The 66,047-nt window shown below is 37.4% G+C and overlaps 2 protein-coding genes across 3 annotated transcripts; both read left to right on the top strand.

Moving 5' to 3' along the window:
- Positions 1-2,466: 2,466 nt before the first annotated feature.
- On the top strand, positions 2,467-7,366 carry LOC128871006 (pyridoxine/pyridoxamine 5'-phosphate oxidase). 2 transcript variants are annotated; one of them, XM_054113296.1, is made up of 5 exons: positions 2,467-2,585; positions 2,687-2,743; positions 2,802-2,958; positions 3,019-3,475; positions 6,995-7,366. In XM_054113296.1, coding segments are annotated over exons 1-5 (738 nt in total). In that variant the 5' UTR covers positions 2,467-2,584; the 3' UTR covers positions 7,061-7,366. The 2 variants fall into 2 exon arrangements, with proteins under 2 accessions (XP_053969271.1, XP_053969272.1); XM_054113297.1 differs by having other exon boundaries at positions 2,467-2,743.
- A 23,919-nt stretch (positions 7,367-31,285) lies between these two features.
- On the top strand, positions 31,286-65,833 carry LOC128870989 (diacylglycerol kinase eta-like). Its single transcript, XM_054113295.1, has 2 exons — positions 31,286-34,165; positions 65,518-65,833. Exons 1-2 carry the CDS (start codon positions 33,890-33,892, stop codon positions 65,749-65,751), a joined length of 510 nt encoding a protein of 169 aa, XP_053969270.1. The 5' UTR covers positions 31,286-33,889; the 3' UTR covers positions 65,752-65,833.
- The last annotated feature ends 214 nt before the right edge of the window (positions 65,834-66,047 follow it).

Raw genomic sequence — 66,047 nt, 5'->3', positions numbered from 1 at the left:
AATTTGTGTGACATATGTGGAGAAATTTTATTCATAACAGGTACAAAAATTTATATAGCAGCATGACTCTCTTACGACTCTCAATGTATGTAGGAACATAACTGAGAGATCTAAAGCTATCAGCTATCTATATTTTCTAAGTAAGTTGAGTTTTGGCTAACAAGAAATACGTGACAGTGGTATAGTAGGTTGGATTAAATTATGCCATACTACAAGGTGGCGCAAAAGTAACCTTGCGAAGTTTTTTGGCTGTAATTAAAAAAAAATGAAAAACTTGTATTCTTTTTGTGGATTATTTTTATTTGGTCTTTTAATTTTTTTTACATCAAGTCGAGAATATGATGTCATGTAAATGGCCGCCGCCACAGTTGATTGCCATTTGAGCCATTTGAGGCATTTTCCATCACTTGGCCAAAACTTTCCGCGATAGGTCCTCACATTCTTGACGGATATTGTCTTTAAGAGCTGCAAGGGTCTGAGGCTTGTTGACATAAACCCGCGACTTCAAAAAGCCCCACAAAAAGAAGTCTGGAGCGGTCAAATCAGGCGATCTTGCTGGCCAGTGCAAATCGCCAAAACGGGAGATTAGGCGCTCGGGAAATGCCTCCTTCAGCATATCGGTTGTGGCACGTGCAGTGTGTGCCGTTGCACCGACCTGTTGGAACCACATGTTTTTCAATCCCAATTCATCAAGTTGCGGCAAAAAGAACTCGTTGATCATTGCTCTGTAGCGCTCACCATTCACAGTAACCGTTTGGCCCGCGACGTCCTCGAAGAAAAAAGGTCCGATGACTCCTCCAGCGAAAACAGCACACCATACAGTGAGTTTGAGCGGGTGTAATGGCCCTTCGTGGGTTACACGCGGATTTTCAGTGCCCCAGAAGCGTAAATTTTGCTTATTTACGTAAACGCTAAGATGGAAATGGGTATCTTCACTCATGATTATTTTTGATGAAAAATCATCTTCCTCTTGGTGGTGATTAAGGATGGCTTGAGCGTATGTTAGGCGCGATTGGCGGTCAGCAGCTAACACCTGAACATCTTCAAATCTTGTACCAAAATTCGCTGTAAAGACCGTCGACTGATAACCATTTTCGTGGCACGTCGTCTGGTTAATGTCGACGGCGCTTCCATGACATCCTCGGCTACAGCAGCAATATTCTCTGCAGAACGGCTACTCCAGGGTCTGCCACGCCTGGCAGCATTTCGTGTTGTGCCAGTCTCTTCGAGGCGAGCGGCTAAACGTCGCAGTGTTTCACCAGTAGGCGTTGGACGGCGAAGAAATCTGCACCGAAATTCAAGTTGTGCCGAAGGCACCGACCGATTATTGGTCAAATAAATAGTCAGCAATATTCCGCGTTCTGGAGCAGTGTAGCGTAACATTGTTTACTCGTATTAACGTGTATTTCGCATATGTTTACTACACAAATGTCAAAACAGAACTGACATTAGGGGCCAATCGCAAAATTTATAGCATTTTCTGATAGGGGGAATACTTTAGCGCCACCTGTTACATATAACATCTATTAGCTTATAATGCGTTCATATATAAGTAGATGATCTACAATTTCGTGCTTAACTCCCAATCCTAGATAATAGCGATACTTTTCGACATACAACCCTGTGTTTTCTGTGTTATCGATAATTATTATTACGAATGTAAAGGGAAACATCAAAATAAAAACTAAATGAAATGCACGCCGGCAAAGAAAACAGGTCTGTAAACATAATTCTAATAAAATTGCTGTTAAATATTATTAATTATGAATTCATTTTACAGAAAAAAGGGTGTGTCTATAAATGCCCTTTTATTACTTATTATAAAATGTGATTTTCTCCAAACTGTTTATTATTAGCAGCCGATTGCGCAATTAAATTAGCTATTGCTTACCTTGTTTTTTCTTCACAACGTTAAAAATAATTAATCAAATCAAAAACACCACAAAAATAATTTCTATGAAGAAAAACCTTTCAAAACAGTATTGACAGCTGATTGTCAATTTTGCAGGTAGTCTGTCACAGGTGAACGGGTAGATTAATTTTGCGGATTTATTGGTAATTAATGCATATGTAAACGTACATTTACACAGTTCTTAGATTCCTAAGATAGAAATTAGAGATGATCATTTTTCACCTATTTTGTATAATATTCCTCCAAATGTACCACACAAAATAGATTTTACGTAGAAATGCAAAAGATATGGTAAGGCGTCAAAGCGAACCGTCGCATTTAAAGAAAAGCAAAAGCAAAGAAAATAAAACATTGTAAACAGGTACGATGAAAAGTCAATATGACTGAGTAACAAATATCTAAGTTTCTACGAAAACTATGTTAGGTTTAAGTCTTGGCTAATGCAGCTCTTAGTGTAACAGAGCTCTTTGAGCTGCTCTGGCAGCACGATTCAATTATTAATAATGCAGCTCTGGCAGCAGCGCAAGCGAAAAGGTAGCACAAAAGAGAACTCCCAAGTCAGCTGATGAGGTAAACAACTGCACATCCAATGAGTGCCAACTTGAGTGCAGCTCAAAAAATCAGTGACTGTCTAATAATTAAGAAAGAAAAAAGTAGAAACGATTAATTAAAAGTAAGTGTTATCAGTTAAACTGAAGTAAGCTGTATAGCCGCTGCAAGTCATTGTTACACTTAGCCTCACTATCACCTTTCTCTGCTCTTTCAACTGATTAGTGCAATTAAGGCAGTTGCTAGCGGTGCGAAAAATGTCTTCAACAGTAAACTTATCGGGTAATTATTAAGATTTTCACAAATTCCAGCTAATTTTCATGAATTTACAATGACACAGCACTACGCGAAAAATATCGTGAAAAGAAAGAGGTTTTCCTCGAAGAAAATATTAAAGTGAAGGAGCCTATCAAATTATTTCGGGAATGGTTGGAAGAAGCGCTGCATACAGAGGAACTCTTGGAACCTAATGCCGCCTGTCTGGCCACAGTGAATAAGTATTTAACTTCAAAATAAATAGTGAATATTATGTTAGAAAATAACCACACCACTCTCAGAGATGGAAAACCCTCAAATCGATTTGTGTTGCTCAAAGAGGTTACCGACGACGGGTTTCGCTTCTTCACTAACTACGGCAGCCACAAAGCGCAAGACATTGTCTGCAATCCAAATGTAGCTATGACTATTTATTGGCTACCTCTTCGTCGCCAAATACGCATCGAGGGTGTAGCAGAGAAAATATCTAAAGAAGAGTCGCTGGCGTATTTTCATCAACGTCCGCGTGCCTCACAAATCGGTGCTTTGGCGAGCGAGCAGAGTGCACGTATACCGTCACGTCAGCATTTAGATGAAATTGAACGGGAAATTAAAGCAAAACTGGGCCCAGATGGTGAGGTGCCATTACCCAATTGGGGTGGATATCTCATACGACCGGAAGCAATTGAATTTTGGCAGGGCCAAACCGATCGGCTGCATGATCGCATACAATTTCGACGAGGCCCAGAAGTGGAAAAGGTAGGCATTTACGGCTTAACTTAATTGATTACTGAACTAGCAAACGATTTTCGGGAAATTTATTGCTAAAGTCGTGCAGTATCACTTCTATATCCGTCCGTAGTTTGTTCGAAAAAACTGCGCTTATCTTCAAAAGTATTTGGCTAGGCGAATCTATAGAAGTTGGAGCACAACAAAATTTACATGTATTACAGTTTGGTATTTTCAATGCCAAAATTTCAATGGGAATGCAAACAAACAAACAAGGCAATAATAAAGAAACAGGTTACTTTGATATTCTAAATACCAAACTGCACGAAAAAACAAATAGGCTGCTCTAGTAATGACACTTTATATGCATTCACATACACCTTTTATTAGATGTTCGAATGACATTTATCGGGAGACACTTACCACCTTCTTAAGCTCCCGACCCCCGAACGCTGCTATTGGAGTCCAACCACCACCCATTGCAGACGAAGAGCTTTAATTTCTCCGCGGAACTTTGGCACACTTACGTTCTGTATACTGTAGCAGGTTAAACTCCTACCTATCCAGAATTGACCCCGACATACTAAACATATGTCCAGCATGTGAAGGCACCCCGATCGACAATAACCACCTTTTCACATGCTCCATCAAACCCAGTCATCTAAAACCCCTCCCCTTCTGGACCCAAACTGTCGAGACTGCAAGTTTCCTGGGCCTACCGTTAGATGAGTTAGACGAAGACGACCGGTGATTTAAACTACACAGACAGAGCAAAGTATACTGCTACAACAACAACATTAGATGTTTGGCAGAGCTTCTCCTCCAATTTGTGGTGTGCGTCTTGATGCTGACCTGTAAATGAAGGGACCTACAGTTTTTTGACGCCAGATAGTTTTTTATAAGAAGTTTTTTCGTAACAGAAATACATTAGGAGGTTTGCCAATACCTGGTGAGTGGCGACGTCTACTAGAAAAACTTTTTCATCATTTGATATGTCGCACTCAAACCAGTTCCGACTAGGAGAGGAAAACACTATTAAGCTAAAACTTTTAACTAAAATCTGAATTTAGACACTTTGAGATGGTAGCTTCGCTAGAGCAGCCAACTGTGTTCCTGTGTGGTTGCGTGTTGCTATGGGACGCCATGCAGCCTAATGTGAAAAAGCTTAAAATGATCCGAGTTATAGTTTGTAATAAGTTTACTCTTATAAAATAATTAAAAATAATAAGGTTGAGATTCTTTTAATAAATTTTTCATTTGGGCAATAACTTTTAATTGTCTGAATAAACAGTTTTTAAGTGCTACAAACAATTCGGAGGTTGTACAACCTTTAGAGTATTATAAAACTTAAGCACATTTGAACTCATCGTTTCCACAACTCATGAATCAGAGCAAATTTGTCTAACCGTCATCGCTCACTGTGACTATATGTAGACTATATTGGCAAATTTGCTTACTCAAAAGCTTTCAGATTTTTTTTTTTGTAATTATTTTATTGTTCCAAATATGGACTTGTTTTATTCAAAATCCCAATTTTGAAGTATTTACTCGAAGTTAACAAAAGTAGCTCATAAAATGTGAATATTTTGGTATCTTTATTTATCCTTCCTTTTCCGATAAAAATATTAATTTGGCTCAACTTTTGAACTTAAACGCTTCTTATTCGTTCTGTCTTTAATGAATTACATTGGAAATGTTTCAATAAATACAAATAAATTATTTTAATAGTTTTTCGGCATAACAAAGCGAAGCGGATTCTTCAAGCAGGCTATTGTACTGAGATCAGAGACAAATGAGGGGTTAGTAGGTATGATAAGATTACTAATCGTATATACAATACACTTTTCTTTTCACTGTAATACAGTCAGAGTTAGTGCAAATCATGCTATGCTTAGATGCTACTGCAAGAATTAACTCAGTAGACACGTACACAAAACACGTACAGACGTAGTAGAGTTTTTTGAGAGCATTTTTCAGCCAAAATTTTATCTCAGTACTTTGCCAAATAAGTGCCACTAGTGACATTCAGTATGAATTTGAAATAAAATAAATAAATATATAAATAATTAGAACTTATATTCTTTTTAAGTGTCTGGCCGAGCTCCTCCTCCTATTCGTGGTGTGCGTCTTAATGTTGTTCCACAAAAAGAGGGATCTTCTGTTTAAGCCGAATCCGAACAGCAAATTTTTATTACAAACTTTTTCATGGCAGAAATATCCTCGGAGGTTTGCCATAGCCTGCCGTGGAGAATAAACACTTTTTCTATCATTTAGTGTTTCATGAACGGAGATTCGAACCTACGCACTTCCGAATGGTAGTCACGCATCAACCCAACATGCCGCTACGGCGCTCGCTAAAATAAAACGAATCATAAATATTATACTTCTTCAGTCAAAATACACCTATCTCGAGTCAACCACAACCTCATTTTTGTAAAAGTATTTTCTTTCCCATAAGATGTACTAGGTTGTTCAATAAGTTTTGCTGTTTTATGGTTTCACTCTATTATTCAGTATAGTCGAGATTCCAATTTATGACTTCCATCCCTGAAGAGGTTAGGGGTAGTCAGAAGCCCGAAAAAATTATGATTTTCAATAAATTTTTTTGCTAGTCAATTGCTTTATTTTACAAAAACAAAAACATTCCATAAATACATCACGTTTCGACTTGACTTTATCAAAATTTCTAAAACAAAAATTAATAATTGTAAAAGTTATCGCTGTCTGTGTGGTGCCCGTTTCTCCAGAAGGCCCTTGCTGTGATCATCACAAGTCTTTGGAGATTCATCTAAAAGCCATCGGACAAGAGAAATTAGTTTTATTATGAGATCATTTTGTGCCTGATCGAAACTTTTTTTTTCAAAATTAACAATATGGCGGCCTCAGGAAATATTTTTCAGATTTTCGAGAAAAAAACCGTTAAGTGTTAAAAAAATCGAAATAAAAAAAAAATATCCTTCGATTATGCACGAGTTTTTTATGCTTTCAAAAGCGGTATACATTTTATTGAAATCTACCAAGCGGTTTTTAAGTTACAGTGATCACCAGTTCAAAAAACATAATTTTGAGAAAAACGCATTTAGAGTTTTGCGAACGCTCCGGAGCGCCCCAATTTTTTTTAAGTTCTGACTACCCCTAACCCATGAACTGAGAACCTTGAATCGCTGCAAAATACGCTTCCATAACTGTTATGAGGTCCATCATTTGTTAAATAACGTTTTCCACGCACAAATTTTTGTAGGCCTGGAAACAGATGGAAGTCGCTAGGGGCCAAATCTGGTAAATACGGTGGATGCTTCAACAATTTCAATTTTAAATTATAAATAAATAAAAATATTTTTTTTCTTTTGAAAACTGAATATTCTTCACGAACTTTTTTCTTCAGCTGGTCTAAAAGGTTACAATAACGTTCAGAATCTACTGTTTTACCAGTTTGCACGTAATCCACAAATACAATTCCTATTTCATCCCAAAGAACTTATGCTTACACCTTCTTAGCCGATTTATGCACAGTAACAAATTTTTAAATTACTGATTATCTCGTTTCAGGAAGTCGACGAGAAGCTGGTTCATAAAGGTGAAAATGGTTGGGTCTATGAGCGATTGGCGCCATAAATCTGCTTAGCAAAAGCCCAACCGCATGCTCGGAAAGTTTACCAAAGGCAACGCAGAAAGTTTTATTTTTATTTTTTTATTTCAACTAATTTCGGGTAATATAATAATATAAATTTTGGTTTCATTGGTTTTTTTTAATAAATCTATGTATATCTTGTATTTAGTAAAAAATATGTGTAGTTAAATATTTCTTGGATTATATATATACTTACATATACAATAATATATATGCATCAATTGTTAATTAGTAAATTGTGAATTGTTTTTTATTCAGAAATTTAAGAATAAATAAGAAAAGTTCTTTTATCTATTTCTGTTTGTGGAATGGAAGGAGGTATGCATTTCCGCTATCAAGTATTTTTTTCCTTTTGATAGTACCGCGTCAATAGCAGAATATCACGTTCTATGAGGATCGTTTGAAAAGTCCGTGCAAAGTCAAAGAAACGACACTACTGGCGCATATATCGAGGATATGTTTACTTAGTAGCATCTTCTGAAAGAACACACACCAACTTTCAAGCAGGTCGGTCTATAGCTTTGTGTTTGACATTCGTTTGAATCGAGGAAATCGTGTGACAATGCACCTGCTCACGTCCCAAATATTCAAAAAACGCTGGAAATGCAACTAGGCTTAGTGGTTCGAAAATTTGTTCAACAGAATGCAAAAGTGTTTTAATCATTATGGAGAACATTTTTAAAAAACAATACAAATTTTTTCAACAACCAATGTTAGTTTTTCCATTGTTAGGTAACCCTTGTATATGCACTTGTGCGCACGTAATTAAGCTGATTTATATTTGTAAAATATTCACAATATTTTTTATGCTGAATTTATTTCGTTAATTTTTGTAAGAATGTTGATCATTTTCTTTTTTTTTCTATATACAAGATTTCCGTAAATGTGCCAGGGCGCATTCATTAAAGGTGGTGGCACTAGACTAACAACAATGTCTTGTACGTTTGATTGAAATGAAATTCTGGCCTGACAGCCACATGGACACGGCGAAAGAAAAAAAAAAAGAAATCAGCTGATTTACCGATTTAATAGATTCGTCTTGACATGTGCCTTATATGGAAGAAAATTATCAACATCGCAAGAATGAAATCACAAAAAATCGAAGTAATTTTCAATCGGCTTCAACATACACTTATAATAAAATTGAGTGGGCTACAAACCTGCATAACCAGAAGTTTTTTACAGATTCTGAATAAAAAGTTGCAAATTTTGATGATCTTAAGATGTTTTACAAAGAGCTAGCTTTTCCCAAAGAGTTACAACAAGAAGAATAGTTGGATAGTCCCGACCTGATCGATAACATTTTAGGCTTCATTGTAATAAAGTTTGGATTGACAGAACTTGTTTTCAATAAACCTACCTTCACATGGGTGGATAAAGTATCCAAAGGAGGCTTAATAAAGCACATTACCAGCTGAGTGTTACTAAACAATTGGAGCTAGTATTTAAAAGTTTTAACGGTGTAACTCTTCAGCATGCGGCAGCTACCGGAAAAAGTTTATTGAATGTCCAGAGCACGTGAATGACAGCGCCGATGACAGTAAGCTAAAAGTGAACCCCAAAACAGTCTATAAGTGAGGCGGAAGCACTGCCATATGACTCGATGTAGGGGATACTTGTGAAAGCCCCAAAAAAGGGACTTCAATCGCGCTGTTCTGTGTAGCCCTTAAAGTCCTATGCAAAGTAATTTAAAATCGTATAGCCGATAAGATGGACCGCACACTTCGTAAGCAACAGGCTAGTTTTAGACCAGGGAAATCATCTATGGACCAAATAGATGTGTTGCAGAGCAAGTAAATGAATTGTAGAAGCCCCTTCTCGTGGTCTTCGTGGACTTGGAGAAGGCTTTCGATAGTCCCAGTTAAAATCTCTAGTATTATTCAATCCCAATACATGAAATTCAAATGCCGAGTGCTACACGACGGTGCCCTCCCCAAGACTGTTCAATAGCTGGTGTCAAACCAGGGTACATACTATCACCTTTTTTATTTTTAATAGTCATTGGTGACGATCTAAACAGCGCTCTCGGTGCGAGCTCAGGTAGGGGAATTCTCTGAAATCCTATGAGTATGGAACAATTAGGCGTCCTTGACTACGCCAATGATATCGCACTCTTGCCACGGAATGGCGGCAAACTTAATGACCTAAGCTCTGAAACCAAAAACGTTGGACTACGAATTAAAGTCGGGTAAACTTTTTTTTTTGGTACCTTGTTCACTCCTCTCGGTAGCATAGGGCCTCGAAAAGACTCAGTCTTGCGTTGGTTTCGTTAATCTGTTTTGATTTCTGACAGGGTAGGAGATTAGTCTGTCTCTACCAGTCCTAAATAGTGGGAATGCCTACCTGTCGTTGCTAGGGGTAACGCCTTCTTACTGTTTGGAGCGCCTTCTGTGTTGCACATTTTTCTGCTTGAAGGATCGCACAGGTGGTTGAGAACTTCGCTAAACTTGGTGTGTTTGCGCTATTATCGCGATTTCCGCTTCCTCTTGCTGGCGCCACTGATGCAATGCGTAATTGTGTGTTTTTCTTTGTTTTTGCTTGTTTTAGCAGCCACAAAGCAAATAATGCGCTGACTATTGTGCTGGAGTAAGGATGGAAAGGATACGCTTTTGGGTTAGAGGAATGAGATTTTTTTTATTTGTAGAAACAGGGAAAGTAAGTAAATTTGGAAAAGTGCGAGGACCATGCTTTACGTGGGATTCGAACCCACAACATCGGGGATGGCAGGCTAGTGCACTTACGCTAGACTACCGAGGCCGTCGGGTAAAGTAAATCCATGGAAATCAACACCATCCTACAAAACAGGTTCACAATTTATGGGAAGCCCATTGATAATGTAAACAGGTTTACCTATTTAGGAAGCCAAATTACCCTGGACGGTAAAGCAAAAGACGATATCGATGCGAGAATCAAATAAGCCAAAGCAGCTTTTGCAAGCCTCGTTTTCCAAACAGTTGGCAACGCGTACTAAACTACGAATTTTTAATTCGAATGTTAAATCCATCGCTATATGGCTGTGGAACGTGGTTGGTGTCTGTATCTGCAACGCGAAAGCTGCAGACATTTGGAAACCGTATCTAAGAACAATTCTCCGTATCTGGTGGTCCGACAATTGGATTTCAAATGAACAACTCCTCAACCGAAGCTCCTCAACCAATTGAAATTGAAATACGTGAGCGCAAATGGATTTGGAGTGGTCATATGTTGCGCAAGCCGGCGACCGACATAAGTAAAATGGAACGCGGCGCAAACGACGCCCTAAAGGATCTGGGCGACGTAGCTTTAACGAAGATTTTTCAGAAATTGAGAAATCTCTCTCATGGTCCCAAATTAAGACGAAAGCGAGAAGTAGACAACATTGGAAAGCATTTGTTTCGGTACTATGCGCCCAAAGGCGGCGCGAAAGCAACTAAGAATAATAATAGTTTCTTCACCTTTTGCAAGGGGTTGTCACTGTAATTTAAAAACCGCTTGGTAGATTTCAATAAAATTTATACTGGTTTTGAAAAACATAAAAAACTCGTACCTGATCGAAGGATTTTTTTTTTTAAATTTGGATTTTTTTTTGAACAACAATTGTCGTTTTTTTTTTTCGAAAATCTCAAAAACATTTTCTGAAGTCGCCATATTGTTAATTTTGAAAAAAAAACAAAAAAAAAGCTTCGACCAGGCTCAAGATTATCTATTAATAAAACTAATTTTTCTTGTCCGATTGATTTTAGATGAATCTCCAAGGACTTGTGATGATCACCGCAAGGGCACAGAGCCAAAATCACCTAATAAAATAGAACGAAAATGATATGCTATCTCTATGGATTTTCTTCAAGAAGAAGCTCTTTATATATTTGTAGAGAAAAACTTCTTAAATTCTTGAAAAATATATGTATCTTCGAGGTATCATATATTACCGATAAGATGTTCTTATTAATACGAGTATATCCAAAGAGATATCACAAGTTATTGAGAAGATAATCTTATTGATATTTTCGAAGAGATATCTTTCAAATTTTAAATGGAGTACCTTTTATTTATTTAACCCTATAGATAACTAAACAAAAAATAAAATTTTAGTTTATTTATAAAATAATATGGTTTATTTATTCTTATGCAAACATTATTATTACGTCTAATATTATTATAAATACAAAAATATTATTTGTTTTGAATACATTTAGTGCTAATATTTTACAACCTTAATACTTTAAGTCCATTATTTAGGTCATAAAAATGTGTAGGTGGCCCATCTAGTTCTTTGAAGTTTATTATTTTATATACATTGCTGGAATTGCCTATTAAATACGATAAATATTTTTGTGAAAAATTTATATTTTCCCATTTTTTTACGCAAAGCGTGACATTATTATTTTTTATTTAATTTTATTTAATTACTTCATAAATATTTATATTATCGCTCTGAGAGACTGTTACTGTATGACCAATGTGAAATGCAATGCCTTGAAAAATAAGTACATTTGTTGTTTTATAAAAATTTAAATCAGACACTAATGAAGATAAGTGTGTACTATTTCCTTGTTAAATATTCTTAATACTTCTAAATACATATTCTTCTTAAAAAAAATCGTTCTTCAATAAATAATTTGCGAAGTTCAGCGAAGATATAATAGCCAGAGTTAGTGAAATGTTTGTTCTAAAGGAAATGTTTCTGGCATATTCTTTACGCAGTTGGTGTGCAGCCTCGAATCTAAATGGCCATAAGTATTTTCATTTTATGCCATCGCAACAAATATAAAATTCGAAAACACACGTAATATCAGTTCCAACTGCAATGATTCTTGGTTGACATTTCTCTTTTCTTTCAGCAAATTGATTAATAATTAATTGCAATTGAATTAACTTAATGTTGAATATCATTCGCTGCTGCTACGAGAGTGACAAAATCATTTAAAGCATCGGCTATAGTAGGTTTTTCGGTTTTATTAAGGCGCTGAAGAGGCAGTAATGCATGCAGAAGAATTGTGGTAATGCAATATTTAGTATCTATACAAATAATATTGTAATTAAAATAAATTGCAGCAATTAAGATGAAACCAAACACTAATAATTTGAAATATCCTTGTTGTATAGGTGTTTTAAATATAGCTCTCTGAAACGGCGGTCCTTTATTTCTTTTTCAAAAATGTCAAATATGAAAAAGATTCCAATTTTAGAAACAATAAGTTTCCCTTGCCTTGGTAAAAGCTTTCAGAGTCTATTTCGATCTAGTAAAGAAATGAATAAAATTTTATAAATATAAAAAAAAATACTTAGCAGCAGATACTTACGAGATCATAACCATTGTAGTCATTATACCGTGGCCAACCCTTAAAGATGGCATCTAAGGAAACGCTTTTTCTCATTTCTGCAACTCTAGTCTTCCATGTGATTTTCCAGTACGTGATCACCTATTCCCATAGACTGCAGTAGTGATGTAGCCAACACATTCGTTCTACAGTTTCCGAATTACACTGAAAAATTAGCACTTTGGTCCACACTCTGTGCTTGTTAAACTGAAACTGAAAATATAATAAGCATTTTCTACTTTCATAGAAATAAAAAAGGAACGCAAGGAACCGTTATGTTGGGCTGCATAAGTAAGCATTTCACTGACATGAATATATCGCACCCTAAATACAAAAGGGTCACAACTCAAAATGTACTTCTGCTCAAATATGAACGAGACGTTATCAATAAAACGGTCCGTGGATGACATATGGCAAAAATAAATTTTTTGTTTTTTGGTAGGACTGTTATAAGCTTACATGGCAAATTTCAGCGTGATATGTCACATAGTTTGTTTTCTGTGCTACTGTAAACAAGTCAAGCTCGAGTGTGGAAAATTTTTAGTTGTGCCCCTTTTGTATTTAGGGTGCGATATATACATTGATTTATGTATACCAATTACTAGAAAATACGTAACAAAACATGTTGAGTTTTGCAAACCGTCAGTTAAGTTTTAAAAATGTAGTTAATAATGTTTCTTTATAAAAATATTCATAAAGATACCTTCAAAAAATAAGAAGTTTTCTCTCTTTTCATTTTTCCCCATTTTTTCTCAGAAATTTTGAAAGGAAATGAGAAGATTTTCGTTTAAATAACACGTTCAAAAAGAATTGCTACAAAATTAAGAAGAAATTGCACTTAATAATATCAATAAGAATTTCTTAATCAAACCAAAGAGAATTTCACATGATATTTTTTTCGTTTCACACGTTTTGACTACCCCTGAGTCCAAAAACTGCTCATGAAGACAATCTTATTAATTTTATTAGGTACTTTTTGCTCTGTGGGACGTCTGGAGAAATGGGATTCCCACAAACAGCGATAACTTTTACAATTATTAATTTTTTTTTTGAAATTTTACTCAAGTCAAAGCAAAAAAAGATTATTGAAAATCATAATTTTTTCGAGCCTCTGACTGCCCCTAACCCCTTAATAATTGAATCATGTCCTTCATCTCCTTGTGTTTCCGACTGAATTTTTAAGTTATTAAATTAAACTGCTTTTTTAATTTTTGAATTCACATTTTTTTTCTAGCTTTTTGTGCAATTATGTAAATTGAATTAAAATATTTTTTCTGTATTTATCATAGCGCAAAGCTTGTCATATCACTGTCACAGCTTTTAAAATGTGAATCTTCGTTTTACAAAGTTTTTTGTCATACAATAGTTATAGTTTGAAAAAAAAAATTTTCCATGAAAAATACTGCGAATATTGGAAAAAGTTTAATGCCTGGCTAGAGCAAACAATTTTAAAATTTATCAGCCTATTTTAATACGAAACTTTGCTATTTTAAACTTTAAAGGCTGATAAAAATAAAATTGGCTGCTGAAACCGAGGCAAAGTGACTTAATTACATATAGGTATGAGTCATGCAAGCACCAAATTCCCTGGAAAAAAAATGTTCGCAAAATTAAATTATTTTTCACATCCCTACACTATGTATAAGTACAATGTACCATGAAAATGTAGAAAAGTTTTCATTTACCACATCATTGGCGCACAATGCGAACAACTCGGTCACCGATGTTGCAAGTGAACAACAAAGACTTTAATGCGATTTCATTGGCGCTGGTCCGACAAACATAGTTTTGCACTTAACTTGGCTGCTGTAATGCATTAAAATGCAAATGATGTTATTACTAGCGACAACAACAACCTGATGAGAGCCCTCATAAATGATTGGCAACAAAGGTTTAGGTGAAGAATGTGAAGGATGTGCGTGAGTGTTGCAAGGATAATACGTGCATGATGCAATTTGTTTAGTAACAACAAAGCTGCAGGCAAACAATGTACTCCGTATGTGGGAGATGTAACGGAATATTACCTCAAGTATCATAAATTACACGAGCCATAAACACATATCAACTATCAGCTATCTGCATATGTGTGTGTAAGTGTGTGTATGTGTGCCAATTTCGCATTTAAACACATTCTTGTTTTTGTTATTTTAAGACCATTTTTCCTACAATGTACACAATATTTACGAGCGTGTATAGCAGATACCTACATGCACACGTATGCGACAAACGTGTGTACAGCGCTTAACAATATACTATGCCTTGCCAATAAAGGGTAATGTCCTCAGCAGCGTGTGATTGTGTTAGTTTGCGCAATGAAAATGGGAGCGTAAGCAATTTAAAATGAGTAGGAGGTATGTGATAAAATTACTTTGGTAAACAAAATAGCACCAAATAACACAAAATAGCACAAAATATATGCATATCAAACTAGCGAACCGCTAAAAGGCAAACGAGTGAATTGCCATTGCCGGGAGGATATGTAAATCCAGCGCATCCCCTAAAATTTAGTACCCATTTATACATATAAATTAAATGCGAAAAATTGAGGACAGTCAACGCCGCAGCGGAAATAGCAAAGTACAAAAGTAAACAAAGAGAAATGAGAGACATTTGCAAAAAAACAAAATGCATTTCCTTTACCGCAAAGGGTAAACAACGCAAGACGCTAAAATGTCTACATTCGAAGTAACGGAGCTGCCAAAAAAATATGCCCACTCACGTTTCCACTTACAAGCGAATATACCCTGCAAGAATAGATACAGTCTTTTGAGCCATCATATTAGGTTGGGGAATATGTTCGTAGCGTTTTACCGAAGACTTTTATTTAAACAAAAATCAATAAGTATATAAAAAAGTTAATGTATTATATATTCGCCGTTGCTGTTTACAACCTCTTCCTACCTCTCCACCAAATTATTAGTTTATGCCGTCCCGCCAAAAATCGCCTGGTCTGTTGTCAAAGATAGTGTTGAGCCAGTTTATAAGGACCTCTTTGTTATCGAAGGTAACGACCTTCATTTGGTTTCACAGGGAGCAGAAAAGATGGTAATTGGTCGGTGCAGGTTACGGAGAATACGTCGGATGCTGAAAGACCTCCGCTTTGAGCTCTTGAAGTGCGACTTTGATGTCTTGTGTAACATGGGGCCTAGCGTTGTCATGAAGGAGTATGGTTTGACCGTGTCGATTAGGTCTTTTCAGTCGAACAGCCTCATTCAGCCGATGTAGGTGGGCAATAAGGACCTCTCTGTTATCGAAGGTAACGCCCTTCATATAGTTTCACAGGGAGCGGAAAAGATGGTAATTGGTCGGTGCAGGTTACGGAGAATACGTCGGATGCTGAAAGACCTCCGCTTTGAGCTCTTGAAGTGCGACTTTGATGTCTTGTGTAACATGAGGCCTGGCGTTGTCATGAAGGAGTATGGTTTGACCTAATCGATACGAGGTCTTTTCAGTTGAACAGCATCATTCACGCGGTGTAGTTGTTCAACGTAGAGCTCCCTATTGATCGTGGCATTATTTTCGAGCATTTTTCAGTGCACCATCACTCCCAGTCCCACCAAACACATATTGTGATCTTCTTTGGATGCATATCCAACTTGACTTTCGGCTTTGGCGTATCTCTTGGAGCCACCCACTCATTTCTTCGCTTCACATTGATGCATAGGCACCATTTTCCATCTCCCGTGACGATTCGGCCCAAATAGTGCTGTTTATGACCGCGTGTTGCTCGATGGCGAGTGAGATGATGAGAAGTAATTTCAAGGCAACATTATTAATTTTTTCTTTGAGCTCGTGAGGCACCCAGGCTCTCAATTTTTTGGTAAGTCCCATTGAATGAAGGAGACTGAGAATCTGTTTATGATCGCAGTTAATTTCTTCCGGTAATTCACGACTGGTTTGGCGACCGTTCTCCTGCAAAAGTGATTGACACGTTCTTCATCGATTTCAGAAGGCCTTCCGCTGTGAGACGTATCCTCGACGTCAAATTCGCCATTTTTGAACCATTTCCGTGCTGTAGACTTGCCTATGACACATTCTCCATACACGCCGCAAAAGTCACGGTCTGCTTCCGCAGCTTTTTGACCTCGATGAAAACCACAGAAGAACAGGTGTGGAAAATGTTGATTTTTGCCTCCTAAGTATTCCATTTCTAAGCCTCGAAACTAATAAAAAATTCAATAACTCAAAAATATTGTACAATTAGAGTAGTTTTGTAGAGCAGAAAGAGTTCTATCGAGTGAATACTTATCCTTTCCAAAACAGCAAAGAAATCGTTGTAAAATAAAAGAAAATATAAAAGCTCTATGAACCTATTCCCCAACCCAATATAATGGTCAAAGGGAAACCAATGTCTCAGATGGGAACAACTGAGATCGGTTCTATTAACCCCTTCTTGACAAGTTCATCTCCAATTTCGATTCCCTATTCCCTAAAACTCTGATAAGAGAAATGTTTCCTGCATGTGCGATGCGTTTGATCACCTTTTTACAGAACTTGACCAGAAGAGAGCTGCAATATGGTGACGACAGGGCCTCGATCGCAGCTTGACTATTGGAAAAGATATTTATGTCTCCCATCCAACAGCGATCACTAAGCATTTTAAATGCCTGCGGGATAGCGAAGACCTCTGGGTGAAAAACTCCATTAGTTTTCGGCAGTTTAAGGATACTGAAATATTGGTTAATTTAGAGAAAACTCCCGCTCCAACTGCAAATCCCATCTTGGCTCCTTCGGTGAAATCAGAGGTACCGATATATGTGCAAGCTCTTCCATTTATGATGGTTACTGTTGATGAAAGTATTCGACAATGATCCGAGCAAAGTTTCTATCGTATCCTTAATGCCAATGTGAAAAAAATTGCTGGAGACGATTGTGATCAATTTAGAGATTTCGGATTTTAAATTGAAATAATACAACGAAAATTCAAATGGGGTAATCTTTATTGCTTCCGTGTAGAACTATTCATGACATTTATTTTTGAAAGATACTCATTTTTAAATGCTGGCCGCAACTTCGTCGTAATTCAGGCTTCTGTAAACACCTGCTTATCACTTTGAAATCTCTATAAACAATCTCTCTTATTTTGCATTTATCTTTCGTGTTTGATATTATTCAAGGTATTGCGGATTGTCTCTCCCTTCTAGGCCGAATCTGTCTTAATATCCCATCTAAAGAATGGCAGTGAAAAATATTCGTCGGGCGAAATTCATTATAACACACAATTTTTACCAGCTATTAAATAAATTTTGATTTTATTTTCTTCTTTATTAAGCGTGCTATGTTAAACAAAAAACTCGAATGAATTATCTTTGTTAAAAACCAAATGGTGCAATTTAGATTTGCCGTCTCTCATTAGGTGATGGACATTAGTTTTTGTTACGGTATTTGCCGCTCTCTGCCAATTCATTTTAAATTGCTGCTAATTTTTGGTTTTTTTTGTCGTTTTTAGAAATTTTCTTTTAACAATTGCCCAATATGTATCAATGACTCTCCATTGTGGATAGTTTGGTGTGTTGTGGTCCTTTTGAGCAATATTTACGGCGTGATTTTCATACCAGTTCGTGGCAAGACGGCTATAATGACATGATGCTAAATGGGGTCAGAACACAACTGAGCCTTTATATTGTTTTGTGAATAGTAGCAAACGTTTTTGCAAAGAGTCCTTGAAATAAATTTCTGGCTTTTTAGTGTCCGTGGTAATGAACGTTTTGCTTTTCATACCACACTGGCAGATGGCTTGCCAAACCAAATATTTTTTAGGGAAATTGGGAAAAATTTCTAGCTTGAAGGCACCTGTGGCTTCTCCTCTCTTTGTTACAGTACAAAACTCAGCGCTCTGAATTTGTTGAAATTCGGATTCGATGAATGTTTCATCGTCCATAACCCCACCGCCATATTTATTGATGTCTTGTCTGTATCATTTTGACGCACGTACTTTAGCACTATTATTTGGTTCATCATTTATTGGGTGCACCCATCTATAATATTTTTTTGAAATCGAAAGCCTTCAATTTTGCGCACTTTAGGAACGCAAACCTTTCGACATATGGACTTATTTTGCAGCATCTCGAAGTGAAAAGCAAGGGTTTTTTTTCGAAATACTAGCACCACTTCTTTGACTTTTGATTGCAACAGAAATCCTTTTATTTTTCCACTTTCAGGCCCTCGTTCAACCGGCAATTTTACGGATTAAGATTATTATTAAACATATCAATCGATGGATGGGATATTTTGTTAAAATCACCTATTTTAGTCTGTAAGACATCACGTTTTAGTTGACTAATTTTTACTTCAATAAATAAATAAATGTAGTTTTATACGAGTTTATTCAAATAATTTAGATGAAATTAGGACAGGTTCATAAATAAAAATATATATTGGGTATGGGAATAAGTTTCCGCCCTCGTAAATGAGGTGCAGCTGCTGATACTATTTTTGTGTTCGCTCTAGTAATACCCTGGTGATTTGAAGGTGTATATGCGAGGCCTCGATCGCAGGTGTTAACATTCGTTTGATGCGTAAATATCCTTTTTTATCTGACCTCAAAAATGTCTACGTTCGTCCCGTGGCAAACATTTGAGGGAAGTCGTTCTTCATTATTACCTTTTAAAGAAAAGTGCAGCTGAAACGTGTCGTATATTGATCAATATTTACTGTAATCACGCTCCATCAAATACAACTTGTAAATAGTGGTTTCGACGCTTTCAAAGGGGCGATTTCGATGCGATTGATACAGATCGCGAAGGGGCACCGAAAAAATTCGAAGATACTCTACTACAATAATTATAGGGTGAAGACGCATGTCGAATCCTTGCTGATATGTCTAAAGAACTGGATGTTGACAGATCAACCGTCGGTAAACGTTTGCACGCGATGGAAATGGTCCAGAAAGCAGATAACTGGGTGCCACATCGATTGAAGGAGAGGGATATCGAGAGACGTTTAGTGACGTGTGATGAGATGCTTCTTGAACTGCAGAAAAGAAAAGGTTTTCTGCATCGCATCGTCACTGGCGATGAAAAATGAATCTATTATATTAACCCTTAGCGTCGAAAATGTTGCAGCCTGCCAAATGAACCAGGTCCATCGACAGCGAAAAACAAAATTCATGCTTTACAGGTTATGTTGTGCATCTGGTGGGATCAGAAGGGTGTCATCCATTATGAACAACCATCATTTGCGATCGTAACCGACTACCGACTGCAGCTAATGCGTTTGAATCGAGATCTCAAAGAAAAGCATCCAGAATGGGATGGTAGACATGACAAACTGATTCTGCTGCATAACAACACCAAGGCACACGTTGCTAAATTTATCCAGAAATATTTAAAGGGACTGAATTGGAAAATCTTGCCGCACCCGCTGTATTCCCCTGACATTGCACCTTCGAATTTCTATCTGTTCCGATGAATGCAGTCAGCCCTTATCGGAGAGCGGTTCTCTTCTTCCCATACCCAATAAAAAATAAAAAATTGTGACATTGGGGAATATTGTGGAAAATTCTTACATTTTATAGCTCTTCCTTTTTATAACTGCTTTATCGACGTCTCGTTTTTTTTTTGTCTTGACTGGCATCGTGTAATTATGTGAGGGATATAACAAAGCCTTTTCAAGTACTTGAGGGTAAGTAGTTCCTTTCACCTCTGATATCCATAAATAATAAAATTAATGTTTGTGTAGTAGAGAAATATTTTACGATAACAATAACAAAAGGAAAAAGCAAGCAGCAGCTAAAAAGATTTTTAAAGGTGTGCTACTAGGTTGTTCAATAAGTTTTGCAGTTCGATAAGAGAGGGCATTGCTACTAGCAACATTTTTTTTGTCACGTTGGTATACTCTTCATAAGAATGTATTGAAGTTTCATGTCAATCTGTCAAATCATTCTGTTTGTTAACAAGCCATTTAGTATCGACGTGTCACAGTATTTTCTACAATGGAAAAATCAAGTATAGTGCAGTGAATTTAATTAAGAAATTCAAAGGAAATTTATGAACGAATGTTAAAAGTGTATAAGAACTTTTCACCATCAACTATGTATAAATACAAGGTGGTGCGAAATTAATCACCCTATTTTATGTTTTAATACTTTTTTATTAAATACATAAAAAAAAATCTTCTTCCTCTTAATTGATGCGATAACCGCTTACGCAATTTTGGCGAATTTAACAAAACGCGCCAATCGTTTCTTTCTCGTGCTAACCGGCGCCAATTGGGCACACCAAGCGAAGCCAAGTCCTTCTCCACCTGATCTTTCCAACGCAGAGGAGGCCTTCCTCTTCTTCTGCTACCACCAGCTGGTATCGCATCGAATACCTTCAGAGCCAGAGCGTTTGTATTCATTCGGACGACATGACCAAGCCAACGTAGCCACTGGATCTTTATTCGCTGCGCTATGTCTATGACGTCGTAAGGCTCATACAGCTCTTCGTTCTATCGTCTGCGATATTCGCCCTCACCAGCATGCAAAACTCCAAAAATCTTCCGCGGAATCTTTCTCTCAAAAAAATATTTAAGTGATGGAAATATTTATTTGGAGCTTTACGCAATCCATTGCTTGCCTGTTTGTATACTGCAGCTCTCAAAAATTATAAATTTTTCGATAGAGTGACTACTTTTGCGCCTGCTTGTGGATATAATGAAAAAATAATAAAAATAATACTATCTACTTTGTCAAATAGTAATAAAATAAAAAATATGACTATATTTTTTTGTGGAAAAACAAAATTTTAGAGTGCCGCATTTTTGATTATCTGGCAGTCAGGAACTGTATAGGCTGATTGAGTTTAAAAACCCCAAATACCTTTACGAGAAGTTAAGATTGATGAGATTTGTTAGGCATCACGGACTGTTTGCCCCAAATATTTCTACTTGTCTTCATCAAGGCTGTTATGTTTTTATACATGAATCTCTAAAATAGAATTTTTGAATCTGTCAAGGCTATGATCGCTAGGAGTAACAATGATACTTTTATTCTATTTAATGAATTGGGTTGTGATTAAACTCTCACCATTTCTCCGTCTCTTTATTCATCAGAGCAATTACAGCTTGGGGTGAGCCAGTGATTCCTTTACTATCGCGTTCCATACGACTCGCTTCATTGCGTTGCTTCTCCCAGTATTAATAAGGCATAAATCTGCATCAACATCATCTGCCCACGCTTTTTACTGTCCATAATAAGAGAGTTGAAGGTCCTTTTCGTAATTCTGCAGTCGTCCATCCTGAGTAGGTGTCCAAACGATTTCAGCAGCTGAGCTTTACCGAAACGCACAATGGTTTGACCTGCTATGATCTGTTCGATCTCATCATTGTATCTGATTCTGTAAAATTCATCAGCTTCTCTTTTTGGTCCAAATATCCTATGTTAGATGTCCGTAACCATGCTTCGCAGCCATATGTTGCTACTGGTCTTATTAGCGTCTTGTGGATTTGCAGCTTAGACGACCTCGATAGCAATTTATTTTCGAGAAGTCTCAGGTGAGCAAAATAACTTTTTCTCTATTATTCACGCCGATTAGGGTATCTTCAAGTTTATACCCAGGCATTTAAAACTCTCCACTTTGTGAAACATATATGGGCTGACCTCCAAGTTGCCATAGCCTTCGGCGCTTAAAGACCTAGCGAGACCCTTGACATTAACTTCAAGGCTGACTAGCTTTGCTTGGGTATCAGCTCTACTCGTACAGTCAGGAAGTACGCGCTAGTTTCTTGCAACAATAGCAAGATCGATTCCCAAAATTTAAAACTAGGTTAAATATGACGGTAGAGTGCGTTTAACCCAATCCAATTTACAGTTAATTTTAGATTTTCATAATAAAATATATGAATCGCGGCGGTTAAATTTCATGCCATATACCAGCCAGCTCAACTACAAGCGTCGACTAGTATTTTTATAAGTTCAAACCAAGCTAGTGGTGAAATTGGCACTTTATATTTATTTTAAAACATTCCTCAAGCAAAACAGTTTTCAAAGAAAAGCAGACGTAAATTAAAAAAAAAAATTATCGGCACTTCATTATTTGGCAAGTTCTATGTGGGCCCTTTTTATTTTTTTTTTGTCGGGACAACTAGCAAGTACAGCACTCAGACACAATTAAGTCGGTTATACTGTTCTCGGAATGCCTTTTGATTTTCTTTAAATCCACCCGATCTCCGAAGAAATCTGAGTAGGTCTTGAGGTGCCAAGGAGCCAAAGAGGTCGCTTCTTAACACATCGGTGCCAAAGACCTCAAATCTGATTCGACCGAAGGCGGGCAGACGCTCAGAAAGTGGTCCGCCATCTCATCCTCCTCTTCACAAGCTGGCCAGAGTACACTGTCTGAGATGCCTACATTTTCCATGTGCCTCACCCACAGCCTCCTACAGTCCCCTCTGCTTAATGACAGGAGGATTTACGACAGTCGGTCGGACATGGCAGGTAACATCAGCTTAGTTTATTAGCAGCTTCTCTCAGCCTGTCAAGCTTGCTTGTGGGTTGTAGTAACCCATTTGCTAACCGTGGCTACTTTGATGGCTGCAGAAGGGAGTGGCAGATCGGGTTCTGAGGCCAACTTTTTTGGCATCTTAGCTAAGAGTCAGAGGTCTCGTTACCCACGTGTCCCGGTACCCATGTTCGCATCAGGCTGTTATGTCTACCGACATAGTTCAGCCTAAATTTACAGCACTCGTCTACCCCTGATGTGGTTGGGAGGCTGTCTAAGGCCATGATCGCAACTTGGCTGTCGCTGCAGACACATCCAGATGTACCTCTTCATCTGTATTCCACAACAAAGTTCATCGCTTCGTGCTTTTCAAGTACGACTCTTGATGGCATGGCTTCAAGAGGCATGGAGAGCATCATTTCATTTACTTTCGCTGCTTTTTCAAAAATATTATATAAACAATCCTTTCCCATTTCGGGTTATTCAATACAGTATTTCTCATATAAAAGCAATTATCTTTAGCCATCACATGTACAGCATCGAATTACCATCAGCTTTCAGTTCGCTTTGTTGTCAACTCTGCAGCCAAACTGTCGCCTTAACAGTTACTAGCCATATTTATGATACCTACATTATACTCCACAATACATATCCATCAGCCATCTGCTTCCAACTGACACATGCCAACTCACACAATGCCCTTTAGGGGCAGTCACGTTTCTTCCGGTATTCACAGCCATCCCACCGAAACTCTCCACTCTTCTTATGCAGCCTTTCGTTTTGCAAGAATTTTCCAATTTCTTTGTTTTGCTCAACATATTTCGGAAATTACAACGCACAATTGTATTGGTGACGCCACGAAGAGTATTCTGTCAATTCTGCCTTTACTACGCTAAATTCTATAGTGTAGTATATGTATGTGAGGGTTTGGGTGTATGTGTGCGAGATTTACATGAAATGGGAGTGGCAGTAGCAAAACAACAATGCAACGCAGAAAACATTTTTAGTTGACAGTCATCGGCACTTGTAGCTGGCAATGGCTGAAGTAAAGAAAACAGAAATGAACAACTTTTGGAAAAAGCAGCGAAGTAAAACGAACGAAGAAAGTGATGGACAAAGAGCAGCAATAATAAATGAGTACATGCGCACATTCGTGACTGACTTCCCTTTTTCTTGCTACTTTTAGGTGCATGAACTTTTGAGAGTTGTCAAAATGTTACGGTACTCTCCATATCCAATGCGTACTCGTACATATTTATGCAGTTACGAGCTACCTAAACTTTGAAAGTAAAAGAGTAATACTAAGAATACAAAGCGGTCGTTAGAGGCAAAAATGAGGTTATACTCGTGGAAAACAAAAGGCTGACGATTTAGCGAACAAAGGCAAGAAATTTTTGTACTTCCGTATATGTGTATGTGTGTAGTGATTTTCAGGATTGCCTCCTTGATAATTTTAAAAATTTGCTTAGATATCTAAATACTTAGATTTAATTATAATACAGGCACCGCCGTACCCGAATGAGTTGGTGCGTGACTACCACTCGGAAGACGTAGGTTCAAAGTTCCATGAAACACCAAGAAGAAAAAGTTTTTTTTTTTTCTAATAGCGGGCGCCCCTCGGCAGGCAATGGCAAACCTCCGAGTGTATTTCTGCCATGAAAAAGCTCCTTATAAAAAAAATCTGCTTTTCGGAGTTGGCTTCAAACTGTTTGTCGAACAACATCAAGTCGCACACCACAAATAGGAGGAGGAGCTCGGCCAAACACCTAACAGAAGTGTACGTGCCAATTATTTATTTGTAATACCTATAAAGGTCTAATAATAACGAGTATATACTGACGACTACTTGTTGATCCTAAGTGCGCCCAAACAAGTTGTGAAATTGGCATCTGTTGGTCACTAAACCTTTTTAGAGGCTGCTTAAGTTTGAACGGAGAGATAATGGGAAGGATTGAAGCAGATAATAATAGTAATACTACATCCTTACAAATTTGTATTTATTTTTATTGAGTACGGGCAGCCACTATCCAAATCCCTTACCGAATCGCTCGCTAATTCCGAAAATTGAGTGAATTTTTTTATGAACAAGTTTGCGAGATTACAATTTACCTCTATTCAGCTAAAAAAAGTAGTTTCACTTAATCAAGCATATTTATTACCAGCACTGAATTAGTCCTCCTCGCCAACAAGTTTTTCTAAAATAAAAATAAAATCCCTGTAGCTGGATGAAATTCCAAATCGTGTTCTTAAACTCGCTATATAGAGTACCCAAAGAAGAATTGAGGCAACCTATAGAGAAAGGCGAAAGGGAGGATCAAAAGAATACTACTTGTTAAAAGAACGTTCAACCTACAAGCTGAATACATAAATAAACATAAAAACATACGCCAGACTCATTATTACGTATGGTGTGGAGACGCGAGCAGATATTCTTAAAACACAACACAAATGCAGGCTTTATGATGTATAGCGAGCTACTCCACACCTAACCACAAGAGGAACGACGATATAAGATGCATATGTAAAATTTAGAATGCAATCAAATGGAGTAGAAAATGCCGGAAATAATGGAACAAACACGTTAAAAGAATGTCCATAGAACGTTTGCGTGAAATTAGCGATGTCCAACTACACCGCCAGGAAGGCCTGGTAGAAGATGGTGTGAATGTGGGGTATCAGGCACAAAATCCTAATAATATTAACAATGAACAATACTATTGACATTTTGTATAGTACATTTTATTTTTTGAAAGATTTATTTATATTAAACAGGTCATATTCCTAAATAAAAGATTGAAAAGTGGTATATTCAGACAGTCATTGATGGAACGAATGAAAATCGTGTAATTTGCTGACGATATAATACTAGTGGTGGTAGCAAAATCGAATGCATGAAATAAAGCAGGCAGCAACTATTCGAATCCACGCATGGCTGAAGGAATAGAACTTGAACCAGCACCTTAAAGAATTGAGCAGCAGAAAGGCTAGAGAAGTAACAATGACAAGCGTGGGTTAGTAGGGAATCACCTCAAAGTCGGTCATAAAATATCTAAGAATTATGTTTAATACTAGGCGCATTTTAAAACGCATTGATTATGTAATTGCGAAAGCCGAAAAAGTGGATGCGGCTCTAAAAGAAGGAATACTAAACATAGGGAACCCGAATCAGACTACAAATATACGAAATCTCGTGCGTAATATTCGAATTATTCAATTCAAAACCACGTCCTCTTCTTCTTCTTAATTGGCGCTATAACCGCTTACGCGATTTTGGCCGAGTTTAACAAAGCGCGCCAGTCGTTTCTTTCTCGTGCTAACCGGCGCCAGTTGGACACACCAAGTGAAGCCAAGTCCTTCTCCACCTGATCTTTCCAACGCAGAGGAGGCCGCCCTCTTCCTCTGCTACCACCAGCTGGTACCGCATCGAATACTTTCAAAGCCGGAGCGTTTGTATCCATTCGGACGACATGACCCAGCCAACGTAGCCGCCGGATCTTATTTATTTATTTAAATCACGTCCAATGAAGCAAAAGTAGTGCTTATAAGCTAATATGCTGAGAAGAGTTACAAGTTCCAGATAAGAAATCAGGCAAAATCCGATGAAGAGATCCAAAGCTGCTAACAGTAATGACAAGTGAGACGTCATCACGTAGCAGTCGTTGGATGTGCCGTCTAATACCGTCGATCCCAAGATGGGTAAGCAGACGACATGTGGAATGGAGTCCACCTCACCCTTGACAGATTTAAGCATGAGGACAGATGCTTATTCATCTATTAAATATACAAAGAAGTTAATAGAGGATACTGCTGCATACTGCTTTTTCGTCTGACTACACTTTGTAAATGAAAACCTAATGGGTGCTATGCTCGACACAGTAGAAAGTTCACCCGTTGATGTAATAAGGCAAGCATTGCCTTAACTAAGCTGTCACACGCGAACAACAACTCCTAAGAATTGATTAGAAATTAATTAGGCTGTTTCTCCTCCGCGAAGTAATACCTCACGTTAGTTCCTTGGAGCGAGCAAAATGTAACCCTGTTGAGCGCTTCGTGCGGTGAGTTGAAATGCGAGTCCCACTTTTTTTTGGCTTTGAAGGCTTGGTGCTATCTCTGTACAAAATAAAAAAAGAAAATGAAAAAAGACTGTTATAATGATAACTGTCCAGGTTCAGTGAAATTAGTATGATTTTCAGGGGTGTTGATGTATTGAGTGAGTCTGTGTGCGCAAGACTATAGATTTTCAGGCGCAAATGATCGCACATTTAGTTGAAGAAGTACATACCCAGCTAGTATAGCATAAATTTAGCGAAGAATGAACAATTGGCGTACAATAATAATTACCACTTAGGCAAAGAATCATGATTTTGGGCTGATTTGCAACACGCTGTGGCAGAAAAGTGCGTTCAAGATCAATGAAATTCTATCTGCCCACAATGAAGAAGGTCTCATTTTGAAGGAGAAATTACAAACATGCATTTAAGACAGTTCAAAAAAACAAGAAAAAAGGTAAAAGTAATAATTAAAAAGTAAAATAGTAATAATCAGAAACAAAAAAAAAATTTAAAAGCAGCTCTTGAAAATAAAAATAATCAAAAAATATTGTTTTATTAATTTGTTTATAAAAAACAGTGTAATTATTTTCTTTTTCACTTGAAATTTTAATTTTTTTGTTTTTCGTAAAAAAAGGTAAGTGCAAACCGGAATAACTGATTTTAATGAAAAATGTTTGTCTGGTTAATTTCGGTTGATTAAAAGAGGCTGTACATTCCACGGCGCAAATTATGAAAGCCACTTTTGAGCAGCTGTAGTGCCGCCGTTTTGTTTTTTTTTTATAAAAAAAAAATTTTGGATATTTATTTAAGGATTTCATATAAATATTCTATGTAATTTATTTTAAGATAATAACTACTCACAGTTATTCGCAAAAAATGATGGAAAAACTCGATATCTGGAGAAGCTGGTCCCTTTAATTTTCAGCTAAAAAATTAAAACAATTTTCTTTTTAATTAGAAGCAAATTTGATTTTTTTTAATACTTTATCGAAAAGTATGGAAAAAACACTAAAGGAATCATTTATTTTATATTCTCTTAGACTGAAAGTTATTTTACTTATGATTACAAAAAATAATAATAATAATTGCGAAAAAATATACACCTGAACTTCGACAATTTTATTCCTTTAGACCGAAAATTATTTTTCCTATAATTTTAAATTAACCCAATCGTTTTTAATATTAAAAAAATAATAATAAAAATAAAAACACAAATTTATGTGTTGAAAAAACTAGTGGAGAATTTTCGAAATGTGTTTGGCTTTAATTTTTTGACAAATTTGCGTTTGAAAATTTTGAAGTTTTCGGTGAGGTTATTTTTCAGAGAGCATTTATAAATAATTAAAAAATTGTTCTCACGCAAAAAATCTATATTCAAACCACTTATCTCGGCAACCACTTGAGGGGACAGATAACTGTAAAATTTCGAAAAAAAAATTTTTTTCTTTATCATAAAATGTTAATATGTAGAATAAGAATATGTCAAAAAAATTTTAGAACGTAAATTAAAGTATTTCTTATAAAGGGTGGTTACATTTTAAGGGCCGACGTCAACGTCAAGTTTTTTTCTGCATTTCATTTGACATTTTTCAATTTCAGACTAATTTAATTTGAACCATAGAAAAATACACAATCGAGCATCGGGTTAAAGTTATTCAGTCTTATTATGAAAACGGGCAACAGTGAATGCCCAATTTTCGAAGGAAATTATCTTCAGTGATGAATCACATTTTTACCTCAATGAATTTGCCAATAAGCAGAATTGCCGCATTCGGGCGAACGATAATTCAAGAGTGATTGCCGAAAAGCCAATGCAGCCACAAAGAGTGACTGTTTGGTGCGGCATCATTGGGCCGTATTTTTTCCAAAATGAGGCCGGTCAGGCAGTTACTGTGAATAGTGTTCGCTATCCTCAGATGATAACGAACTTTTTATGACCCGAATTGGAAGATATGGATGTGGACGATATGTAGTTTCAACAGGACGGTACCACTTGTCACACAGCTAACGAAACAATGGCTCTTTTGCGCGAAAAATTTGATGACCGAATAATCTGACGTTGCGGCGATGTCAATTGGCCGCCAAGATCATGTGATTGGACACCGTTGGACTTCTTTCTTTGGGGTTATTTGAAAGAAAAGGTGCACGTCGATAAGCCAGCAACAATTTAAGAACTAAAGGATGAGATAATTCGGCACATTAACGGCATAGAACCTCAATTATGCCTCAGCGTCATCGAAAATTTGGACCATCGGATGGAGGTGTGGCCATTTGGCCAATATTTTATTCCATACGTAATTGAGCCATACCAATATTATCATAATGAAGAGAAATGACAATAAGTTTCGAAAAAAATATGGAATTTAATTCAAAATCAAAATCGGCCCTTGAAACTTAAGCACCCTTTATTATAGATCGTCAACCGTGACGACTCTATTCTTCGCGTTCGGCCGCCGTAGCCGAATGGGTTGGTGCGTGATTACCATTCGAAATTCACAGAGAGGTCGTTGGTTCGAATCGCGGTGAAAGCAAAATTAATAAAAACATTTTTCTAATAGCGGTTGCCCCTCGGCAGGCAATGGCAAACCTCCGAGTGTATTTCTGCCATGAAAAAGCTCCTCATAAAAATATCTGCCGTTCCGAGTCGACTGTAGGTCCATCCATTTGTGGAACAACATCAAGACGCACACCACAAATAGGAGGAGGTGCTCGGCCAAACACCTAGCAGAAGTGTATGGGCCAATTATTTTTTTTTTTTTATATTTTTCGAATTGGCGTACACGATAAATCGAACACATCTTTTTTATAATATTACTTTCTATGTGACTTTACAACTTTTCGAAATTTTTTCGAAAAAATAATTTTTTCAATGCAAAAATAGTAGGAAAATTCGCCCCGAAATTCATTTTTTTAAAGCATTTTATTCCGCTAATTTTTTTTCCATTTATTGTTAATTCATATTGAAATTATGACATTAATAAACAAAAAAATTTTGGGTTTTTTGTATTCAGCTGCTTTTTCATGACGGAAATGCTCGAAGAGATTTGCTATTACCTGCCTGGTTATTAGTAAAAATATTATCTATTTATTATTTTATTTTATTGACCAAAGTGTTTTAATTAAAATATAAGGTAGTTAAGAGCTTTGACTGCTATCTTCTTGTCTATTATTTAATATTTCATGACAAGATGTTTAGCGGTATGGAAACGTGTGAATTCAACAGCGGTTTCTCAGATAAAAAAGCGTAACCTGGACGCAGGCATATAGGCATAGACCTTTGTAATGAAGGAGATGAAATGTCACTCTGAAGTAATGCGAAAGCGGCTCCAGGGTGGGCGACGGTTACAAACGAGTTTTTTACTCTCCAGACGTGCCATTGCTGCGACGGCAGTTTTGATAATGCATTAGGCATTTTAAACACACTCATCCACAAAACAAAATATTTCATGGCCACCCCGACCGCGCGGCAATCACTCGCAAAGCCATAAGATTAAGATTACTATCATGGATATGGCAAAGGAGAAGCGTTTTGTAAATTTTTAATATAAAATTATATCCTAACTGGTATCTATGACCGGCTGAATATTTGGCAACTCTAATTTTTTGCATGAACAAAACCAGACTTTCGTCCAGGGTGCGTGTATGTGTTTGCAGACTTATGCATGTAAATGCAACAGCCCGGCACAGCAACAGTCGGCAAACGCAGCTAGCGACCCAACAATTGTCTGTTTATCATATGCCGCTAAAGTCCTGCGGGCTGCAAGACACATTTTTCGATTCCGTTTTATGCTTCAATTTCACGACTTTTCATACTATCATATACCGAGGCATAAGCATGCAAGGCACAGCAAGTCGTCCGGCTATTAGTTAGTGAGTCGGGTTACGAGCGTGGGTTGCGTATTGATGATGGTGTTGGTGTGGTATGAGTATTGAGCTGCAGAAAAGAGAAGTTGAGCACACAATCGCACCAATACATGCACATATATAGCCATGTGTATAAGCAGCACAGAAGGAAAGCAAAGCAGTAGCAGCCGAGTCATAAAACTAGACAGTTGCCCAGTGGTTGCAAAGCAAAATTGACTGCGATTTTTACGCTGCTGGAAAATCTAGGATTTTAAAAATTTTTTATATGGAAAAGAAATCTATGTTATAAGCTGAAAATTTTCTAAATTAGCAGTAAGAGATTGTGTAAGCTTAATAAAAATTAAATTAAAAATTTAGTTGGTTAATAATTTTCAACGTTTATGTATATGTATGTGTAATACTTGTGCACCAGTGAGACCAGAGTGGAACAGTGTGTATTTTTTGTACGTGTTTACTGAAAATTTGTGTATTGACTTAAATGGAGATTTGCAAAAATTAAATGTTAAATGTGATTTAATGTTAAGAATAAATGTTTAATAAAATACCTAATACATAGATATATGGTTTTTGCAATACAAATTAAACGTAAATGTTAGTGTGAACATTTTCATTGCCAAATAGTTACTCCACATTTAATGATAAACTTGGTTAATTGCTACAAAATTGTTACTGAAATATTTCATACAAATTAGTGTTAAAACTTTTCTTCCGAAAACTGTCAAAAGCAGGCAAAATTGGCACACTAGAGCCGTATAACGCGCGCACGCCCTTAAATAGACCACAAATTTCTACTTCACCCCGTTAAGTGTGTGAGCGCATATCAGCTGCTGGCGACTAATATGCAGTAATTTGTATTTATAATTTTGTATGATAATGAACGGCTAACAAGTTTTGCTGCATTTTAAGTTATGTGCCATAGAATTGAATGCTAGAAAGGAGCTTGATGTGCTGCGTGTCTACAAAACGACAAAGAATTTGAAATAAAAAATAAGAAAAAACAAAACTAACCAAAAATCGACAAGGAGCTGCCAACTATGATTAATCACTGCGTGTTTTTTTACTACAACTATTTAATAAGCCAAGTCCAAGTCGTAGAAATTTAATAGGCCTAATGCAGATGAGCCTGAGGACACTAACAAAGTGGCACAACGCTCGCTGGCTGGATGAGATGAAGGTGAAGTGAAGTGAAGTTTGGTGAAGGAGTGAATGTAAATAAAATTTTACGTAAGTTTGATGAGATAAAGTCCCACACCCACAAGCACACACACGCACACACAAAGGGAAAAGAAAAGCGAAATATATAATTTGCTATACTTATAAGCAAAGAAAAAATATACATATTTGTAAAAATGTGTGTGTGTGGAAAGGAAACGTACAAGCGGCAATAAAACAAAGTGAAAGAACTAGCAAAGAAATGAACGATAACAAAAGTAGCGGCGGCTCAAGCAAAAAATAAAGGGGAGGTATACCTTAGCACAGCTGAGCACCGGGCATGGACACCTGCGGCTGCTTGTTACGCCTGTAAATATGTATCCATAGCATGGTGCAATGAGCAAATTGATGGAAAGCGCACATGCTTACGCACGCACACATTCACACACATGTACGTACACTCATGCATAATTCAAGTTGGGCTTGCCGTGAGTGCTGCATAAATTCAGGCGCCTTTTCACAGCAAACAATGGAGTCGAATGGTTTACTAAAGAACTGCTGACATTTTCTATACAAATTAGATAAAAATGAAAGAAGGTTTAAAAATATATTAAAAATTATTTTTTGTATCTTATAGATAGCGAAATAGCTAATAAGAAATTGCTAAAGTGTTTTACAAAAAAACGAAAAAAAACATAAAACGAGAAAAAATGCTGGTTTTTGAAAATCGAATAATGCAAACTAAATATTAATATTTTTATAAAAAAAATTAAGCAGAAAGAGTGTATACTATTATATTAATAAGCTATACAAAAATAGGTGCATAAGTGAAAGTGCGCGAACTACACAAAAAAAAAGCAACAATAAAAAAATACAAAAAAAATTACAAAAAAAAAAAACTAAATTTACAATTTAGTTGTAATATAGAATTGTGTCTAATTGTGTTCTTTATAAAAAAAATGGTGATCATAATATTATCATAAAATTTTTTTCTCAAAAACAAAAAAAGAAATAAAAATAAATAATTGAAAAAAAAAACAAATGATAATAATAATGACAAAAATAATAATAAAAATAATGCTTACAATAATTTGTCTGAGCCACTAATGTACACACGCTCGTGTATAACCATTTTTTTAACTGAAACTCCAAATTAAAAAATTGAAAATTAACAAAACTAACGAAATTTTAAATCATAACTAATAATTTTTTTCCGTTTTCTGCAAAAACTATGCATTAAAATCAATTCAAAGTAAAAATCGGACTAACCTTCAATGAGGCCTGAGTTCATCAGACATTAAAAAAGCAAATAAAAAAATTTAGTGTGCAATTAACGCTCAAATGTTATTCTCCATGCAAATGAGCTAACCAAAACCCGTTTGAGTGTTTCCAAAAAAAAAAAAAATAATAATAATAATGAAATAACCCTATTAAATTGTACGCAGAAATTTAAGTGGAGCAAAAATCATCACAAATAACTCATTTACCAAAGAAGCACAAAACCAAAACATAATAATAAAAGAAACTAAAAATTGCAAACATAATTTTAAAACAATTTACAGCACGCCTCAAGATATGCTGCATAGTTGCCGCAATCTCATTCAATCCCACCAACAACTCTATCAACATTGCGCAGCCCCTCAACGCATCGCCTCAGGGCAGCAGCAAGCAGTTGAAGAGCGAAAATTGCTAAGGAGAATACTCGCGACACATGTGCAAGCAAAAGTAAACAAAGAATTGTAGTAAAAAACACGCATAGAAGGCAGATAAAACAACAATAACAGAAATAAAGAAACGCACGCGCCACAGCAGCCACACGCATAAAAAGGTAAAAAAAACAGTCGCCAGCATAAAAGCAAAGGCAATGCGCACAAAAGACGTAGGACAACAAAATTAAAGGGAACAAAAAACAAAGCTAAACAACAAAGTTGCTAAAAATTAAGCAGCAGCAGCATTATTGCACTATTTACGCCTTTCTTCTCTCTAAAAAAAATTAAATAAAAGAAGCCCAAAAAACCCGAACAAAAATGTCCAACTTTAAAGATACTCTCCACGTTGGCCCATACTATCGCTCCGTTGCACCCAGCGGTAGTCGCGGTCTCGCCGCGGCAGCTGCAGCTGCTTTTGGGCGTGGCAGCACTACCAGTAGTGGTCGCAATAGCGCCTGCAGTTCGGGCAGCGTCTCACCCATACCGATTATAGCGATTAGCACCGGCGATGAGTCGTCCGAATCGGAGATTGAAGCAGAGCCTGTGCGTATATTTCATAGACGTCTTTCGACGAAGCGGAATATTACCACGACGGTAAGTTCTTGTCAAATTGGTTGTGCTTCACTGGATCATGTTTTGTTGTATATGTGTGCGTGCGTGCTACTAATTTGGGGCAGGAAAAGTTTTCTTTATTCTGGAGGTTATTTGTGGGAACAATGTGTTTTAATTAAATACTTTGACTTATACCTTAAACATTTTCAACAAAAACTATAATTTTTTTCAAAAACATTTAAAAAAAAAAATATTATAAAAATGTTAAAAGGCACCGAAGATGTTTAACTTTAAAAAATTCTATCCGAAAATTTAAAACAGATGTAAAATTAAATTTAAAATTTTACAAATTTTTTTGAATAGCTTATTTTTGGGGAACAGTGAAAAATATGCTTTCGAAAATTTAAACGATCCTCCGCACAGTTCCTTCGTAGGGAGAAAACAACGAAGGCGTTATTTCGAAATTATATTTACGTAAATGCAGGTAAGTTTCGGGTGCTTTTTGACGTGATAACGTCTTATAATTCGATGTAGCCGGCTGCACGCACCAAAAAATGCGTCGTTATCTTGCTCATTGGTCGTTACCTTGCTTGAACTGCAAGCGGAGCGCGGAACGAACGATAAAGAGCACAATCAGCCCCCCCATTCGAAATTTCGAAGGCGACCTGCAGAAATTACTGTTCAAATATGAGAAGGTGGCCTCATCCTTAAGCATGCAGATATCGGCGGAACAAGTCATGAAGTTCACATACTTGGGTCCCCAAATTACTCACAATATTGATCTAAAGAAAGAAATGAAGACCGCGGCAAACACATAAGCAACAAACACAACAGCATTTGGCTGTCTAAGATCGGCGATATGGAAGAACAAATACATGAGCATTGAAAGCAATATGAGAATATATAAAGTATGCATTCGACATGAAGCGGAGATAGAGCACACACTTCCATAACCCAGCAATACCATGTTTTTTTTTTTGTTTTTTTATCCGAAGGGGGAATCTTACATAGATACCGTCATAGATACAGACGGCATGCACGATTCATACTGATCACTAAGGGTGCACCTCATTCGGGACCACGCACAGTCAGTATTACTACTTAAACTGGACTTGCGAAACAGTACACCTACGTACTAAACACTAACTCCGACCTCTGTAGCTTTAGTTTGCCCTGCGGTACCGCCGTTTAAGCATTGCATCGCAGGGCCAAGCTAGCCATTATGGCTCTTCATTTATATTTCTCTCTCCGTCTACCCTTCATTAATTCTTTGTCTTCTTTCCTTACTGCGTTCCCATTCCTTTTTCCGCAGTTCCTGTAACGCATTTGCGGAACATTCTTTCACCTTGGCCCACACCAACTTCGACTGCAACATGTGATCTACAGTGTTGCCCGGGGTTATTTTTTCTTTTATGATTTCTTCAATGCACCTTCTTTCAGATGCGTATCTCGGGCAGGAGAAGAAGACATGTTCCACCGTCTCACTACCGTTGCCGCAGAACGAGCAGTCAGCTGCGTCCTCGTGGCCGAGTCTTTGGAGATACTCTCTATAGCATCCATGCCCCGTCAGGAACTGTGTGAGGTAGTAATCTGTGTCACCATGCCCTCTCTCAACCCAAGCCTGTACGCTTCTGATAAGTTTATGCGTCCATCTCCCTTTTGTCGCTAGGTCCCAGCGATTTTGCCACGCAATTATGCTCCCCCGTCTTTCTTCTTTACGCTCTTCCGCCGTTAATCGCCTGTTTAGGATTTTGGCTTTGTCGTACACTCTACCCAGTTCAGAGGCCATTATATCTGGTGGCATGATACCCGATATGACACATACTGCTTCAAACGACACTGTCCTGAAAGCACAGGTAACTCTAAGGGAAATAAGTCTAAAAACTATTTCCGCCTTCTTCGCGTATGTTTTCTGTATCAGGGCTTTACCCCATATGGGTGCTGCATACATGAGTGTAGACTGGGTAACTTTAGCCAGGAGCGCTCTTCTACTCTGAGTAGGACCACCGATGTTGGCCATAATTCTTGACAGTGCCGCCGTCACCATGGCTGCCTTTCCGCATGCTTTTTTAATGTGTTTCCTGTAGCTTAGTCGAGCATCGATTATTACACCCAAATATCGTAGTGCCGCCTGTGTTGTGACGTTGAACCCATCAATGTTTACTGTGGTCGTTTCTAACTTTTTTCTACTCGTAATGAGAACTGCTTCTGTTTTATGCCCGGCTAGCTGGAGTTTAACCGCCGTTAACCATTGTTTGACCTTTGTTGTTGCCTCGCTGCAGATACTCTGAATCTGAGGGATTGTTTTGGCGACTATGGTCAACGCAATGTCGTCTGCGTATCCTATTATTTGCACTTTCCTCGGCATTGGGATTTGCACTACCCCATCATATAATACATTCCATAGCATCGGGCCCAGTACAGAACCCTGCGGTACTCCGCCCGTCACTGCATATCTCTTTGGACCTTCATCTGTATTGTACAGAAGTACTCTTTCTGACAGATAACTGTTTACAACCCGTACTAAGTATGCTGGCGTTTTTTTCTCTTCAAGAGCCTTTATAACCCAGCAATACCATAGCACTGTCGAAATGCAAATACTACGGACAATAAAAGGATGCACATTGCGTGACAGAATACCAAATTACGAATTTTGAGAGATTTGTGATGTAACAGACATAAGAAGGTGGACAAGAGGAAGGAGAAAAATGTGAAGAGATACTGCTTGCAGAATGTCGAACGAATGCATAGCAAGTATGGCGATAAATGGCGGAATAGGCCACCCGGGCGGTTAACGAAGAGGTGACATGAATGCTGGACATTGTAATTCACTGAACTACATACAGTAAGAGTTATCCTAAAGTTATCCTACAGTAAAGTAATTGTTGTGAACATGAATTTTCCTAGATAAACGAAGAAGAAAAAGTTGTTGGGAAATAAGTAGGCGTTACCCCGTCAGCCTTACGACAGGATAGTGTAAGGTATGCAGCTTCATTTCTATTGTCAATTGAAGTAAGAAACTTATGGAAAAAGTGAGTTTCACTAAGATTTAAATGGCTTAGCATCAGAAGAGATTAAATTTAAGTTGAATAAAGTTCATTCGACATTCGCGCCTACATTTGTAATTTTTTACAATTGGATAAAGGATTTTAATGGGGCCGTACCTCCTTCAATAATGAGCATTTTTCTGGATGGATAAGAAAGGATTAACAAAATCAACTACGTGGTTTTAAGTAATCAAGAGCACGAAATAATTAGTTGAATAGATATATCGTAAGATGTAGTGTTTTCCATTTCCAGTCAATTAAATTCAAGATGAGTACCGCATTTGTTCTCTGTCACGCAGATATATAGTGTGCAGTTTTAATGTCAAAATCATATAAGCTCAAAATATTAGTTGTTATTATGACGTTTTCACTAGATGTGGCTACTAGTGCCCTTTTTTATTTTCATAAGAAGTGGCTCCACTTCCGCTTTTAATGGAAGTTCGAAATATGGATTGTTATCTTAACAAAGTATATTAACTAAACTCTAGTGCACTAGTTGCATCTGTAACGAAAAGAATATGCACATTTTACATCAGTGAGATCTATCATTAAATTTGAGCTGATATTCTGCCTTCTTAGGAAACTAGGTCATGCCTGCCATAAACTCAAGCAATTAAAAGCTATTGTCATATGGCATTTATGTTAATAAAATATTAATTATATTAAGTAAATAACATGACTTGAAATTGCACCACACATGTTTGTATATATGTAAGTATAATTATGCATCTTATTACGTTTCAAAGCATTTAATGTTGCTCATACGCAATGTGGTACAGCTGCCTTTGACTTAAGCAATAATATAGTTGTACATAAACCACTAGCGGACACAAGAGAAAGGACGACAAATGAGTACAGAAGAAAAATTGGATGCTTTAAGAAGTTGCTACGAGGGAGGCCCGATATGTTCCTAAATCCAACATTTATCAGGAAACATTTCTTAAAAGGCAGTGTGTTTCGGAAAAACACACCCTAATTTGATGGAAAATTTGTCACATTTTTTAGTTATAACAACCAATTGAGACTGATGCCCTCGAACATACTGTTTTGGACCAAAAATATCTTCGCACAAACTTTACTTATAAAACAAATAATATAATATGTGGACTCTTTACTTTGTATTGGAATCAGCCACTTCTGATCACTCAATTTTGGTCCGGTCATACTAAATATTATAGTATGGATCACCCCATTAATAGATCACCCCCTTAAATAGGATCACCCCATAAGAAATCCTCCATAAATCCACGATATGGTAATGGATCGGCGAGTGAAGTTGCGAGATCTATGAAGAGCCTCTCTATGAAGTCTTATCAAATGTTTATATCGAAGAACTCAACTCCGTATAACTGTAAGATATAAGAAGGCTATCAATAAAATAGGTGCCATCATTTCTCTGAATAAATAACTCACCCATTCGTTTAAAGAAGAGTTTATTAGCGATCTTTGATTGTAATCCTTAAATCTGGATGGAAACAGTAATCAGCGGTCAGTGCCTATATGGCAGACATCTCGTAGGCAATCGATGTCGACGGAGGCCTGGGTGGATTTCTTGTGCTATAAGTTCAATGTGAAGGTGCGATATTCATCGATTTCCTCTAAGAGGTAAAAAGTATCACCGGTGCATATTATGCAAAGCCAATGATTCGACAAGATGACGATTTGAAGCAAAATTAAGACATTTGGCAAGGAAAAAAGTCATTTATTATTAGATTGATACGCCTCACTTATTCAACATATTTTGCAGCTTTAGCCTCTGAAACTAGATAGTTGTGTTCTTAAATGTGAAGACATTATTGTAGGAGATTCAGATCAAATGAAAAGCAGGTAAAATTGATGAAGCAAATATCCTTATTTTCATCGGAAATTGTATTATTTCGATGAAATCCAAAAACACGAAAACCATTGGAAAAAGCGAAGGGCACTAATGGAAGGCAATGCTGGAAAATAAAAAAAAATTCTATCGAATAAAAGGTATCACAAACTTGTTTACCATCTTCTGCACCTTTTTTAAATTTCTGCAAATGCTAGTCAGGTTAGCATGTGGACACTTAATTTTAAGTTTAGTTGTTTTCGTTTGGCTAACTATTTTTCGTCAAAAAATGAATACTAACCGCACTGCTCTAATACCAAAAGTGAAAAAAACAGCAATACCGTAAAAATCACGATAATGCGGGCAATAAATCAAAGTAAACCAAAGCAAGGAATAAAAGAAAGCAGCTCAGTAAAAGGCAGTAGTTGTTAGTGTGCAATTGTTGTGTTTGTTCAGTTATCATTTCTGCCAAATAAGCTGAAGACTCACGAAACAAAATACAAAGAAAACAAAAAGGCTATTAGTTGAGCCAATTTTTTGTCAACCAGTTGTTGGCTCATCATTGGTTGTTGTGCCTTTACATTGAAATGATATTTATCGATTCCATTTTTTCGTTTTTCTATAACCACATTTTGTTTGGCTCGTCGTTATTTTTATTTTCTTTTTGTCAATTCAGTTGATTTTTATTTTATTTAGGTATCGTAATTCCCTTGTTTATTTGTACACAGACAGCAATGATTCGAAGACATTCAGAATTTTAGATTAGGACTAATAATTCTGCGAAATCGGAAAATAGCAGAATTTCTATGTAGTTGGTATTTGCTTGTTTAGCTAAGCTTTAGATTTTCCTAGAGTTGGCCAGATTTGGAATTCGTTTTGCGAAAAAGTATTTCGCAATTGTAGAAACTCAGATATTTAGGTATATGAAAGTTGCGTAGAACATTTGACATTTTTGTGAGTGCATAAATACGAGGGTTGCCTTGTAGATTTTGTATCTAATAATGGAATTACAGTACAATATTAATGAAAATGTCTCCATTATTTTTCAAAATATTCTCCTTGGAAGCCAATATACTTTTACATACGCTTTAGCCCATTTTCAAAGCAATTTTGCCACTTTGAAGTGGATAACTCCAAAACGGGCTGTTGAAATGCTTCAACCACTTCTTCAGGCGTTGGAAGATATTAAGCTTGCATTTGTTTTTTGATCTTCGGGAATAAAAAGAAATAATTAGGTGCCAACTCAGGACTGCAAGAAAGATAACCCATTAGTTTGATCCTTTGCCGATATATGGAAGCTCGCATTGTGTTGGTTAAAGATAATTCTTCTTCGGTGATTAGTTTTCCATAATTCTAAAGCTTTTGGCAAACGAATGGTTGTTTATGAGTATCACGCAAAATTAACTGTTTTAAGTCTCTAGGTCTAGTTTCAATATTACCAGAGTTTTCGAAAAATCAAGCGACTACTTGCTTTGAGATGTTTCTCACGCGAATAACTTTGTTTGAAATAAGCTCGTCTTGGAACACACATACTGATGCAAAAGTTGCTGTTTTGTTTCGGGCTCATATGCATAGATCGAAATTTCGTCGCTCGTTATGATGGTGTTACTTTAAACTACCGCGGCTGAATATTTTTAACATTTTAGTACACCAATCGACATAAATCCCACATGTAAAAATAGAAATTTATGCTAAACAATATACAAATGATAAAATTATCGAACTACAGCTCATCACATGTAGTTTTGCAGAGGCGACCCTGTAAACAACAACTTTCGTACAGGTTGGTTCAAATGTAAGAGGGCCAAAAGAAAAGGAAATAATAATATACTCCAATAGTTTTATACCATATCTGATTTTCAGCCAACTTTATGAAATGGAACAGCAGAACAGCCTTTTTGTTCAATTTTGACCAATGCGGTATTCGAGCAGTTTTTCTGTGTGTAATTCTTAATTTAAAATATGAAGGAGGTACTCGCTGTAGTATCACCAATTTCCATCTGGGGTAAGCTTGGATCTTCACAAACAATATGAAAGAGTTGCTTATTGATTTATGATAATGTTGTACTGGTTGATCCTCAATACTCACACGACGAGTTTCAAGCTCTAAGACCCGTTGACGTACAGTTGAAAATAATAGGTCAGATTGAAATGTCTTTAAGACTTTCCCCATTTTGCTGATAATCTGATCAATTGACAGATCGTAGTAAAATTTTTTGAGTGTTCAAATGATTGATGCTGACTCGGAACGGCCAAAATAGCAGGAGCTTTACCGTGGCAAAAATACACTCGGAGGTTTACTATTGCCTGCTAAGGGACGACTCCTATTAGAAAAACTTGTACCTAACCTGGCTAGGTGAGAATCAAAATGCCTAAATCTGTAGATCGAATTTATAGAGAGGGGAAGGAAGCAGCAGAAGAAATGGAGTTCTCTTTGGCTTCAATGTTTGTCCCAATTCGTGATATTTTATTCAAAATACAATTTTGACCCTCAAAAGTAATATTATCGTCTTTAGAGTACTACCCATTAACTGAAACGCATTTAGGTCAGAGTTCGGTCCAGCTCTCGAAACAGTTCCGGAACTCTATTTTCGGTATAGCCATCAGAGTCGTTTTCGTCTTCAATTTTTCTTTTACTTCATTTCGGTTCTTAAAGCGCGTTCCCCGCAGTGGTTTTTTGGCTCAATAAAAAAAAAACAAAAACAAAAAATAGCAGGGAGTCTCACCAGGTGAAATTCGTGGCTGTTGGATGATTTCGTTTCGTTTTGATCAAAAATTCATGGACGATGATGGCAATGTGTGATTGTACGTTATCATGTTGCGGAATCCATGAGTTCATTTCCCACAAATCCTTCTTTTTTTTTGAATTACTTTACACCAGTGTCTCATAACGCTCAATTAATAGTCTTTATTAACTGTCTGAGCTACTGAAAAAAACGTATGGAGCAAAATACCGATGTAATACATAAAAACCGTTAGCATGACTTTCTTTTCTGACTGAAAACGACTTAGTTTTTTCGATATTGTACTGATGCGTTTGATGAATAGCGGGTTCGATTCAGCCATGGTAACTATGACTTTGGCGATATCAACATGCTCCCTTTTTGCATGAAACTCAGGTTTTTTGGAGTCCACTTTGCAGCAGCACGTCGCAAATCAAAATCATTAACTATAATGTCCTGAACGGCAATATTAAAATCCATGGGCAATGTTGAAGCCTCTTCCAGCTGCCTGTTGGTTAATTTGAGGTTATTGATCAACTTTTTTTCTCTTTACTGATGTTTTCCTCAGTGTTCGGTGCCGAACGTCTGCCACTGCGTTGGTTATTATTGATAGATCCACGCTCACTTCTGAAACGTTCATTCTACTAGTAAACGGCGGTTTTATTTAGAGTATCATTTTATTTAGTATAATCAGTTTCCAAACATTTCTAAGGTTTTCGTACCATTGAATCCATTTTTGACGCAAAATTTAATACAAACTCCTTGTTGAAAATTCAAATCCTAGACATAACGCAGCGAAGAAAGATCCAGCGGCTACGTTGGTTGGGTCATGTCGGCCGAATGGATACAAACGCTCTGGCTCTGAAAGTAATCGATGAAGTATCAGCTGGTGGTAACAGAGGAAGAGGAAGGCCTCCTCTGCGTTGGAAGGAAGATTACTTAAAAAAATTTTGTTTTTACTTGTACATCCACATTTTTAAATTGCAGTGGTGAAATTTGCTTCTATCGGTTAATAAATAGCATAAATAAAATTTGGGTCAAGCCCTGATTATTAACCTCCTATTTGCTAAAAAAAAACTATTCTGCAAATTCTTTTAAAAAGTGGTATGTTTTTCCCTACTTTCGAGAAAGGTATTATGCTATATATTCAGGAAGAACATTTGGCAGCCATTCGCCATAATTTCTTGGGTAAAGTGTCTTCTTCAGTTGGCTTTGGTTCGCTTGTTCTATCTGATGATGATGCCATTGAGGGATTGTTAAAGATTAAAAACTCGGCCCATTCGGATGTAGACGGGCTTTCTGTAACTTTGTTTAAAAATTGTCGCTCTTTAGTTCAACCTCTTAAACTGATTTTTAACAAATCCTTGGCCGAAGGAATATTTATCGATGATTGGAAGCTGACTATTTTTAAAAGCGGTAATAAAAGCAATATTGTAAATTACAGACCAATTTCCAAATTATCTGCTGTATCTAAACTCTTTGAATGCGTTGTTAAACACAAGTTATATTTTAGTGTTAAACGTCTAATTAGTCCACGTCAGCAAGGTTTTGTAGCTGCAAGGTCTACCTTATCCAATTTATCCGTTTTTTCTGATGATTGCCACGCAGGCTTTCAGAATGGTTTCCAAACTGACGCGATATACACGGATTTTTCTAAAGCCTTTGATAAAATCTCCCATACAATTTTAGTAACTAAATTGGCTTGTCTTGGTTTTCATTCAACTTTCCTCGATTGGATTCGGTCCTATTTAATAAAGAGATGCTGCACTGTAGTTATCGATGGTGTTTGTTCGAAACACTACACTGCCACCTCTGGGGTACCTCAGGGTAGTATTTTAGGTCCTTTGTTATTTATTTTGTTTATTAATGATATTTATTCGTGTTTTTCCTTCGCTAATTTTCTTCTCTATGCTGATGATCTAAAAGTGTACGCTGAAATAAGAAATTCTAGTGATTCAGCCGCCCTACAGTCTGAGTTGAATAATTTATTTTCCTGGTGCCTTATTAATCGTCTATTTCTTAACATTGAAAAATGTCATAAAATCACATTTTCTAAGCTTCAAAACCCCCTCAGCACCTCTTATCATATCAATTATACATATCTTGCTTCGTCTGATGTGATAAAAGACTTAGGGGTCTTCTTTGATTCAAAGCTTAATTTCATCACGCACCTAAATGATGCCGTTTCCAATTCTCTTGCTATGCTCGCATTTGTTAGACGTCACTCATCGCACTTCACTGATCCATATACTCTTAAGATTTTATACTCTGCGTTTGTGCGGTCAAAATTAGATTATGCCTCTTTTATTTGGAGACCTTATCATGCAGTTCATATAAATCGAGTGGAGAGGGTTCAAAAAATTGTTGTGCGTTTCGCGCTACATTCACTCAATTTCTCAGACCCCAAACCGTCTTACGTCTCACGCTGTCGTTTGATTAGTCTCTGTCCATTAAGTGACAGAGGTACGTTCCAGGCAGTTTCTTTTATCTTCGATCTCGTTAATGGACTAATTGACTGCCCGTTTCTTCTAGAAAGAATACATTTTAATGTTCCTTGCAGGAACTTTCGCCGTGTCAAAATTTTTCATGTTGGCGTTAGGAGGACATTATATTGTTCCAAAGCGCCTCTTGTTAGAACGCTGTCTGACATTAACTATCTCGCCTCCCTTTTGGATCTAGACTTTTCCAGGGCGAAACATGTATTTAAATCCCAATTAAAAATTTTTTTCCTTTGTAAGAATTCTAAATAATTGCCGAGTATATTTTGTTAATTTAGTTTTCTAAGCTTTGATTTTGTTAATTATTTCTATTTATATATAATATAAATACTCTTAGTTCTATGTAGTCTGTAAGAAACGTTGTATTTTCTTGTCTTACTAAAATGAATAATCCTCCTCTTTAAGTTATAAGAAAGTTTATATTTTTCTTTTACTCATTACAATTGAAGCTAGTTAATTATAAGTTTAATTTTACTTTGATTAATGATTTAGCATTAATCTGTTTTCATAGTCTGTAAGAAATACTGTATTTTTTAGACTATTAATTGAATTAAATAAATAAATAAATTAAAAAAAAATAATGTAATTGAACAGACTCAGCAGTTAGTCCAATATGACCATATGACCAAACATCGATTCAATCTAGAACGACTTTTGTGGTGACCCTGTATATCTATGTTATGTATATATGTGTATACATATACGTTTATGCTCTCGTACATGCTTAAGACGAGCTTTCTGCAAACATCGAACATAGAGCCTCTCGTGTTTATTTGTATACGAACATCTATTCCAGCTTAAAGAAAGCTTTTATCTCATTTTATCTCCGTTTGGCCGCTATCTTCTCTTTTCGGCATTACCTGCCACTCTTCACACACATACAACCCATCATTTGTGCTTTTTGCGCTTGACTGTTGCTTATTTTCACATTTTGTTTTTATATCTTTATCATTTTCCCTTTATCCGCATTTTCGCAATTAGCACGTGCACTACACCTAAAAGTATGTTGTGAGTGTGAAGGAGTAAATGCCAACAACCGGAAAATTTTGTCGTATTGTGTTTAAGTGTTAGTGAAAAGTTGTGGCGAAGAAATGGAGAGAATTAGCAAACAGAGAGACTGCACATATACATATGCATATATAAGGACAAACATATATTCGTATGTCTTTTGGAACGTGGAAATATAACTTTTTCTAAATTTTTATTTTCTCATTTATAAAGGGTGTTTGAAGGAGGCGCGTAGTATAAGAGATAAATATAATTTGTTTTTGAGAGCTAGTATATGAAGGTGTTTTTTTTTTTAAATTTCTCAAAGAGTTTGAAAATAAAATTCAACAATTTATTAACAACTAACCTCATCCAATAACGCTCATTAAAAAGGCAATGTGATTGGTTGGTGAAAGTGTTGTCATTACATCATCAGTTGAAGTGAATAAAATTGGCTATATCTATACAAATATAAATGACACATACAGTCTTCATAAGGCCTAGTGGCGCAAAATTAGTCATCCAACTTTTTTAGTAAAAAAAAAGAAATGTTTTTGAGTGATGAAAACCATTTGCAAAAACTATAAATAATCCGATAGGGTGATTAATTTCACATCACCTTGTATTCATATATAAATCTGTTATACAAGGTGAAGTCCAAAATAAACAAGACTGAGCCAAAACAGAAATGACAGGGACTTTGTTCTGATAACTTCGAGTTTATTTATTCAAAATAGTCCCCTCTGGCCTCGATACACTGTTTTGTGCGATCTAAAAGCTTTTCGAAAGAGTGTTTCGGGTTATTGACCGGAATGTCCTTCAGGATGTCGGTACAAGACTTTTGGATGGCCTCTACGGACGCAAAACGTTCTTCTTTCATGGCCAAATGCAATTTTCCGAACAGGTAGAAGTCAGTGCGAGCCATATCAGGTGAATATGGTGAGTGATTGATGGTTAGAATGCGATGGTCCATTATTATGCAATAAGCGTCAGCTTCCTCCTACGCGATATTCAGGGCTAATTCGACGAATACGATGCAACAAACGCTTCAAAATGCCAAGATATAAAATTACATTGACAGTTTGGTCCATTGGCACGAACTCCTTGTGAACACTTCCCTTCGAATCGTAAAAAGAAATGAGTATCGACTTGACTTCCATATGCGATTTTTTGGGTGCTGGCTCGTCTGGGGCCTTCCATTCGGCACTTTGACGCTTAGTTTCAGGGTAATGTTGGAAACACCACGGTTCATCACCAGTTACATTGTTGCAAAGGAAATTCTCGTCTTTTCTCGCCTCTTTAATCAGGTCTTTCGAATATTGAATTCTGGGCAATGTTTGGCGCCCAGTTAACCTGTGCGGAATGAAACGTGCACGTACCTTTTTTAAGTCCAAATGATCTGTTAAAATGCGATAAATCGATGTTTTTGAGATATTCAACTCCGGTTTCATGGATTTTAATGGTGATTTCTGTTAATTTCTAATAAATTTACGAACAATTTCGATGGAGTTTTTGATGGTGATTACTGAGTTTGGGTGGCCCGTGTGCTCATTATCATTTATGTCCTCACAACCATCTCTGAAACGTGCAAATCACTCATGAACTCTGGCACGAGATAGAAAATTATCGCCATACACTTTTTTCATCAATTCAAGTGTTTTGGTAAACGTTTTACTGCTTTTAAAACCAAATTTATTCGAAACTAATTTTTGTAACGATGATGCAAACATACTGACACTTTAGGTGCAATAACTTCGCTTCCACTGAACCCAATGTCTCCAAGCTTTCACTGGAAGTCAGCTAGGAATGTGGCTTCTAACTCACTAACTAACTCATTAAAAAGATGGCGCCTTCAAAAACATTTTTGTTCATTTTAGACTTGTATAGTATCATAGTTATAGTAGGGCGAATAAAAGTAAAATATACCACATTTGGATAATTACTTATTCCAGTTTTATGAAAAAAAGTATCAATATTTAAAATAATTTAACGACAATGACATGAGCCGTTGGTCGATTTATTTTCGTGCAAAACAATTGTCCGGTTACCAGTTTTTAAAACCAGTTAAACTCTTTTATTAAGTAAACTCTGTATCTAAAGGCATTTTGAATAAAACGCAAGAGTTTATCACAATGATCATTTTCCCCATTGAGAAACTCAATTAGTTGTAAATCCTTTAAGGTAAATTTTCCAAGAAAGACTTCTCTATACATATTCTCTTAATATTGGGCAACGCACCAGGAAATGTGTTATGTTTTCAAGCTCGTCTAAGTTACACATTGAGCAAGTTTTATTTTCTGTGCCATATCTGTTGTTATTTAAAATTACCATGTCACCTCTTGCACACGTTATATACATGCTTGATTCTAAGTCATATTTTTTTTAAATAAATCATACTTTTTGACCAGTCTAAGTCCTTACATATTCAATAGGGGTTTTTAATAGGTGCGCTTCAACTTTTTTCCGATAGGGAGGGTGAGCGGCGCAATATTTTTTATTTTTCGCTTGACATTTGTAAACTTCATTAGTATACATTTCATCATGGAACGCTACACACTTGAGCAACGATTGCAAATCGTGCCAATTTTTTTATGAAAATAATCGTTCTGTTGCTGCAACTTTAAGAGCATTACGGCCATTTTACGGTCCATTTAACAAGCCGTCCCGTTTTGGGGTTATGTGAAGTCATTGGTCTACAGTAACAAGCCGGCGACGATTTGTGAGCTCAGAGCCAATATTGAACGCGAAATTGCTGGAATTTCGGCCGATTTATGCAAAAGAATGGTCGAAAAATTGGGTTCAACGATTGGACTTCGTAAAATGTGCACGCGGTGGTCATGCAAAAGAAATCGAATTTCATACTTAAATATATATATTCAAACTCGATAAAAAAAAAAAATTAGTTAAAAAAGTCAAACCGTTTGTGTTTTATTCAAAAAAGTTCAAAAGTTGAAGCGCTCTTACTGAAAAACCCTATACTAGTACTTAATGCTTCTTGTATGTACGCACTAACCCTTGCTCAGCTGTGGTTTGTTTAAAGCAATTTCTCATCTTCTATCCAGATTTTTGATTGTATGTTATCTATTCGCCAGATGACATCTTTTTTACTACACAAGTTCTTTAGATCTCTAATCCAGAAGACATCTTTCTTTATAAGAATTTTCGACAAATAATGTGGCAGCCGATTTTCTGAGTTTATTGTATAAACAAAATTCTCTGTATGTATTTTAGGAACAGTTCTAAAGTGAACAAATGGTTTTCTTGCATGCCGGTTTCCAAGAAAAGTATGTATCTAGGCATATAGTATGTGATGGTAGCTTCAGAATTCGCTTTACAAAATACTTTTGCAGTATATAAACTTTTTCAAACGTTGGGCGATGAGGGGCGAGGAATCACTAAAAATGCTTCTCGACGCTCATTTTCCAACGAATCCGGTATCTAGCAGCATCAGCTTGGGAAGTACACCAATCTGTCTTCAGAACCGGAAATATAAAATACCCAGAGCTCAACTCCCCTCGATGGGCGGCGCTCCGCTGGTGCTTTCTGACAAGGTGAAGTACCTAGGTCTAATCCTTGACAGCAAGCTGACGTGGAAGCCCAACATTGAGGAGAGAGTAAGGAAGGCAACAATCGCCTTGTATGGGTGCAAAGGCGCAATTGGCAAAAGGTGGGGCCTCTCGCCCAGAGTTGTATTCTGGCTCTACAATACCATAAAAAAGCCAATTTTGTTAAATGGAGTCTCTGTCTGGTGGAACTGACTGGAGAGGACGACATTAGTTAAAAAGCTAGAGAGAGTCCAGAGGTCTGCACTCATTGGAATCAGTGGGGCGATTCGAACTACTCCTACTCTGGCGCTTAATGTAATGTTAAATGTGGTACCTATAGACTTCACCGTCAGAATTGCCGCTGCTCGTACCGCAATCAGACTGAGGGGCTTGGGCTATAAGCTCAACCTCACATATGGGCACTCAAGCATCCTCAGAAACTTTGAGTTCATCCCTCGTCAACGGACCAGTGTGTGCCTTCGCTAAGTCCAAGCGGAACTTTCTCAATCCATATTCCACCAAGGGAGGAGTGGAGCGGGGGCAACACCTGCGGACAGGGCCTCGTTAACCTGTTCACGGATGGCTCGAAGCTGGATGGTAGGGTTGGAGGAGGAGTATTCTGCAAAGAGCTCCCGATCAAACTCAAATTCAGGCTACCGAATCACTGCAGTGTGTTCCAAGCAGAGGTGGCCGCAATTAAAGAAGCAGCTGACTGGCTACTTACTTGAGTAATAACTGTTAAGAAGGTAAATATTTACTCCGATACCCAAGCGGCCATTAGGGCTCTAGGCTGTATTATGGTGCATTCGAAGCTGGTCAGGGAATGCCTGGTCTCCCTCTCGATTGCAACAGAATTCTTCGACATAAAGATAATTTGGGTACCAGGTCACAGTGGCATTGCAGGAAACTGCGAAGCCGACGAGCTGACCAGACAGGGTACCTGTGAGGCAATGTGTCCGCGAAAGGAGCGGATCGGGATCCCCTTGACAACCTGCGCTCTACTCCTGGAAGGATGGGCTATGCACCAACTCAGCGAACGCTGGGCAAGTACACGAACGTGTAGGGTCGCGAAGTCCTTCTGGCCACGTTTGGATAGGAGGCGTTCGAGGGATATCCTGGGGATGACAAAATGTCATCTCTCAAATTTTGTGGGCATCATCACGGGGCACTGTCCGCGAGGTCCACATGCCGTGAGACTCGGAATTACTTCGAGTCCTTTTTGCGTCAGCTGTATGGAGGATGAGGTGGAATCATCTCAGCACCTGGTCCTTAGCTGCCCAGCCTTCGTGGGACTAAGATTCAAGTATCTTGGTTCTCACTTCTTTTCGGCGCCTGCTGATATAGCAGGTGTTGATAACAAAAATCTGATGAACTACATCAGCAGCATAATGAGGTTAACACAACCGCGGACTAGTCACCGTTCGTAGTCCACAAACACTCACCACTCCCCATCCCTTCCCTTCCTTCCCCTTCTTTGTCCTTCAATGGTATCACAAAGGACGAACCAAACTATTTCGTCCAAGTGGGCCCTACTCTCTGGGCAACCATTACAACCTAACCTAACCTAACCTATCAGGGCGTATGAGTAACATCTTCTAGAACAGAGATTTTACATGCAGTGGCGGTCATAATAAAGGCTGCGTGATGTACGCAAGTTTTCATTATTTATTTTTTATAACTTTTTTTATTTACTTATGAAAATGTAGCTCATAAAATTGAACATTCTAAGTTTTGTACAAAATTTTAAAGTAATCAAAATCTTTAGAAAAATTCTTGGTAAATGATCTCGGTGTTCATTAAATTTTGTTACAAGTTTAAAGTGGCTAAATAAATCAATCCAGCAGCCATTATATGTAAGAAAATACACAACACCGTGAATAAAAAATAAAATATCAAAACTCAACATAAACTCCGGCCCAGAAATAAGTAAAAACGGAAAAATGTACGGAAACTTGGTTGGTTGATTGATTGAAGTAGTGATTTACCAAGACTCCAATTAGTGCTTTTCCACTATTTTATTGCCACATTGTCGCTACTAAGAAGTAATACGATTATTTTTTTTCGACTATATACAGTCTGAAACCTTATAAGGCTGCTTAGATCTTCAGCTCTTCAAGGTTTTCAAAAACCGGTTTTGCCAAGAGTTAACATTCTCGCTTTGCATAGGACGGGACATTCACAAAGGAAGTGGAAGATAGTTTCCTTTTTCTCCAGTTGATCATACCTATGACAATACCATATGTGTTGTGTAGGGATACCCATTTGGCTGCTTGCTCTCCCAGAAGCCAGTTATCACTGCCGTGAGTAGGCAGGCATCCCTTCGCTCCGGTTTTTTCTCTGTTGACGTTTGTTTGTGATTGTAGGTTTACTTGACTTTACAGGTTGTCCGATATCCCCATTTACAATCCGCGATTCGTAGAAATTTTCAGGAGATTGTATTCTCGATTGCACCTAGTGGTATTAATACTGATTCTGCAAGGACGTTATTCTTGGCAGATCCCCCTCTTGCCAGTTCGTCCCCTTTTTCATTTCTTTCAACGTTCCGATATCCCGGGACCCTTATTAAGTAGACCCGGTGGTCTATCAGTATCAATTGTAGTTTCGGACTGTGAAAATTTGTGGTGGTGAGCCTTGCCATTGGTTGAGTCATCCTTTTTAATAGGCAGTCCAGTTGCAAATTTCATACCGCGGGTACTGCGAAAAGAGTGAAACCTCCCCATTGTGAGGAGTCGGTGAGAATTTACTTATAAGATCCATAGGAGTTTAGTAAAAGTGAAAACCAGATATGAGCTAGTTTTACTATCTATTGATCATTTTCAGCCACCGACAGCCGTATCTTAACATCCTGACCTAAAAAAGTTATGATGAGGTGATAGCAAAAATATTACACACGGCAGCAATGTGACTGTTGATCTTCTTGTTCCAAACATACTGCAGAAGGATAAGCCACTGAATATACATTTTTTTTTTTATTCGTGGTTGTTTGCACATGTTTTTGGTTCCTCATTGCGAACGCTAACACAACAGCGCATAAACCGAGTCCTGAATAATAGAAATCCATTCAAATATACACACAATAATAGCCACGTGCAACAATAATTGCTACAATAACCATTCCATATGTCTAACCCATCCGCTTGTCCACAGAAACTAGAAGAGACTGGCACAAAGAACCCCGATAGGTAAATTCCATTTACACCACACAATACCGGCATAAACAGGCTGTATATTTTAGTTTGTATTAATGTGTCAATCAGCTTCGCTGTTCGTTGCTCACAGCTTGTCATGCTATATTTCCGTGCCCATGTCAATTCTGACCTAGTTTGCATATTAAATGAAATGGTCATTGCTCACTGAAAATACCAGAAAATGACATAAACAATCAATTGATCAAATGGGCGAATGACCCGTTCCGACAACAGAAATGAATGTTTTCATTATCAACAGAAAATGTGTTCTTTGTGCTCTACGAACATATATACATACATACATGTGTATAAGTATGTGTTTGTATAGTCAATATTCTTGCCCTATAGCGAAAACTTGAACTAGTGAAACGAAACCAATTCGTTAAGGATATCGCAACTATCCGCCGAGAATTTGACATAGAGCCGCCACTCACGCACATTATAGTCAGTTCTAGCGGGGTTGAACCAGAAGGGAAAATTCAGGATGTACATGTCGTTTTTTGAATTGAGTAACCATAGGTTTTTGCATGACATTTTTATTGTAAAGAATGGCAGTAAAGTCAGCAGCAAAGTCAACAAGTTCGAGTGATAAGATGTGATCTCTTACTTTAAATTGGGTGGCATTTAATTTGTTTGACAGGCGTATCGCTTTGTTGTTTGACAGCTGTCATGTGTGAATATAGAGATTCACTTATGCAAAGAGGTGTAAAAATCATATTATTGAGAATTTTGCGAAGATGCTAAGACGACCCGGCAAAGTTTCTTTCTTTAGCATTTTTTTGAAATAAAATTTGCAAATCGGTTCACGAAAAACTATTCCTGAACTAAATGACAACAATAAAGCAGAGAAGCTTTAAGAATTGTTGATACTCCTAAATGCCAAATTATTAGAAATGAAGATAATATTACCGTAAATGAAGAGAAAATTGGCTGTAAATGAGAGTTTTGTCGGATACCCGGAAGAATCTGTTCAGCGCAGATCTCAACCACTTGGGCTATCTTATGGCGATTTTACGTAAAGATCTTGGGTTGAAAGCATATAAAACATAGCTATTCCAAGATTTGAAGCCGTCCAATCTTCCAAAGCGTCATATTTCAGTCGTTGTACTCAGTCGTCACGTACTCTTCGTAAGATCCATCTAAATGCACTGTCATTGAAATTCTTGTTACGTGCAGTTTTCGTATTTTGCAGTGTCAGAATTTAATTTAACCATTTCATCGATTTCTAGTTGGCTCTAACATCTCAATAGTGATTCAATAGTATTTTAATTTATTTTTTAGTGTTAAATTTGATTGTGGTGGACTTAAAATTTAACACCACACTTTCGCAATTGACAGTAAATGCGCGTGCACCACGATACCTCACTCCCGATACCCCAATCGTTGACAACGGAACTGCCGTTCCCCTACCCAATCATGAGGAGTGCGAAAAGCGATAACGCAGCTAAAGAACAATACGGCGAGGAGCTGGTAAGGTGTATGCATCAGCTTCTATGGAATTTAAGTGCGCTCTGTCCAATCCACTGGAAGGGTTATACTGCACTCTGAGCCAATTATCGCGGGCTTAGTCTTCTAAATATCGCATATAAGATTCTAGCGAGCGTATTGTGTGAAAGGCAAAAGAAGCCCACCATCAACCAACTGATTGGACCTTATCAGTGTAGCTTTAGACCTAGAAATTCCACCATCGACCAAATATTCACAATACGCCAAGTCTTGGAAAAGACGCATGAAAGGAGAATCGACACACACCATCTTTTCGTCGACTTCAAAGCTGCATTCGACAGTACGGAAAGGAGTTACCTGTATGCCGCGATGTCTGAATTTGGTATCTCCGCAAAACTAATATGACTATGCAAGATGACGTTGCTCAACACCAGCAGCGCAGTCAGAATTGGGAAGGACCTCTCCGAGCCGTTTGATACCAAACGAGGTTTCAGACAGGGTGACTCGCTGTCGTGTGACTTCTTTAACCTGATGTTGGAGAGCATCGTACGAGCCGCTGAACTTAATCACTCAGGCACAATTTTTTATAAGAGCGTACAATTGTTGGCGTATGCCGATGATATCGACATCATCGGCCTTAACAACCGCGCTGTTAGTTCTGCCTTCTCCAAACTGGATAAAGAGGCAAAGCGAATGGGTCTGGTGGTGAACGAGGACAAAACGAAGTATCTCCTGTCTTCAAACAAACAGTCGGCGCATTCGCGTATCGGCATCCACGTCACTGTTGACAGTTATGATTTCGAGGTTGTAAAAGACTTTGTTTATTTAGGAACCAGCATTAACACCTATGACGATGTTAGCCTAGAAATCCAAAGTAGAATCTCTCTTGCCAACAAGTGCTACTTTGGACTAAGTAGGCAACTGAGTAGTAAAGTCCTCTCTCGACGAACAAAACTAACACTCTACAAGACTCTCATCATGCCCGTCCTAACGTATGGCGCAGAAGCTTGGACGATGACAACATCCGATGAAGCGACGCTTGGAGTGTTCGAGAGAAAGATTCTGCGTAAGATTTTTGGACCTTTGCACGTTGGCAATGGCGAATATCGTAGACGATGGAACGATGAGCTGTATGAGCTTTACGACGACATAGACATAGCGCAACGAATAAAGACACAGGGGCTACGTTGGTTGGGTCATGTCGTTCGGATACAAACGCTCCAGCTCTGAAAGTATTCGATGCGGTACCAGCTGGTGGTAGCAGAGGAAGAGGAGGGACTCCTCTGCTTGGAAAGATCAGGTGGAGAAGGACTTGGCCGCGGGAAAGAAACAACTGGCCGGAAAGAAACGACTGGTCGCGCTTTTTAAACTCGGCCAAAATCGGGTAAGTGATTATCGCGCCAACTAAGCGGAAGATGAAGCATGCGCATCATCTTGTCAGTGACTATTCGAGGTATATATAGCGTTTTTCAATAGGTGCGCTTCAACTTTTTTCCAATAGGGAGGGCGAACGACGCAATATTTTTTATTTTTCGCTTGTCATTTGTAAACTTCATTAGTATACATTTCATCATGGAACGCTACACACTTGAGCAACGATTGCAAATCGTGCACATTTTTTATGAAAATTTATAAATTTTCCAAAAAATCATCTTCAGTGATGAAGCTCACTTTTGGCTCAATGGCTTGTCAACAAGCAAAATATGCGTTACTGGGTAGAAAGCAATCCACACGTGATTCATGAGGCACCGTTGCATCCCGAAAAAATCACTGTTTGGTGCGGTTTACATGCCGGCGGCGTAATTGGCCCATATTTTTTCGTTGACGAGAACGATCGCCACGTTACTGTGAATGGAAATCGATACCGCGACATGATAAACAATCGTTTTTTGGCCGCAATTGAATGGTATGGACTTAGACGACATGTGGTTTCAACAAGACGGGGCCACAAGCCACACAGCACACGCTACAATTGATTTGTTGAAGAGTAAGTTCGATAAGCGCATTATTTCCAGAAATGGACCGGTCGAATGGCCGCCGCGCTCGTGTGATTTGACGCCTCTAGACTATTTTCTTTGGGGTTCTGTGAAGTCATTGGTCCACAGTAACAAGCCGACGACGATTTGTGAGCTCAGAGCCAATATTGAACGCGAAATTGCTGGAATTTCGGCCGATTTATGCAAAAGAATGGTCGAAAATTGGGTTCAACGATTGGACTTCGTAAAACGTGCACGCGGTGGTCATGCAAAAGAAATCGAATTTCATACTTAAATGTATTTGTTCAAACTCGATAATAAAAAAAAATTTGTTAAAAAAGTCAAACCGTTTGTGTTTTATTCCAAAAAAAAGTTGAAGCGCTCTTACTGAAAAACGCTTTACAAGGTAGCGCAAAATTATTCATAGTTTTTTTAAATATTGTAACTTTTTTACTAAATAAAGAAAAATGATTTTGCGTGATATACATCTTTATTTCGAGCTTTGCACGCTTCATTGCTTGTCTTTTTGTGTATTCCAGCTGTCTAGTTGACTAGTGCCAAGTATGATTGACCAGAATATTTTTTTTCGCACCAAAATACGTAAATATACGAAATTAAATAATAATTGCAAATATTAAAGAGAGAAATGACTGCTGCATTATTTTCGCTGTGAGCCACTGCAGGTACTTTAAAATAAAATTATATTTCAACTGAAGCCCTTAAAACAACAAACTCTATTATTGCGGATACAATTTTACGTTTTCATGATGATGGGTTTCTATTTGGTTTCGAAATATCAACAAATAAATAAAATAAAATTAGAAATTGTTTGCCTTTGCGTTTCAAAATTTTTCATTGCCAAATGTTTTATTAAATGCATTTCATTTTATATCGAAGCAAAGCCGCGGGCACCAGCTACGTAGTGCTATATAAATTTCATCAACAATTTTCTATTCGATTCGGTTTTATATTTCATTGTTTGACCCTTGCATGCTGCTGCTACGTAAATATTATATGCGTACCATTTAATTGCCATTAAAATACTTGTTTACTTACCTACACACATGTGAGTATGTGTGTATGATTGTGTATCATTGGCGTATACACCTCTTGTTAGGTGTTTGTCCGAAATTGTGGTATGCGTTTTAATGTTGTCCCACAAATGAAGATACTACAGTTTTATGTCACACACAAATCCACTCGCCAATGGCGGTCGCAATATTTACTTTTCTAGTGCTTTCCTCAACCATTTATTTCTAGATAAAATCTTTATTGTTTTCATTGCATTGTGCCCATATGTACACACATCCAAGCGCTCATTTATCGCTAGGCTATAAACAAACATGCGGCCGAGTTATCGATATTTGTCCTATTCAATAATGCAATTTAATCAATGGTGTCGCCGCGCTATTCACACAGAGCGATGAGTTGAGCGTGCTTGTGTTTACTCAAATGACCAAAGCGAGCGGCATAGTTTTCCTGTTCAGCACATGGACTGTTGCAAAGGTAAGCTATGGCAATGTTATTGCACAGTTAATTGATACCCAAAGGGAAAGTTTGAACTTTAGCTATTTAGAGGAAGGTACAAAATAAATCAAATTTATATTGTTTTATACAGTGGCTCAGACACTTAATCAAACATGCACACTTTTCAACTTTAAAGCAGAATTTCGGAACTGTAAATTATTATTTTCGAAAAAGCATACACCTAATTTGTTTTTACACGGTTTTAAAACTAATACATTTTTTTAAAGGCATATTTTGTTCTTGAGCGAATCTCAAAAAAAAAGATATTTCTAAACAAACCATAATTCCTAAAAGTATGTTTTATTGGGTAACATTTTTTTGTGCATTAAAATTTCAGCGTAATTTTTGAGTCGAATTTTTTAACTGGATAATAAGTTTTGTGAAAGATGGCACTAAATTAATCATTCAATTTTGTTTTTGTGTAATTTTTTTAATAAATAAAAAAACAAAAAATTCGAGTGACGGAAATCTTTATTTGACCTTTGCATGCTCCATTGCTTGTCTGTTTGTATACTGAAGATGTCTAGGTCACAAGTGTCAATAAAATCCGAGATAGATCCAGCGCTCGAAATGTAACCAACTAAAAAGGCCATAAATTTAGTTTGGAAAACTACTTTTATTCAATTTAAAATAAAAAATATGTGAAAATAATACAAATAAAGAAGGAATTTACCTTTGCTCGATACGACCACCTTTTGCCTTGACTATGTCCTTAAGATGGTCCAGAAATGAATCGCAAGCTGCCCGAATGTGACTTACAGGTATTTCGGCCCACACGCGGAGAATGGCTTTTTTCAGCGCCTCGAGACTGGTGAGTCTTTTAGTTCGGACCTTGCTCTCCCAAATGGCCCAAAGTGAATAATCCATCGGATTCGCGCCTGGTTAATTTGACAGCCATTGTGGGGACGTTAAGAAGTTCGGAACGTTGTTTTTTAGCCATTTTTGGTTCACTCGAGCTTTGTGAGACGGTGCCGAGTTCTGTTGAAACGTCCATGGTCTGCCAACGAAATGTTTGTCTGCCCACGGCTTCAAAGCAACCTCCCGATAATATTATATTACCGCCAGGCTCGATGAAAACGACTGGAGAGCGCCCATCTGCGATTACAGTGGCCCAAACAATTACCTGTGACGGGTGCTGTAGCTTGGCTTTCCTGGTGGCCAATCGATGACTCAAATTGTCGTATGAACGGTCGATCAAATAAACCCTGCCGTTTTGCGAATTGCTCAATTTGAAAAATTTTCTGGTCAGAAAATACAATGTCCAGAAATTGACCGCTTTTGGCCTAGCGAAGTAACTTCTTAGCTCTCTTAAGTCTGAGTTGTCGCTGCTTTGGTGTGAAATCATGCGCCTTTTGGATCTTGTAAGGCTTGACTTTGAGATCATTTTTGAGTATGCAGTGGTTGCTACGGTCAGATATTTTCAGTTATTTCGTCATTTGATTGACACTTCATCGGGGATTTTGCTCATGTTGCTTCTGCACTTTTTGAACTATTTCACGTGACGTTGCAGTCTTTTGATGACCACCTCCATAAGGTTTCGCGATGCTGCCAGTATCATTGTAACGACCGATTGATGGTGTGATAAGCAAAAACTTTATTTACTTGGAGGGGTTCGAACTTACGAACAATCGCAGGTTATGACTTTCCAACCAAATGTAATGAAGTCACACTATTACGTTTGAAATCCATTACTGATTTTCTTTTTTCGCGTTTACTCTCGGCAAAATGCTTCCGTGCGCTTGTAAACGATACTCTGGACTGTTATTTAGCCAACTAACAGACAGCTGCGCGAATGGTCTGAAGTTAGTTGCACTTCGAGAGCCGGACCCTGTACTGATGATATCATTTTTAATCCAGTCCGTAATAAAGGTGCACGCTTGTTATAAAGTACCGATGAGTTGGGTTGCAAACTTTGTTTCCTAATTTCAAGTTAAATAGGTACGTGTCTTGTACTTTTGGATTGAATTTTCAGTGTACACTAATTTAAATTTGTTTCTGGGAAAATATTGAGAGCTTTTTTATCTTACACAATTTTTTAAAGTTGTGGAACCTATCTCCAAAATATTGAGATCTGGCGATTGGGCAGGAGTTTGCAGTACTCTTGGCAACCATGGAGGAAGGCTTCGAGTTGTTCTTTTTCTTTATTTGCAATATTTTAACTCGGAATGTAAGCGATAATAGCAATAAATTCATTTCACTTCATCATTTATTTTAAGATGACAAAAGATTTATTTTATTTTTTTTTTAATTTTAACAAAACTATAAAATATTTAGTATTAAATTATGATTATCTCCTCCGTGCTGCTCCTACCAACTGCCGAGCAGTCCTTACTTGTGTCTCATCTCTGATGTTACGTAGCCAATACATCTGCTTTCTTTTAAGTCCTCGTTCGCTTTTGATTTTGTCTTGCACAATAAATTGCAATAACTCATATAATATTACCGTAATTTTGCAATTTTGTGGCGCTTTGTCGTTAGTAACAGATTTTTATCCTTTCGAAGTTTGGTTAAAACTTCTTTTATCATTCGCCGATAGCACCACATCTCAAACACCTCTAATTTGTTCATACTCAACACCTTTACTGCCCATGCCTCTACATCGTACAACAAAACAGACCAAACATAACATTTAAACAACCGCTATTTTATATTCAAGTCTCTAGTGTAAAGAACTTTTCTGTAATTGAAAAAGGCTTCGCTCGCTGCTTGGATACTAACACAACAAATTAATTTGTCATTTATGCAAGTATCGCTAAGCCAACATTCAGGCTACCTAAAACGCGATACTCTGTCAGTTGGACCTATAAACATAAATGTTTGTGTTTGTGATTTGTTGAGTAGTTTTCGAGAAGTTTTTCCAAATTAGCCAAATTTCATGTGGGCGCCCTGATTCTCCAGACTAATTAAAGGCTTGTTTCGCAATCCGCTCATGGAATTTACGTTTTTTCTGCTTCATCACAAACCACTTCAATAACATTTCCCCTAAAGAGTTTATTAAGCCTTACACCTGGTATGCTGGTAACTTTTTTTAAATCATTCCTTTTTCGCGATCAATACATTTTTCATTTGGCTTTAGCGGTTTTTATTTGCAATCGAAAAATTACTTTTGTTTCTTCCAATTATCTATTGAACTGTAGGATGCGTGAAATTGAAATTTGAAAAGGTCGAGCCAAGGAGCACCAGGAGATTTGGGGGCTCCTAAAACACTCAGGCAAAAAGCCCATTGTATTTAAAGCTCTGGAAAGGATGTTGATAGTCAAGGAGGGAAGGAGAAAAGTATCAGAGAAAGAGATAGGAAAGAATAGATCCAGATATAGAGATAGTTAGTCATGTGAGAATTTTCCAGATTCTTTGGCAAATCTGTAAATGTCCTCCAGTTTTAGAGAACGAATATTACTCATTCTCATGACATCGGAACCCAATACCCGTAGCCTTGCTCTAGCAAAGGCAGGACACTCACAGAGGAAGTGCTCAGTGCTATCCGCCGCCGCCAAGCATGACAGGCGGTCCTCAATGATTCCAATGGTGGTCATATGCTGACCCCATGGGTTGTGTCCTGTAATAATATCGACCATCAACCGAACGTCTTTCTTTCTAAGTTTTAGTAGAAAGTTTGACAGCTTTCTGTTCGGACTTATCACAAAACACTTTGTAGCTCTGCAGCGTTCTAGACCGGACCATCGCTCTTTATGTAGATTGCCTAAATAATCGCTGATCCAATTCATGATTTCTGCGGAACTGATTCCGATTATTGGCTCTGGTCCCTGTGGGGGCACCGCTGATCCACGGTTGGCCAATTCATCGGCAATTTCGTTTCTTTGAACACCGGAGTGTTCTGGAACCCATATAAGTACAAGCCTGTTTTGTCTTGCGACAGAATTGAGCTTCTTCTTACATTCTTAAACAATCTTTGAGGTTTGCTTCGCGTTCTTCAGGGCCTTCAGTGCAGCCTGACTGTCACTCCAAAAGCCTGACTGTCCAACTCCAATCTGTTTCCCGCTCCATCTCCTCGAGTTTGCAAAAACTTCTGTTTGGAAAACAGTTGCCATTTCCCCCATAGCATAGTGATACTTATTACTATCGTTTATGTACCATCCGGCTCCAGACCCTATTTCTTTGTTGAACCCATCGGTAAAGAAAATATCCGTCAAACTTCCCTTCATGCATTCTGGATTGCTCCATTTCTCACGCAATTGAAATCTGACATCAAATTTCCTTCCAAATGAAACTGTGGGTATCAAGTCGTCTTTAGGTGCCAAAAACAGTGGAGACTGTTCAGGTAGCAACTTAAAGATTTCTTTGTGCCCCGAAGTTCCGCCTTCGTGCCAGAAACCATATTTATGGAGTCTACACATTGCTTTTTTTGCTTCCTGTTGTATCTTAAGATCCAGGGGGAGCAAATCAAGCATAGCATTTAGGGCATCACCAGAGGTTGTACTCACTTCTTTGCAGCCTGTATAGTTCCCGGATTATGGACTTAGCCATGCTCCGTCGCCACCAGACCACGGAGGCGTAAGTGATAATTGGTCTGATAAGTGGTGTGTATATCCATAGGACCACAGCAGGTTTCAGACCCCAGGTTTTACCAAAGCTCTGCGGCATTGCTGAAAAATCCTCAATTCGCGATTCACCTTCAGTGACACGTGTGTCTCCCAAGTCAGCTTCTTATCCAAGATCACTCCCAGATATTTAACTTCATCGGAAAGACCTAGTGTTACACCTTTCAGTGTTGGAAGACTGCGTTCATCCAATTTCCGTTTTCTCGTAAACAAGACTATGGATGTTTTGTTCGGATTAACAGTAAGATCTTGTCTCATGCACCAGTTATCGATTTTGTCAAGAATCCTCTACACTTTCGTGCAAAGCCTCCTTAGGGATTTATCCGATGTTAGCGCACAGACATCGTCCACATATGCTTGGACATGATAACCGAGTTCCTGCATCTCCGCTAGTAGAGAGTCTACGACGAAGAACCACAGCAGCGGGGAAAGAATGAGGATGAGTACTGTACATTATTACTTGTTTATCTGAAAGTGTGCCACTTTCCAAGCAATTTAACAATCAACCTGTATTCTTTTTTAGTGGCCTGCTTCCTTGATGTCGGGAAAGTAAAAATACACGGCTGGTGACTTAAAAGAATTTTTGGTGCTTAACTTTGTTTCTGCTATTTTTGCCTAAAAAATTAGAGTAATCATTTTTAAAAAATGTGGTTGCAGACTTACAATTTTCCATCTTTCATGAATTTCGTACCAGCAAAATCCTTCACCTTTTTAGGCGATCCTTGAATCGATGATATGTCTCGTCTGCTTCATAAGTGTGGGATTACTATTAATAGAGGGATGGATCAATGTCTAGAGGGTACACCTGATGAGGTGCAAACGCCCATTTCAGTGCTTCCAAGTATATTATGTTTTCAAACCTTTTGTGGCATGAGGCTGAGTGTTTTTATACCTTGACCGCTTTTTCTTCAGCACTGGTTTCAAATGCATTACTTGTATTTGATACAGATCACCACAGATAGTTTCACTGAGTTTTAAGTGTTCGTAATAGGTACAATTTATTACACCGAGTTGATCCCACCGGATACATACAGAACATGGATTTGACGCTGTAAACATTCGGTTTGGAAGCATGTCCGGGCTTTTCCCCATGACTTTCTGCGCCTCACGTTTTCATAGTGTTTCTAATTTTCATTTTTTGTTAAAATACGATTTAGAAAAAACCCTTTCGTTGTGTTTCTCTCAAATAATGTTTCACAAACAAATAAATGTCTTTCACCACATCTCGGTCTCAACTCGTAACCATTGTGATTGTTTGCGAATCATTTCCGTGGCTTTGAGATGTTTTGAAATGGATTGTTGGTTCACTCCCGATGATTCTGTTAATTCCTTTTGAATCTGTCCCGGGCCTTCATTACGTGCTTCCAAATCTAATTCTCCAAAAATATTTTGTATCCACTGGCTATGCGCATCTTCGACATTAAAATCATTCACGACACGTCTTTCCCTAATTACCTAATACTTTGACGAAATTTTCTTCCAACAGCAGCTGCAAATGAAAATCTTCCGCAAATGGTGAGAATTCTTTAACTAAGAATTATTTTGTGGAGGAAAAATAAATTCACTAGTGCGGTATTGTGGTTAGGCTCGCTGATGTTCAACAAGAGCGATTTAATGTTAAGTGATCCAAGTATTTTTGACATTACCGTAAATTTTTGTGGAAATATGTTTATTTGTAGGTTTGTTTGTAATTGAAAGCTGAAGCTGAAAAAAAACTGTTAAATTTATCAATTTGGGATTTATTCAATGTTGAAAATTTATTGATGGAGTTTTTTAAGGTATAATAAATATTTTCGGTACTTTTAACATTTTTAAAAACTTTTTTTAAATTTTTTAATATAAAATATACTACTTGTTTTGTTGAAAAATGTTATTAAAAAATGACCTTAACATTTTTTTTTGGAAAATATGTTATTAAAAAAAATTGTTTTTTGAAAAAATGTGCTTATTTTTAAGTTTTGGCAAACAAAGTTTTTGCTCATTGTGAAAATCAAACGCTCAGATTTTTTCCTGCTTTTTCTATTGATAGCTAAAACTAATCCCTGAAAGTTCAATATTGGGATTCCGATAAATTTTCTACTTCTTCTTAATTGGCGCGATAGTCTTCTTAACTGGCGTTGATGTCGGGAAGCACAGTGCTCATAGGAACGTTCCAAGCGCTCATAGAAGGAATCTTTGGTCGTATCGTCCTTCTCTTCCGTCGGGGCGTGGGCGCAAATTAGCGATATGTTAAAAAATCGCGCTTTGATGCGGATTGTTGCAAGACGCTCGTCCACCGGAGTGAACGACAGTACTTGGCGACGAAGTCTCTCTCCCAAAACAAATCCAACACCGAATTTTTTGCGCTCCTTTACATGGCAGCTGTAGTAGACGTCGCAAGGTCCTATTTATTGCCGCGTTTCCATCGCATCTCTTGGATGGCAGTGATGTCAGCCTTTACTCTCACGAGGACATCAACCAGCCGGGCAGAGGCACCTTCCCCATTAAGGGACCGGACATTCCAGGTGCATGTCCTGAAATCGTATTCCTTATTTCGTTTGCAGGGGTCGTCAGCAGTGTTGGAAGTTCTCATCCGAGGCTTTGTTGCTGTTTTCATTGGGGGGGCTTTTTAAGTGGCGGCTCCCAAACCCAGCGCACAACCAGCTATCCTGGAATGCTTCGCCTTCTCACGTTAGCTCACTCCCGAACGGGTGTTCGGAGGCTACCCAGAGGATACGTGGCCTGTTCCCGGACGTTGTGAGCTGCTTGAACCATATGCAGAAGAATCGTCCTGACCTCTTCCAAGTGAATGGCGATCAGTAACTTTCCCCACTTGCGTGGACTTCTACCCATGGAACCATCCTCCCTCCCATGGAATCATCCTCCCTCCGATAATTTTTGGACTTTAGTATATTCAAATAAGATATTCCGTGTATCTGTTTACTAATCTGCCTAGCGATGCCTCGATGGATTTGCAAAGAGATGTACGAGTATGTATACTAGCGCTTCGCTCGAGCGATATTTTGACCTGAAGGGGAAAAATTAGAAAAAAATCTGGCGTTTTTGAACATTTTTTTCCAAATTATTTTCTATAACATTTCTTTTTTCTAATGAAAAAGTTTTGAAAATATATTTTATCTTAAAAAATTAAAAAAAAAATAATGTAAAAAGAAAAAAACTGTGTACCAAAAAATTATTAGTTTTATTACCATTTTTTTTCAGTTTACTTTTTATTATACTCCAGCCTACATATAAACCAATTTCCAGAAAAATTTACGGCAACGTCCAATTTACTTGGATCACTTGACATGCAATCCCTCACAACTTACTGCAAATACTTTGTATCTGCCTATTTCGACTTGGGGCTCAATGCGACGTTCTATCGGAAGCAAAGTTATACCCCTATTTTGGGTTTTAAGCTTAGGAAGTAAATAGCTTTTCTTTACTTAAAAATGTGCCACGTTTTCGCAATGATTTCCCGCTTAGCTCTAACCGCAGCGCACAAGATTTCAATGTTTGTTGTGTGCAAAGTAAAAAATTAATTGTATTTATTACTTCCACGAGTAGTGATATGCTGCCTGAGTGTGTGTGTGTGTGTGTGGATACCTTTACTGCTTGCGCCACATTCCTCTATTTTGTTTTCCATTTCCCCGTTTGCTTTCCTCCATCATTTGTTTACTAGCTTATTGGTTTATTGACTTTTCTTTCCACACAGCTGATGCCCTTTTATTTGATTTCTCTTTCCACAAGCCTGGGCAGCTAACTGACTTTCCTACAACCAGTTATCAAGCATATGCCCCTACTGCTAAATGGCCGCTTTTATTTACCTTCGAGTTTTGTGCTTTTCACAACAACTTTTGCCTCCCTGCCCTCTTTGTAAATAACTTAATTGAACTGAACACAATAGGAAGTTGTTGACATTGGAAATATTAAATATTGCATTGCATTACTTTCGCTCGCAATTAAAAAGTTTATAATTTTCTGGAGCAATTAAAATTTCTGACGTCTTTGACTTTATGTTTGCGCTTGTGTGCATGGGTGTAAATTTAAATTAACACATTCTCAATAACTGTAATTTTGCTGCTTGTTTGTTCGCTTTCTTTTAGGCCACCATTAAAGAAGGTTTTCTAATGAAGCAGACGTGGTCATTCCAGCGTTGGCGTCGCCGCTATTTCCGTCTGAAACAAAATAAATTATACTATGCCAAGGATCTTAAGGTAAGTAAAGTATTTTACGCTAAATGTGCCATATTTTTAGTATTTTATTTGAATATTTTCTGTAGAGATAAGAGAGATGCGAGTGGAAGGGGCTTTTTGGCAATTATATTAAAGAGGAATTGAGAATGAGTGGTCCGTTAATTTAATTGTTTCCATAACTTTTGCATTCAAGAGTGAAATAATTAAATGAAGATATTTCAAATGAAAAGTGATGTATAAACTTTGAGTAAAAGAGAATTTGATTTATATAACGTGTTTTTTTTTTAATTTGTTCTTTAAAAGTTTTGTTAAAGAAAAATATGACATTCGTCAAGTGGCTACTGCCAGTATTGATCTGCATTTTCCATAGCTTTACGCAAGATATGCCATGATAACTGTTCGCATTTCTGTCCTGTGTTCCATTCTCATTAACAGCTACG

This window comes from Anastrepha ludens, chromosome 2 (genome assembly GCF_028408465.1).
Source record: "Anastrepha ludens isolate Willacy chromosome 2, idAnaLude1.1, whole genome shotgun sequence".
NCBI classification, from domain to species: domain Eukaryota; kingdom Metazoa; phylum Arthropoda; class Insecta; order Diptera; family Tephritidae; genus Anastrepha; species Anastrepha ludens.
Note: the sequence above shows the minus strand (reverse complement) of the source record. Positions and strands in the feature narration are given on the sequence as shown.

Excerpts from the sequence above, each read along its gene's own strand:
- LOC128871006 (XM_054113296.1), top strand. Across the intron at positions 2,744-2,801 it reads TTCAACAGTAAACTTATCGG|CACTACGCGAAAAATATCGT; the intron begins GTAATTATTAAG and ends ACAATGACACAG. Across the intron at positions 2,959-3,018 it reads TGTCTGGCCACAGTGAATAA|AGATGGAAAACCCTCAAATC; the intron begins GTATTTAACTTC and ends CACCACTCTCAG.
- LOC128870989 (XM_054113295.1), top strand. The coding sequence starts at position 33,890 with ATGTCCAACTTTAAAGATACTCTCCACGTTGGCCCATACTATCGCTCC. Across the intron at positions 34,166-65,517 it reads AGCGGAATATTACCACGACG|GCCACCATTAAAGAAGGTTT; the intron begins GTAAGTTCTTGT and ends GCTTTCTTTTAG.